General features: G+C 39.3%; 1 protein-coding gene and 1 pseudogene across 1 annotated transcript; both read right to left on the bottom strand.

Moving 5' to 3' along the window:
• Window positions 1-34,234: 34,234 nt before the first annotated feature.
• Window positions 34,235-63,043, bottom strand: LOC149227030 (uncharacterized; annotated as a pseudogene).
• Window positions 63,044-70,642: 7,599 nt separating this feature from the next.
• Window positions 70,643-71,317, bottom strand: LOC149227029 (uncharacterized). The gene has a single exon (XM_089380379.1). The coding sequence runs from the start codon at window positions 71,315-71,317 to the stop codon at window positions 70,643-70,645; it is 675 nt and encodes a 224-aa protein (XP_089236505.1).
• Between the last annotated feature and the right edge of the window lie 772 nt (window positions 71,318-72,089).

Raw genomic sequence — 72,089 nt, 5'->3', positions numbered from 1 at the left:
GAAGTTGAACAGTCAAAGGGAGTCCAAGAGACCACTTGGAATATGAAACCAAGGGTCACTCCAATGTATTATAAATATGTATCATTGTGAATAATAATGCATTCAATGCTTATCCTTCGTATTTGATCTTCACCACTCTCATGTCTAACATGGTATCAGAGCGAGGCCAGGCTTGGACATTTTTCATAGCTTGTCAGCTCTGCGTATTTTCCAAAATTTGATTGTTATTTCTCTGTTTGGCATGTCAGCTATATGCGCTCCACCTAGGCGCTCTTTTGGTAAACCAATTATTTTACTTGTGTGCCATTACACTCAACGTTCTCTGACTATGTTGAGTTCTTTGGTTTATGGCGTTGTAATGAGCGTTCTCTATTTGTGCTCATAATATTTATCATTATTACCTGAGTGTTTATCTCTTAGTTGTTCATTGTCGCTTTAGTTGGCCAGAGCCAATCTGTCAAACTTGAAGCACTACTCTTCCTCTGTTATGAGCAGACTCGTTCATGTAAATGTAGGCAAATGTAGAGAGAAGCGTTGTCAATTTATGTGAGTAGCGAATAAAATATATATATATAATTTCTTCACCAACACAAGTTACATTATTATTCTCTCTGTCAAGTAAAAACATTTATGTCTTAAGAGTTAGTCTCCCTTCTCTTTTTCCTCTTTGCGCTTGTCAAAACGTTTTCTCCATTCTGTCATATATGTGTTCCTATTAAAATTTTGGCACACCCACGATATTGAAAAATCTCAGGCATTGGTATGTTTTCATCCCCTTATCAGTTATGAGCACTCTTATTCTATGATTTTGTAGGTGAGCATTTTGTCCTGCGCATAGTAATGCCCTCTCTCCAAAGTTTTTTTTTTTGTGCCCTCAAATAGCTATGCATGCCACTTCTCATACCTGTCACTTGAAGAGATATGATAAATTCATATACTACTAACATTGTTTCTTTGTGATTAAGGGTAGCAAGATAACTGCCATATTATCGTCATTACTTCTACAATCTATTCCTATTTCCCCTTGAGAAATTGCAGGGACCATTTCATCTGTTGACAGGAAACAAGTAACATGTTGAATCATGCCCAAACGTTTGAGCCCTGATGCGTGGCCTTTGTAAACCATTGTGCACGATATGAGTTTATGAGAGTTTATGAGTTTCATAATAGATTTTATGAGAGTTAGTTCTTGGGAAATGAAAGTGAGTGTTGTTGTGTATTAGAGAGATGGTCAAGGGCCTCTGCAAGAGTGGAGTGTGAGTCAAAAATCAACACTGATCAAGAAATGGGCCATCAGAATTAAACCCCAGTTTTGGTAAAGCATTGGAACCCCAAACGAATGGCAAAGGATAAACCGCTGTAGGAGTGGAATCAACGTTAATTGAAGATAAGATCGAATCCAGGCGCAGTGCAACCGAAATAGATCTGGTGCTGAGACATATTTGGATGTGGTAAATTTGTAGGCCTTCACATTTTGAAGGCGTTGAAGGTGGGTTCAACCCTGGACCGGCAGATTAGTAAGCTTGCATAAGAAAATTCGAGGTGGACCCCAGCATTAGTCGCAAGAGCTTCAGAACGGAATGAGATATATCAGACGACAGACTGTTGGTATCTCATAATACCGCCTCCTACCACCAGTCCTCACACCCCGGTTTCCTCCAAACCACCAATCCTCACACCACCAGTTTCCTCCAAACCATCGGTTGGCTGAAGTCGCTGAATTTAGAACTGTTCAGCATCCTTTCAGTAAGCTCACATTCCCTACTGTCAATTTATGAGGCAGAACACCCTCCAGCCATTGCAACCCCTCTTCTCCAAAAATCGTTCCGGCTCCTACATTTCGATCTGAGGCCACATTTTGCCCAAATCATCATTTTTACCCCTCAATCGACCAAGTCTTTCGGACCTCCATCCCATTTATCCATATTTTGCAAATAAAATAAAATAAATAGGATTAAAATCCTACGAGGAGCCATGACGAAATTAGCAGACGAAATCGATACAATCATCTCTCTCGCATTGTGGACATGTGAGTCTAGGCATACATTTCACATTGGATGACAATCATTCGAATCTGGGTCGATTAATGAAATCACAAAATTGTGACATCATTGAAATTCGATTTGTTCTGGTATCAGTAAGTTTTTGCCTCCTTGTTGTCCTTAATTCATGAAGGCTCTTTACAGTGAAAGATTTGGGTGTGTTTATAGAGTGTCATTTCATTATTAAGAGTCAGTTGATGCTAAAATTATCATTTCTTTTTTTTTCGCTCTTCATATGCATTGGTTGAGGCTGAACCATGACATGTCAATGCATAAAATTGATATAAATAACTTAGAGTGTGAGTGGTGCTTGTTGTATTTTCTATAAAAGCCAATAATATAGCCCATAAAGTGCATTGAAGTTTTAATATATGGAGCATGGTGCAAAATTATTTTTTGAATTGAGCCATATGGTATGCTAGAGTATATATTGTTTTGATGGCCATATGATGTATGGAGGCACATTTGAAGAGCCTACATCCTTAAGTGATGATATTTTCTTGAAGACATAGCCAGTGAGTATTTATCTTCCTTATTATTATGTGATTCGTTGATTGTTGAAGCGTGGGGTTACCAACATGGCTCATATTAACCCTTTGTTAGATTTATTGAGAACTCTAATCATGTATAATACTAAAAGAATAGTTAAAGTCAACAAATACACTTTCACATATATTCAAATCTATCTACAAAATGCACAAGAAAAGATATATTTTTTGCAGATTGAATCTCTACTACAACAAAAGGAGCTACAACAACATAGTCATGATTCTGAACTTGTTTTTGTTTTGAATAATCCCATTTATGAGTCCAAAGTTGACTATAAGCAGCAACCAGAAATTGTTCAAATCACTGAACCCAATACAAGAGCAAATTTGATTGCAGAAGCATAAATTCAGTATACACTTCCCAAGCCTATCATCAAACCTTAAGAAGATCTTGTCTATAACAAACAAAAAATTGGTCTTGGATATGAAAAGGATGTGTCATTTCATATTCCATATTACTCAAAGGCCATTCAGTTTCTAAGTGTTGGATTCCTTCATGACGGTACACCTTCATATGTTCCAGTTTCTGCCCTTCCACAACAACAACAACAGGATTTTAAATGCCAACATTGTGATAAAGTTGGCCATGTGAAATATCATTGTTTTGATCTTCATCTGTGCAAGCATTGTGGTCAACGTACTCATTCTTCACACAGATACTTAAAAAACAAGCCTCCTGCAAGAACAAAGATTCATCTTGGATGGATAGCTTCTTGGTAATGGGCTTCAACAACCAAGATGATATTTCTCTCATACAAAAAGATTTGTTCTTGAATATTGAAAAGTCTTGCAGTTGATCTCTTCATCTTCTAACCTTGTATCTGACAAGGGAGGAAGTGACAATCATATACAAGATTCAAATCCACATCAAGAGAGCCTAAGCCACAACTTGCCATACCAGATTCAGAGTTTTAGCCAGAGACAAAGATGCACCTGACCATGCCATTGGTTGGTGGTCAGCCTTCAACCATATATGCAGGATGAGACCTCCCTTTTTAGGTTGAGCTTCTCCCTCTTCAAAGAAATGCAGACACTTCCTCTAGCAGAAGACTTCAGCTTCTTGCCATTTTTGGAAGAGTTCTAGGAATTACATTAAGCATTCCAGAGTTCGTCGTCATCCTTAAACCACCATAGGTTGTAGACCTCCCCTTTCCATGTTGAAGGTCTTCCTCTCTAAAGCATTAGGGACACTTCCTCTAGCATAAGTCTTCAGCTTCTTTCCAGACTTGGAAGAGTTCTAGGAACTGCATGAAGCGTTCCAGTGTTGGTGGTCATTATTAAACCACCCCCTTATCCCAACATTTCAGAGAGCACATTCAGCATAGTGTTGCCATGGATATTTTTGTACATTTTGTATTACAACTATCTTCATGGACTCATACACATGCCTTTAGATTAAGGGGAGGAATGTTGGACACCTAATCTGCTAAAGGTAAAGGTGTGGAAGTTGAACAATCAAAGGGATTCCAAGATACCATTTGGAATATGAAACCAAGGGTCACTCTAATTTATTATAAATATGTATCATTGTGAATAAAAATGCATTCAATTCTTATACTTTGTATTTGGTCTTCGCCACATTGATGTATAACATGGTGTCTAACAATGTTATTATTTACCTTCGACGAAGCAGTGCTCCGTAAATGGACGAAGTTGTTTGCAGTCAGCAAATCCGTAGCTTTGAGAATGAGATAATTCGTATCTTGGATGACATTCAATGTGACGACCAATTTTTTTGTCTAACTCTTCGAAGCTATCCTCTAAGCTGTATTAACTGGACCGGTGAAATCTATAGTTGTTATAGACATTTTTGTGCCTTACAGCTCTAAGCATGAAATGTCCATAAACCAAGTGATCCAAAGTCCCTAAAAGTGTTGTTCCTGCCCCTAAAGGAACAAGGTCAACCAATTACAGCTTCTCCCAGAAGTTCTCCACCAGAAACTGCTCAGAATCAGTCAAATTAGGATCATTTCAGCTGCTCCACTAGTTACCTGCGTTGCACAGCACCCCAGTACACTAGCTAGGTGCGTTGCAACGCACCTAAATGAACTACCAGGGTGCGCTAAGTGGGAAATGACAAATGGCAGTGCCATTCCGCAAGGTGGAAAGACAATGGAAGCTTCCAGAATCTTCCTCCATGACACTTGCCTCACTGAGTTCGACCAAGTGTTATAGACATTTTTGTGCCTTACAGCATTGAGCATGAAATGTCCATAATCTAAGGGATCCAAAGTCCCTAAACATGTTGTTCCTACCCCTAGAGGAACAAGGCTAACAAACCACAGCAATTCACAGAAGTTCTCCACCAGAAACTGCTCAAAAACAAGTCAATTCAGGATCATTTCAGTGGCTCCACTAGCTGTTTGCGCTGAATGTCAAAGCCAGCACTGGCTACCTGCGCTGAATGTCAAAGGCAACACTGGTTACCTGCGCTAAGCGAGAATGGACATGTGGCAAGTTCATTTCTCAAGGTGTCAGAACCCAGGAAGCTTCCAAAATGACACTTGCCTCAGGGAATTCGACTGGTGATGAGTAAGAGGTTCCAAATCTCCAAGTGGAAGCAAGAACCTCCAAGTGGAATCAAGAACTGACAGAGGGAGAGGACACTAGTCAGATCTCAAGCTGACTCATCCTCTCTCCAAACATCTATATATGGATCTCTCCTCCATGAGATCTTGAGGCTGGAATTTTGTTATTGCAAAGAATTGCTGTTGGTTTGAGATTGGAATCATTGGGTGCTTAATGCTTTGAAGGGGGTGAAGATAGGAATTCCATTTGCTGGGAAGGAGATGCTGGATTGGAGCCCTCTGGGTTGTATCTCTTCCTGAACCTTGTTATTCATCAATAAAGCTATCTTGGTTTCTCCTATATACTGATGTATTTTTGATGTATGATTGCATTAGTATGTTTAGTTTATTTCTAATCCTGAACTAGTTATGAATATGAATCCATGTCTTGTGTAGTGTTCTCTTCTTGTGATCTTGCAGAAACCTCTTGAAGCTGGGCGAGCGAGAAGGCAAGTAGCTGGGAACTCTCCAAGAGAAGAGAAGCCGGATCGAGGGACAAACGGAAGACACCGGTTAGTCCATCCATCTCTCTCTTCATTCTTAATTCATAAAGGAAGAATACTAGAATAGTTGTCTCTGTTTGTTGCTAAGGCACTGTCACACATTAGGTGGATAGGATCGTCCTCCATAGGCATTTTTCCCCACAACAAATTGGCGACTCCGCTAGGGAGATTTGTTTAGTCATTTTATTTGTGTTTCTATCATTGTTTGTTTCATAGACTCGACAGCAACAATCGAACTGCATCTGTTTTTCCCGGATGCAAAGTAGACAGTTGCTGCTTTGATCCAATCACTGGACTTGTCTATGATCTGAACAATGGACTCACAAATGATTTGATGATCCTTTGTGATAGATCTTAGTACTCCCTCAAAGCATCCCTTTGATTGCACCTTGCTTGTTGCTTTTATTTGGCCTAAAACAGTGGATTAAATAGCAATCTGTGACCCAGAACCAGTGAGAAACGAGAGTTTCTCCTTCAGCGCAGATCCAGTGAAGGGATTCTGCATTTCAACGCAGGTCCTGTGAAGGCTACCTGCACTTAATGTCAAAACCCCTGTGTTGAGGTTGTGTTGAACCAGTTTGCCCTTGTGCAGCTGGGGTTCTCTGCTCTGTTTCGCCTTGTTTTGATCTCTGATTTTTGCAGCCTGTAACCAGCATAGGTACCAGTCTGATAACTCCTTTTCTCTGCTTAAATTCCACCTCCTTTTGTACAAAAAGACTGTGAGTGTTTTTATGTGTTTGTGGCATCATTTGCAGTTTTCCTTTGCATGAGTGAAATAGTCATCCTGTAGCCCTTGATTCAGATCTGTTGATTGTGATCTTAGAAGAAAGTTCATTGGCTGTTTGCAGTTGATTATACATTTACTCTTGCTTATTGGTTTGAGTTTGTCTCTTTTAAGTGTCGAAACAAGTATTCATTTCGAAAATCGTTAAGTGTTGTAATCTCTTCTACCCTCTCTGATTTCGAAAAAGAAAACTTGTTTGTATTGGTCATTTAAAAGCAAATTCAAAGTTGTACAAAAAGCTTTCTTTGTAGGCATCAATACTAAGAAAGCGGAAAACAAACACCTGCATTGTGCATTTGCATTTTTGATAGTTTGCATGTCTGATTTAGGGAAAGTGCATTAGAGTGTGCTGATTGCACTTTGAGAAAAGATGGTGTCTTTCTTTTCCCTTAGTAGCTAGGATTTTCAAAGTTGAAAAGATATAAAGCTTTCTTATCATCTTTAGACTGCATTTAGGAATTGTATCATACATCTCGTGGTGAACCTTAAAAGGAAAACTTCTAAAAAGATCAACCTAAAATAAATTGAATGAACTTAACAACGCTTTGCAACATAACGCACAACATAGAGGTCTAGGCTAGAGACGTGTTCCGGCGTCGTAAAGCCTGGTGACTGTCGATCTCGTGGATGGTGGGTGATTCCTCCTGAGGGACAATAGCGCCAGTACGGATTGTGCTCCCACGTACCGTCACGTATATATTGGGAGACCCCTATAGGCATAAAACCTTTATCCTTAGGAAGCCGTGTCGGCCGCCCTACTGATCACAATGCACTGAACACAGCATTCAGGAAGATCGACCGCCCGTACCCTAAAAAGTATTCTGCGGTTTTGTGAAAAGTTTGGCACACCCTCTGCCTAGAACTCCAGAGCAGTTCCTTTTGGCCTTTTTCAGACTCTATAATGGAAAAATTCCATCCGAGCATTTGTCACTTCGGGCTCGTTAAAACATCGAAGGAGACTAGAGTCATCTTTAGCTTTTTCTCGACTCTTTAAAAGTGAAAAAGCAAGTTGTGTCTAAAAGCGTCTAAAAAATTCATTTAATTCGGAAACACACTTTCCCCTTTTGTATTTTGGTTGATTGAGTAATCCGCAATCGTGGAAGAAAGTCAATTGAAACCCCGTCGTTCGCGGAGGTTTACGAGTCAACTGTCTTTGTCTCTGGAATCGAAAACAGTACGGACAAAGCGGACTCGTTTGACCGGTTCGAAATCTCCTATCAAAGTTAGAACAAGTGTTCCAACGACATCTGAGATTCTGGTTACTCCAAACATTTCTGGAAACCCTACCTCTATAGAAGAAGTTCAACAGCCACAGAGGGACAGTAACACTGATCCTAGTCTGGGAGCAAATACTTTCGTTACTGAACCAATTCCATCTATAACCGGTTCAGAGAGTCTTGCTTCTCAAACAACTGTCGCTGTCGATTCAACCCCTTCTTCGGCACCAGAAATATTTTACGGACCTGACGGTCTTCCCCTTCCACCTGGTTTGATTGCGATAGAGGAAATTGTAGAGGAGCCACAAGCAAGTACTCCAACACATTTTAGAGTAGGGGTCACTCTATTTCCTTCTACATCAGAAGTTAGTCTATCACCAGTGGAAGTTCCTGTAGAATCGCTAGGCAATCTATTGGATAGACTCAAAATTTCTAAACAACCGTCAAAATCTAGGACTGTGTCGAATGACACGGCGACAGCAGAACCCCCTGCCGTCACTCCGACAATGTTTGCCGGCATACCATCTATCCCAACTAGCTCACAACCGCTAGAAGGAGTCCACCCAGGGACTATTTCGACAGTGTGGTCTGTTCCAGTTTGTTCATCCGGAATAATATTCGGCAACCCTTATGTTGAAAATCACCAGATTGATCCATTTGGAGGTCAATTTGGGCAATCCAGTCCCCAAGGACAAACAATCCCCTTGAGTTCCGGATTGCTACCGTATGGGGGGCAGTATGCCCTTTCATTACCCCCTCCGGAGGGTATCCATACGGGAGTTCACAACAGTATTCAGGTTATACTGGAATTACATCAAGTGGTTGGGTACCCATGCTACGTCAACAACCAAGGGTTGTATATTCTATGCAACAGTGTGTACCTATGTCGAACATCCCGACCACACCGGCCATTGTGACAGTGTCGCAAGTTTAAACGTTGCCTGTTGTATGTCAACCTCAGATTTCTCAAGTTGTAATGCAACAGCCCCTTGACCCTGTGACACAACCACAATCGCCAACTGGTGGGGCGACACAGGTCCAAACGGGTACAATTACCCCACACCTTGGTCCAACGGTTAGTATAGCACAACAGAACATGGCTTCACAACCATGGCTGGTGCAATACCAACAACCACAATTCCAGCAAGTGTACCAAGGTTTTGAGCAGCAGATCTTTGCGAACAGTGGACAACCGTATATTCAAAACGGTCAAAACCAACCACTTTACAGTGGTCAAGTCCACCAACCGTATCAGTCATACCAACATCAATTACATTATGCTGGTATGCAAAGGTCCACTGCTCAGGCGATTCCATCGTACCCTGGGTATGCTTCACCTAACCTGAATCAACAGTTACCATTCGTGGCAACTTTAGAGTTACCCGATTTACACCGGTTAACCAACGATCCAATTGCTTACGCCCCTTGGTGGCCAGCGATTCCTCACAAACTTCCTTCGGACATTCCTAAATTTAATGGAAATCCAGGTGAAGACCCATCGAATCACGTGATGACTTTTCATCTGTGGTGTTCATCAAACACCCTAAACGATGATTCGATAAGGCTTCGCCTTTTCCAGAGGACGTTAACGGGTCCAGCGGCAAAATGGTATATTGAACTACCTAGAGCCTCGTTCGACAATTTCAGCTCCCTAGCCACGACTTTCTTAACCCATTTTCAATTACCGATAAGGTATGAAACGGGAACAGAAATCTTAACCAACTTCAAGCAGACAACGGCCACTCATATATCTGATCATATACATGAGTGGCATCGTCGTCGTAGGATGGTGAAAACGTATGTTCCCGATCAGCTGTTAGCTGAATGGTTTATAAAGTCGTTACTTCCTGCTATAACAGAAGATGTGGCCAAGGGGGGAGTCGTAACGGAGGAGCAAGTTATTGCTCATGCACAATATCTAGACTTAGTCTATACTCAGTCTGGCACGCTCTACGACAAAATACTTGACGCCCCTAGACCAGAATTCTCAATTCCTCCTCCTCCTAAATCGAATAGTGACTCTCACGCCGGCGATGGTGTGATTGGCACGGCAAACGCGAAATCGACAAAGGCTTCGTCTAAGAAATCCCGTAAGACTTCAGATCAAAATGCAAAAGAAGAAATTCTTGCTTCAGAAGTAAATGCCGTATCAGCAGATAAAGGCAAAGAAACCAATCAACCATGAAGCAAGAAGAAGCAAAACAAAGGGAAGAAGAAGAAACAGGGCGATTCATCCCCTGAAAAAACTTCTTCAAACCCTCCTAGGAAAGGGAAACCAAAAAGTCCATGCATGATATGTGACGAGGATCATTGGACAGCCGATTGTCCATACAAAGCTGAGCTTAGAAGGTTCTTCAAAAGTTCGCAAACCTCAGCTGTGTTAACTGATCCATTTCCCAATCCAGGTCAAAATCTGGTTGATAGTGGAAATGCTTCCCCGTCGCAAGTGCTAATGTTGTCGGTTTCAAAACAACAGAATGATGCTTTGATTTCGACAAGGAACAAAGATTACGGGAATCCGCATCTGTCGAACGACAAAGGTAAAGATCAACCAAGTAGTTCGACAACAACTTCGACAGAAGTTGTACCGCCCATCATTCCTGAATTAACGATAAAACTGCCAAAGGGAGTAGTACACAAGTCGACATTTAATCCTCGCGCCAGAGCACCGCAGCATTATAACATAGTGGAAGATTTGGCCCAATCGCCATCTGCTATGTCGACTCTTGAAGTACTACAAAATTGTCCATCCTAAAGGCAAGCTTTGTTATCGGCTATTGGTGGGGTTGATCCTAAGGATTCCAATCTTGTATCCTTCGACCACAAAGGATACGATCCTCAGTTGCGAGCTCAACTAGCTTTCCTTATTCAAGTGAAAGCCCTCAACAAAACTGTTCACCGAACAATTATTGATGAGGGGGCATCTACATGTATTATGTCGATGAGTTGCTGGAAAACTTTAGGGTCTCCAACCTTGTCGCGATCTTCGACGACATTGAAAGCATTCGACGGAAGGACTTATACCCCGTGCGGTATCCTTAATAACTTGAAGGTTGAACTGGGGGGAAAAACAGTAGAAATAGATGTTGAAGTCATCGATGGAAATCTTGACTACAACATCCTACTAGGAAGACCATGGATCTATGCCATGGCATCTGTTGTGTCGACTTATTTTAGGAAGATCGCCTTCCCTTTTCAAGGAGGGATTACGATCGTCGACCAGCAAGACTTCCTCCCTAATGGTTCACAAGTTACAGGAAGCATTCCCATGATCCATGGAAGCAACCATTCGCTTCAAGATATTGGAGTAGGCCTACTGAAAGACCCCACGTTAATGGGAACTTTCGCACTTCCACCTCCAATCTATATAGGAGAAGTAGCGTTGGTAGGAGCCTGCAACATGATATCTTCCACGAAGATCTCAGAAGACGATATTGACATGGATCATGCAATGGTTTTGCCCCCAAGCCCTATAGAAATATTGTAGCAATCAATGTTTCAGGCATGGGAGGCAAACCCAAATCAACGCTCATCAAGCGTTTGGGTAGATAGGTCTAGAGAATATGGTACCCCATTAGATCCTTGGTCGAGAGTGCATGGTACTGACGAAGGAATTCTACAATCAATGTTGATTGAGGGGGAACCATGGAATGATTGCCACCATCGTTCCCTTCTTCTAGAATATGAAGAAGATACTCAACATGACCTTTATCACCCTTCAGTTTTTGAATTCCTATCAAATACTGTAAATACGGTGGATTCCGAGCGAAACTTATCCAATATTGAAGAGACTATAGCCATAAATATCTCGACTAAGACAAATGTTGTAGAGAATATTTATGTCGGCAAAGGATGTTCTCCTTCAGAACTGGAAATATATAACGCTCTTTTTCGCGAGTTCAGAAATGTCTTTGCTTGGTCATATGATGAAATGCCAGGCATCGACTCGAGTATCGTTGAACATGAAATTAAGATGTATCCTGATGTCAAACCAGTAAGACAACGGCTTCGGCAGGTGCACCCCAAGAAAGCCGCTGCCATTAAAGCAGAAGTTGAAAAGCTTCTCCATGCTGGTTTCATCTACCCGGTTCCTCTAACCGATTGGGTATCGAATGTTGTCCCTGTTATGAAGAAACAAGGGACAATTAGAGTGTGTGTCGATTATAGGGATGTAAACCAAGCTTGTCCGAAAGACAACTACCCTACACCCTTCATCGACCAGATAATTGATGAATGCGCCGGATGTGAAATCTTTTCATTCATGGATGGATTTTCCGGGTATAATCAAATAAATATCCGCCCACAGGACCAGTCAAAGACTGCATTCATTTGTACGTGGGGCACATTCGCTTATCGAAAATTACCCTTTGGTTTAAAGAACGCAGGGGCGACATTTCAGAGGGCAATGAATTATGCCTTCCATGACATCAAGAACATAGTTCAACCATATCTTGACGACCTTCTGGCTCATTCGCGAAAGCGGACTGATCATCCGCATCATTTAAGAGCGATATTTCTACGTTGCCGACACTACAAGATAAGACTCAATCCGCACAAATGTGTATTTTGCGTCAGTTCTGGTCGTTTACTTGGCTTTGTGGTCTCTAAGGATGGGATTCGTCTCGACCCTTGAAAGGTTCAGGCAATCATTAATTTGCCTCCACCTTCAAATTTGCTTCAGATTCAGAAAATCCAAGGGAAAGCAAACTTTCTGAGGAGGTTCATTCCAAATTACGCAGAACTTGCTAAAGGTTATACTCGTCTTTTGAAAAAGGATGTACCTTTTGTCTGGGATCAGGTGGCGCAAGCTTCCTTTGATGCTCTAAAAGATTCTCTAGTAAAAGCATCATTAATGTATGCCCCGGACTATCAAAGAGATTTTAACCTGTATCTGTCTGCAGCAGATACGACCATTGCGATGGTTTTAGTTCAAGAAGTCGATGGAACTGAACATCCAATATATTATTTAAGTAAAAATTTGAATGATACAGAAAGAAAATATTCTTACGTTGAAAAGCTAGCACTCGCTGCTGTTCAAGCGATACAAAGATTTCGACATTATGTCCTCTTTCGGAAAACTACCATTCTATCAGATTGCAACCCCATGACTTATATATTGTCGCGACAGTTGCTGGGGGGCAAATATTCAAAATGGATAGCGATCCTTCAAGAGTTTGATCTAGAATTTGTGAAATCCAAATCAAAGAAAGCTTTAGTTTTCGCAGAATTATTGTGCGATCTCCCATCGTCGTCCAACGATGAAACATCCGAAGAATCAATCGTGGATGAAAGTTTGTTTCTCATATCTGCAAGCAATGAGTGGTATGGAGATATAATAATTTATCTCCAAACCCAAAAATTCAGGCCTGACACCTCTCACTCAGAACAGAAACGTATACGATACCAAGCGAAAGACTACATGATCGTCGGTGATACGCTTTACCGTCGTGGTATCGATACAATTCTGAGGAGGTGCCTCACCCATGAAGAGGCCGAAAAAGCCCTGAATGAGTGTCATTCAGGCGCGTGTGGGGGGCATCAATCTGGATATGCTACAGCACAGAAAATCTTACGAGCAGGATACTTCTGGCCAACCATGTTCAAAGATTGCATAACCGCAGTCAGAAGTTGCCATGCTTGTCAAATTTTTGATAGCAAAACCAGAAGACCACCCGCACCTTTACAGCGAATAGTCGCTGTTGGGCCTTTCGCCAAATGGGGCATCGATTTCATGACAAGTAACCCCACCTCGACCGGGGGGCATGGGTATATTATAGTCGCCGTTGACTATTTTACCAAATGGGCCGAGGCGATGCCTACATTAGATAACACTGGTGAAACAGCTGCCCTTTTCTTTTTCAATCATGTAGTCACCAGGTTCAGCGTACCACATGCTATAGTTACAGATCATGGATCGCATTTTCGCAATCACATGATGGTTGAATTAGCTGCCAAACTAGGGCTATCTCACAACAGCTCTACCCCGTATTATCCGCAAGCCAACGGACAAGTTGAAGCAATCAACAAGGTCCTGAAGCGTATGTTGCAAAGGATGATCGGGGTTCACAAAAGAAGGTGGCACCTAATCCTGTACTCAGCCTTGTGGGCTTACCGAACATCAGTAAGGAATGCGACCGAGTTCACACCTTTCCCACTGGTGTATGGCCTGGAAGCAGTCTTGCCAATCCAGTGTGAAATCTCGTCTCTTAAACTCGCAATTGATCTCCTCCCCGGAACTTCAGAAGAAGAGGCTCGTTTCTTGGAATTAATCCAATTGGATGAAACCCGTCGTGATGCCACTTTGGCTAACGAAGCCCATAAGAAACAAGTCAAGGTGCAGTTCGACAAAAATGTCAAACCCCGTGTCTTCTCAGAAGGTGACTTGGTCTTGCTTTATGACCAAGAATCCGATAAATTGGGAGCAGGTAAATTTAATTCTTTATGGATGGGCCCCTATATTGTTAAACGAGTGTTAGCAAAAGGAGCCTACGAGTTAATGGATTATGACGGAATTCCACTGGCGCAACCCCGTAATGGGTTGTACCTCAAGCGTTACTATGCTTAAATAGTGACCAATAGGCATGCACCTCGATTTGCGTTATTATGCTGGGGGCATGCAAACTTATCATCGAGCAGTTTTAGCACACAGTTCATGCTCGTTAAAAAATAAACGCAAGATCTGAGCAGTTTTAATGCGGACTTCATGCTCGTTAAAAAATAAACATAAGAAATGAGCAAGTGTTTCCACCAGCGTTTAAGCTCATTTTAAAATAAAAAATGAACCTACCCGGTAAATAACCACCGTGAATGTAATATCATCAGCCATTAAAGCCTTGGTCGTGTTTGCCCGTCACCTCCACTTTTCATTTGGCCGATCGTTCACCTCCATATGATTGTTTACCCATTTTGAGGAACAGCTGCGAAGAGTGATTTCACCTAGCCATCCTTGTGACACTGTCGTGATTGGAAAATTCCAACCTGTACCTGGAATCAGCTGCTAACCCTGTTTATCACTCGTTCCTCAAAAGACGAATCTTCTTTAAGCTCTTTTCAACTAACTCGTAAAATATGAAAAGATTGCCGAGTCCTTGGCCTTCCAGCTCATTAAAGGGACAGGAAGTGCTATCCCTCCTCTAGATTTTAATCTTTTTGGACCTGAGGGATTATTGCACAAAAAGATCGAGCGCTTGTTTTATTCGGCTCGTTAAAACTATCGAAAACTCATCCCTTCTGTATTGTTTTATACTTTTCGGACTTAAGGGATTAGATGACGAAAAAGGACTTTTGGAGTTAACTTTATGTACCTTTTCAGGCTCTCTAAAAATGAAAAGGACTGAGTTATCCTTGTCGTTAGACTCGTTAAATTCATTAAATAGCGACAAACTTGTCTTTAGACGAGAACGAGTTTCACTATCGCTAGGCTCGTTAAAACATAGCGATGGGCTTGCCCAAAGGGTAGGTTATAGAACAAGCATATGTTATCCTCCTCAAGCTTGACAAAAATAAAGAGGTACTGGTCAGCAATGACTGGGGAAAAATTGGGAGAAACTCAAGAAAACTTTGATGGTAGCAAGTCGCTCTTGAACATGACACTTTTCCTCCGTACCACAATCGGGTTGGGTTGTTTCATTCATCGGTCACATCCATGGTCTCGCCATACCATCCATATTTGGGGTAATGCTACCGATCCATCGCATCAGTGTCGCCATATGTTCAAGAGAAGTCGTTTAGAAAAGTCAACCGTGTCCCATCCACTGCCATACATTATCCTTCATCCTTTCATGACCGCCACCCTAAATCATATGTCACAGATCGTTTTCACCTCCATTAAAATCATTAGCTCCGTTCTGTGTCACTGATGTGGGATTCATTAAGGCCCTCCTTTGACGGATCACTTCTTGTCGACATCAGCTCATTATCCAAGAAGCTGATCTAGGAACAACCCCTTCAGTACTTTGAAGCTTGCATGCCTCAATGGCAAGTTTCTCACTTCCGGCGACAGGTATACATCAATGACCTTCGACCGAAAGATTTTGCGTGGTGTTCGACGCCAAGTCCTTTATTCACACCACGTGAATTGTACTGCAATACCTTGAGGGTCATTATCATTATCGGTGATTCCTCTCGCACTTGTTAACGGTTTACATCATTGACCGGTAATCAAGCGATGTCTTTCCATGTTCGACTTCAGAACATTTCTCGCATGGATCGACTTGTACTTAGAGTGAAGATCGAACGAGTTTGAAGACCCCGGATCTAGTTTCATCCATCCGGGCTGCGATATATATTCAGGAAAGATAAAGACATTGACATGTACATCATTGCAGCAGATAATCATCCTACTCAAAGGATGATAATTTCATCAAAATTATCAGTCTACCATCAGACAATTGTCTGTTCTATGTACAGAAAAATGAATTTATAAAGCTAAGCATGGGAGTGCCCGCCTCAGCTAGATCATGAAAGCAGTATGAAAAATAATGTATTGTATTGTATCTTATTACAGGTCTCCTCCCAGCATTGGATGAACTTCGGATCCCCCTGATAAAGCATTTCACCCGATAAATGGCCTCATACTTTAGGGGGCAACTGTTATAGACATTTTTGTGCCTTACAACATTGAGCATGAAATGTCCATAATCTAAGGGATCCAAAGTCCCTAAACATGTTGTTCCTACCCCTAGAGGAACAAGGCTAACAAACCACAGCAATTCACAGAAGTTCTCCACCAGAAACTGCTCAAAAACAAGTCAATTCAGGATCATTTCAGTGGCTCCACTAGTTGTTTGCGCTGAATGTCAAAGCCAGCACTGGCTACCTGCGCTGAATGTCAAAGGCAACACTAGCTACCTGCGCTGAGCGAGAATGGACATGTGGCAAGTTCATTTCTCAAGGTGTCAGAACCCAGGAAGCTTCCAAAATGACACTTGCCTCAGGGAATTCGACTGGTGATGAGTAAGAGGTTCCAAATCTCCAAGTGGAATCAAGAACTAACAGAGGGAGAGGACACTAGTCAGATCTCAAGCTGACTCATCCTCTCTCCAAACATCTATATATGGATCTCTCCTCCATGAGATCTTAAGGCTGGAATTTTGTTATTGCAAAGAATTGTTGTTGGTTTGAGATTGGAATCATTGGGTGCTTAATGCTTTGAAGGGGGTGAAGATAGGAATTCCATTTGCTGGGAAGGAGATGCTGGATTGGAGCCCTCTGGGTTGTATCTCTTCCTGAACCTTGTTATTCATAATAAAGCTATCTTGGTTTCTCCTATATACTGATGTATTTTTGATGTATGATTTCATTAGTATGTTTAGTTTATTTCTAATCCTGAACTAGTTATGAATATGAATCCATGTCTTATGTAGTGTTCTCTTCTTGTGATCTTGTAGAAACCTCTTGAAGCTGGGCGAGCGAGAAGGCAAGTAGCTGGGAACTCTCCAAGAGAAGAGAAGCTGGATCGAGGGACAAACGGAAGACACCGGTTAGTCCATCCATCTCTCTCTTCATTCTTAATTCATAAAGGAAGAATACTAGAATAGCTATCTCTGTTTGTTGCTAAGGCACTGTCACACCTTAGGTGGATAAGATCGTCCTGCATAGGCATTTTTCCCCACAACACCAAGGATGAGTAAGAGGCTCTCAGCCTCCAAGTGGAAGCAAGAATTGATAGAGAGAAGACACTAGTCAAATGACAATCTGACTCATCTTCTTTGCATACATCTATATATGGATTCCTCATCCCAGAGATCCAGGGGCAGGAATTTTGTACATTGCAGAGAATTGTTGTTGGTTTTGAGATTGAGATCAGAGTATCGGGTGATTTATGCTTTGTTAGAGGTGAAGAAGGGATTCCTTTGCTGGGAGGTTGATGCTGGATCGGGAATCATTGGTTGTATCTCCTCCTGGATCTTCTTGTTATATCAATAAAACTATTTGAGTTTCTCCTACATGCTTGTGTATCATTGATGTTTGTTACATTTGTGTGTTTAGCTTAAATCTGATCCTAAGATATTTATGAATATAAATCTATGTCTTTGTGTAGTTTTCTTCTTCTGTGATCTTACAGGAACTTGGTGAAGCTGGGCAAGTAAGGGAGCAAGTAGCTGGAAGCTGTCAAAGAGGAGAGAGATTGGATCAAAGGACTAGCGTAAGACACAGGTTGGTTCATGCTATTCCTCTTCATTTATAGTTCATAAAGAAGAATACAAAGGTAGTTTTCTCTGTTTGTTGCTAAGGCATTGTCACACCTTAGCGGGATAGGGTCGTTCTGAATAGACACTTTTCCCCACAACAAAATCTTCGAAGTTAGTCTCCGTTCATCACAAGTTCTTGTAGAATCACTAGGAAATCTTTTGGATAGATTAGATATGTCTGAACAACCATCAACATCCAGGACTGTGTCATCCGATGCAGCAGTGGCAGAGCCTCCTGTTGCTACTCCAACGATGTTCGATGGTATGCCAACTGTCCCAGCAGGTTATCAACAACAAGCCGGAGTCCAATCGGGGACTGTTTCGACGACATGGTCAGTTCCTATTTCTTCATCCAGATTATCATCTGGTATTTCTTATGTTGAAACTCAACAAGTTGATCCAATGTGTCTTCAAAGTCCAATATACCCTTTAAGTACTGGATTTCCACCATATGGAGGGCAGTATGCCTTTTCATTGTTCCCTCCCGGAGAACAACCATATGGGAGTTTACAACAAAGTTCAGGTCAAACTGGAATTACATCCAGCGGTTGGGTACCAATACTGCCTCAGCAACCAAGGGTTGTATATTCAATGCAACCAGTCCACCCTGTGTCGAATGTTCCCACTATACCTGCTATGGTGACTACATCGCAAGTACAAGCGTTACCTGTTGTATGTCAACCCCAAGTTTCTCAGGTTGCAATACAACAGCCTCTTGTCTCAACGACTCAATCACAACCTCAGGTTAGTGCCTCCTTATCTGGAGCGACTTAGGATCAAACAAGTACTATGACTCCTCATCTTGGTCAATCATCCAATATTGGACAATAGCAAATGGTCCAACAACCAGGGCTGGTTCAATTTCAACAACCGCCATTCCAGCAATCATATCAAGGACCTGAGCAACAAGTCTTTGTAAGTAATGGGCAACCACATTTCCAAAGCAGTTATCAACAACCATATTATAGTGGTTATGCCCATCAACCTTGTCAAAGTCGCCAACATCAAATACATTATGCTGGTATGCAAAGACCCATTGCTCAGGCGATTCCATCTTATCTTGAGTATGCTTCGCCTAACCTGAATCAACAGTTGCCCTTTGTAGCAAATCTAGAATTACCAGATCTAAACCGGCTGGCAAATGATCCAATTGCTTATGCCCCTTGGTGGCCAGCGATTCCGCATAAACTTCCGTCAGATATTCCTAAATTTAATGGAAATCCGGGTGAAGATCCATCGAATCATGTGATGACATTTCATCTGTGGTGTTCATCAAACACCCTAAACGATGATTCGATTAGGCTTTGCCTTTTTCAGAGGACGTTAACTAGTCCGGTAGCAAAATGGTATATCGAATTTCCTAGAGCTTCATTCGACAACTTCAGTACCCTAGCCACAACCTTTTTAACCCATTTTCAGTTACCGATAAGGTACGAAACGGGAAACGAACTTCTTACCAACTTCAAACAAACGATGGCCACTCACATATCTGATCATATACATAAATGGAGACTCCGCTAGGGAGATTGTCTAATTAGTTTATTTGTGTTTCTCTTGCTATTTGTTTCATAGACTTAGAAGTAGCAATCGAACTGCATTTGCCATTTACAAATGCAAAGTAGACACCTGCTACTTCAATCCATTCACTAGATCTGTCTATGATTTGAACAATGGATTCACAAATGATATGATTGCCCTTTGTGCTAGCTCTTAGTCCTCCTTTAAATCATCCCTCTAATTGTACCTTACTAATTCCTTTTACTCGGCCAAAAACCCTAGATTAAACTGCAAACCGTGACCCAGAACCCGGATAGAAGTCTCGTTTCTGCCCCAGCGCAGGCTCTGTGAAGAGGTTCTGCATTTCAACGCAGGTCTCGAGAGGGCTACCTGCGCTGCAATTCAGTTTCTCTGTGCAACAGGTGCGCTGATCAGCCTTTGCCCTGTGCAGCTGAGGTTCTTTGCTTCATTTTGTCCAGTTTTGTCTCTGATTTTTGCAGCCTGTGACCAGTGTGTGTACCTGTCTGAAAACTCCTTTTCTTTGCCTTAATTCCGCCTCCTTTGTACAAAAATACTGTAGGTGTTTTTGTGTGTTTGTGGCATCATTTACAGTTTTCCATTGCAAAAGTGAAATAGTCACAGTTTTCCTTTGATTTAGATCTGTCGTAACTGTCGATTTTAGTCTTAGGAGAAAGTTTATTTGCTGTTGACAGTCGATTATACTTTTACTTTTGCCTTTGGTTTGAATTTGTGACTTTCTAGTGTTGAAACGAGTGTTTATTTCGAAAATCGTAAAGTGTCGTAATCTTCTCTACCTTTTGATTTCGAAAGGAAGTTTGTTTGTGTTTGTCATTTGAAAGCGAATTCAGATTTGTACATCAACTTTCTTTTTAGGCATCAATATTAAGAAAGTGAAAAACAAATACATGCACTTGTGCATTTGCATATTGATAGTTTGTATGGCTTGATTTAGGATAAGTGCATTTACAGTGTGCTCTTTGCTCTTTGAGAAAAGATTGTGTCCTTCTTGTCCCCTTGTAGCTAGGATTTTCATTGTTGAAAAGAGATAAAAGATTTGCTTATCATCTTTAGATTGCATTTAGGAATTACATCTACATCTCGTGGTGAACCCAAAAGGCAAACTTATAAGGAAGATCAACTTAAAATAAATTGAATGAATCTAACAACGCTTTGGAACTTAACGCACAACATAGAGGTCTAGGCTAGAGATGTGTTCCTGCGTCGTAAAGCCTGGTAACTGTTGTCCTCACTGATGGTTGGGTGATTCCTCCACTGTGAGACGATAAGTGCCAGTACGGACTTGTGCTCCCACGTACCGTCGAGTATATATTGGGAGACCCCTATAGGCTTAAAACCTTTTATCCATAGGAAGCCGTGTCGGCCGCCCTACTGATCACAATGCACTGAACATAGCATTCGGGAAGATTGACTGCCGTACCGTAAAACGTATTCTGCAGTTTTGTGATTGGTTTGGTACTCCCTCTACCTAGATCTCCAGAGCAATCCCTTTCATTCCCTTTTAGACTCCTTAACAGAAAAGGTCCATCTGAGCACTTGTCACTTCAGGCTCATTAATAATCGAAGGAGACTAGAGTCATCTTTTGTTTTTTCTCGACTCTTAAAAACAGAAAAAACAAGTTGTGTCTAAAGCGTCTTAAAATTTATTTTAAACGGAATATTCATCACCCTTTTCCTACGTTGATCTTGGGTTGAGAAAATGGAGTCTACCAACCAAGGAATTCCCCTTGGTGGAAATCCTAGTCCCTTCTCCTCTTGGGGAGATGTTGGTGCACCCCATATGGCCACCTTGTCGCTTCCAGGACTGACAATTGGCTTGCCAGTATGGCTCTTCTCAACCAATGTCGTTCAGAACACCACTATTCCTGAACAATCGAATCAGCAGTTAGACCAGTCCAGAGTTACCCACCAACCTTCTACTTCCTCTAATTCTTCCTCTCCTCCTTCCTCTTCGCTTGATGGGGCTGGAAAAGCCAAAAGTCAAGTTCCTAAGGAGAAGAAGGAAAAGAAGAAGAAAGAGAAGAAGAAGAAGGAGCCAAAAGCGAATGGGGGCAAACGAGTGTCGTCTAACGAAAATCCACACACTGCACCGACCAGGCCTAAATCGCCATGTGTCATTTGCAAGGGAGACCACTTTCACAGAGATTGTCCTTGCATCCCTCGGATACTAAGGGACTGGTCTCCCCGTTTGCACAATCCGGTGTCGTCAACCTCTGATGGCCATGTTGACAGCACACCGTCAACTAGTGAAAGTGAAGCCACAGGACAAAAAGGGAAAGCTAGATTTCCTTGTAAACTGTGCGAAGGCGATCATGACGTCCACCGTTGTCCCTTCTTAGACGAGGCTAAAAGAGTTCTAGAAGATTGTCCGGTTTCACCGTTACGACTTCCTCCTAGATATAAAAAACTCTTGCCGAGTCCGTCACCAGTTGAAAACCCGGCTGCCCCTCTCAGGTGGTTAGCCGAAGCACCTATCATTGAAGATAAACCATCTGAATCCATACCAGACGAAAGTCAAAAGTTCGAGGCGGCAGTTGACCCGGTCTTGCCTTCAGAGGTTTCATCTTCGGATGATACCGTCACGGAAGAGAACAAGGATGACACCGTCCAAATTCTCTTCATCAACACAGACTCCGACGAACGAGGGGGCAGTCTACCCATTCCTTTACCGCAGGAAGGAAGTTCATCAGAGCCATACCCGGCCGTCTACTCGGTCCCACCTCCAAGCAACCTAGTTGTCTCCTTCGACTGGAATCAACTAGGCAGACCCCGCTTACCAGCAAGTGTACCATTCCGAATTATCGTTCAAATATACAGAATGGTCATGGCTGGTACCATCATAGATGAGGGGGCTTCTGTGAGTATCCTTTCCTCTACTGCTTGGAAAGCGCTTGGTTCGCCACCGCTTTCGCCTGAAATGAGAAATCTGACAGGCTTTCATAAAGGAACCAGTCGACCTTTAGGGATCCTTCCCAATGTGCCCATAACATTGAGAAGGAAGACAGTTCAAATGAACGTAATGGTAGTTCAAGGACCCTTAGATTACAATCTACTCCTTGGACGAGACTATATTTATTGCATGGGAGCCATCATCTCCTCACTCTTTAGAGTAATGTGTTTTCCGCACGAAGGAAGAGTGGTCAAGCTCGTGGACCAGCTTTCATTTCCTGGATCACGCATAGCAAATAGTCATATACCATCCCTAAATGGTCTCTTCATGCAAGAAGTGTCTCAACCCCCAGTCCATCCTCCCAATGAGCGCGAGTAATTCGAAGGGATATGACTGAAACCCAGGGGGCATGCGTCCTGGTATGCTTTGGCAGGAAAACTTTGGGTATAGGGTAAGTTTCCGCGGGAGAATATGACTAGTCTGTACCCCGTCTGTCAGTGGAAGAGGGGTTATTCTAGAATAAGATTCTCTTGTCAAAGTTATGTGAGTGGCGCGCGTCTCTGCTCACCTTTGTTTATTTCGGTAGACATCGCCGAGGAAGTGTTTTATTTGTAACGTGAATAGAGCACTCTTTGGTAGCCTGTAAGAGGTAGGCCTTTCCTGATAGAACAAATGTTTTATCTGCAAATTGAGGGGTAACCTTGAAACCATATTTTATACCTGGGGGCATGCAAACCTTTTGGAGTGCAAGCAAGGGGCGGCTATTTATTTTTCAAATTTTTAGGTCCTCCCTTTAAACCCGTAGGCTAACCCTTTAAACTCATAGGATTAGTCGTTTCCTAACTTGCACAAAGAAAGGATGTGCGGCAAAAATCTAAATGTTGCCGTTTTATATGAGACATTCTTATCATATGACTGGATTATCGAGCAGTTTTAGCACATAGTTCAAGCTCGTTAAAAAATAAACATAAGACCGAGCAAGTGTTTCAATCCACATTTAAGCTCGTTAAAAAATGAACTATCCTCCGGTAAATAACCACCGTGAATGTAGCATTATCAGCCATTAAAGCCTTGGTCGTGTTTGCACCGTCACCTCCACTTTTCCATTGGCCGATCATTCACCTCCATTTGATTGTTTACCCATTTTGAGGAACAGCTACGAAGAGTGATATCACTAGCCATCCTTGTCACACTGCCGTGATTGGAAGATTCCAAACCTTACCTGGAATCAGTTGCTACCCATTTTATCACTCGTTCCTCAAAAGACGAGTCTTCTTTAAGCTCTTTTCATCTGACTCGTAAAATATGAAAAGATTGCCGAGTTTTGGCCTTCCATCTCGTTAAAGCGACCAGAAGTGCTATCCCTCCTCTAGATTTTAATCTTTTTGGACCTGAGGGATTATTGCACAAAAAGATCGAGCGCTTGTTTTGTTCGGCTCGTTAAAACTATCGAAAATTCATCCCTTCTGTATTATTTTATACTTTTTTGGACTTAAGGGATTAGATGACGAAAAAGGAATTCCAGAGTTAACTTTACGTACCTTTTCAGACTCTCTAAAAATGAAAAGGACCGAGTTATCTTTGTCGTTAGACTCGTTAAAAATATTAATAGCGACAAACTTGCCTTTAGACGAGAACGAGTTTCACTATCACTAGGCTCGTTAAAACATAGCAATGGGTTTGCCCGAAGGGCAAATTATAGAACAAGCATATGTTATCCTCCTCAAGCTTGACAAAAATAAAGAGTTACTGGTCAGCAATGACTGGGGAAAAATTGGGAAAAACTCAAAGAATCTTTATTGGTAGCAAGTCGCTCTTGAACATGACACTTCCACTCCGTGCCTCAGTCGGGTTGGGTTGTTTCATTCACCGGTCACATCACCATGGTCATGCCATACTATCCACATTTGGGGTAAATGCTACCAATCCATCACATAAGTGTCGCCGACATGTTCAAGGGAAGTCATCCAGAGAAGTCACCTGTGTCCCATCCACTACCATACATTATACTTCATTCTTTCATGACCGCCATCCTGAACCATGTATCATCAGATCGCTTTCACCTCCATCAAAATCATTTGCTCCGTTCCGTGTCATTGATGTGGGATTCATTAAGGCCCTCCTTTGACAGATCGCTTCTTGTCGACATCAGCTCATTATCCAAGAAGTTGATCTAGGAACAACCCCTTCAGTACTTTGGAGCTTGCATGCCTCAATGGCAAGTTTCTCACTTCCGACGACAGGTATACATCAATGACCTTCGACCGAAAGATTTTGCGTGGTGTTTGACGCCAAGTCCTTTATTCACACCACGTGAATTGTACTACAGTACCTTGAGGGTCATCATCATTATCGGTGATTTCTCTCGCGCTTGTTAACAGTTTACATCATTGACTGGTAATCAAGCGATGTCTTTCCATGTTCGACTTCAAAGCATTTCTCACATGGATCGACTTGTACTTCGAGTGAAGATCGGAAGAGATTGAAGACCCCAGATCTAGTTTCATCCATCCAGGCTGCGATATATATTCAGGAGAATAAAGACATTGAAATGTACAGCCTTGCAGCACAGATAATCATCCTACCAAAAGGATGATGGCTCTATCAGAATCATCAGTCTACCATCAGACGATTGTCTGTCCTATGTACATGAAAATGAATTTATAAAGCTGAGCATGGGAATTCCCGCCTCAGCTAGATCATGAAAACAGTATGAAAATAATGTATTGTATTGTATCTTATTACAGGTCTCCTCCCAACATTGAAATAACTTTGGATCCTCCTAATAAAGCATTTCACCCGATAAACGACCTCATACTTTAGGGGGCAACTGTTATAGACATTTTTGTGCCTTACAACTCTAAGCATGAAATGTCCATAAACCAAGGGATCCAAAGTCCCTAAAAGTGTTGTTACTGCCCCTAAAGGAACAAGGCCAGCAAACCACAGCTTTTCACAGAAGTTCTCCACCAGAAACTGCTCAGAATCAGTCAAATCAAGATCATTTCAGCTGCTCCACTAGCTACCTGCATTGCATAGCACCACAATACACTAGCTAAATGCACTACCAGGGTGCGTTGAGCGGGAAATGACAAATGGTAGTGCCATTCCGCAAGGTGGAAAGACAATGGAAGCTTCCAGAATCTTCCTCCATGACACTTGCCTCACTGAGTTCGACCAAGGATGAGTAAGAGGCTCTCAGCCTCCAAGTGGAAGCAAGAACTGACAGAGAGAAGACACTAGTCAAATGACAAGCTGACTCATCTTCTTTGCATACATCTATATATGGATCCCTCATCCCAGAGATCCAGGGGCGGGAATTTTGTACATTACAGAGAATTGCTGTTGGTTTTGAGATTGAGATCAGAGTATTGGGTGATTTATGCTTTGTTGGAGGTGAAGAAGGGATTCCTTTGCTGGGAGGTTGATGCTGGATCGGGAATCATTGGTTGTATCTCCTCCTGGATCTTCTTGTTATATCAATAAAACTATTTGAGTTTCTCCTACATGCTTGTGTATCATTGATGTTTGTTACATTTGTGTGTTTAGCTTAAATCTGATCCTAAGCTATTTATGAATATAAATCTATGTCTTTGTGTAGTTTTCTTCTTCTGTGATCTTACAGGAACTTGGTGAAGCTGGGCAAGTAAGGGAGCAAGTAGCTGGAAGCTGTCAAAGAGGAGAGAGATTGGATCAAAGGACTAGCGCAAGACACAGGTTGGTTCATCCTATTCCTCTTCGTTTATAGTTCATAAAGAAGAATACAAAAGTAGTTTTCTCTGTTTGTTGCTAAGGCACTGTCACACCTTAGTGGGATAGGGTCGTTCTGAATAGACACTTTTCCCCACAACAATAGTGTAAAAACTAATCCATTTTGTCTTCACAATTTGTCGTTCCCAACATAGCAGTATACTAAACCAAGAATTTTTCAATACTCCCAGATTTAAATAAGGATTTATATAAATTGTGTGGTCATTTACCTATTTACCTACCTAATTTTCCATCAATCATGTTACTTTAGGCATAATCAAATGTTGTAACCATAAATTTTCTATCAACAAGTAAGAAACAACTAAAATAGAGGATTTCTCATAGAGTTTTCTCAAAATAAAATTCAAATAGTATTTTATCTAATATTTGTTCTATTATATTTAGTGATTTAGTTTTTCAATATGATCTTCCAAAATATTTTGTTCCTCTAGTGTATCTTTGCACCTTTAGGATCAATTGCTAGTATTTTTATTTCTATGATAAAAAAGGGGAAATAAGTGTGCCTAGATCACTATAACTTTGTTGCCTTAACAAGTCAAAATGGTTGGTAGTGTGGTAGATGTTTTGGAAATGAGAACGAAGCTAAGTAAGAGCTTGGTAATCCAAGAGAAAGTGTTTTTCATCTTCAACCCTCTTATTATCACAAAGATGACAAATTCTTTCATCCCATGTTGTTTTGGGAATAGACCAACACCCAATTTCACTTTGAAGCTCATGAGAATTAGTTATTATCTTCACAATATTCATTTTCTTCTTAGCATTGATCAAGACAAAAAGCTAAGTTAGCAAGAGTGGGGTTGATTACCTCTTTATAATATCTCATCTTCCTTTTCCCCTCTAGCTCCTTAGCATCCCATAATTTATCCTTAAAATTGGAGGTAATAGTATTTTTAATATTATCCTTATTCTCCAAGATGGTCTTCTCCTTTATCCCCCAATGGTTGAGCCAAGAATGGGCATCCTTATGTCATCCTCGTTTGAGCTAGAGGTGGGGTTTTTTACTAGAGTTAGAAGCAATTTTGTGGAACATCTTGGCTTCCATGTTGTAAAGCTTCTTCTTATACATCAAGTACCTAAACATAGCCATGCTTTGAATGAGAGAAAGCCCAGCTTCAATCAAGGGGATAGGATAGGGAGTATCTCCTTTAATCATGAGGTTGTATCTTATAAATTTATTTTGGATCGATTCGATCTCCCTCCGTAATTCTCTAGATATAGTACAAACCCAAACCTCACAACCATATACAATAACATGGGTGACAAGAGTCTCAAAGAGGAGTTTTTTTACTCTAAACCTAAAGATCAGTCGACTTACAATTATTTTCAAGCTTATAATAACATTTCTAGCCTCCAATAGTCATTTTTTCAATGTTATAATTCTAGTCGAGTTGATGATGAATGTCAATACCTAAATATTTGTATGAAGAAACCTTCTCCAAGTAATTGGTGTAGAATTTTGTAGAATGTTTCCTACAAATCAGCTAGCTTTGATACCATGTAGAACTTTTTCTACAAATCAGCTAGCTCTGATACCATGTAGAAATTTCCCACTTGTAGATCAACCTGGTAATGCAATGTACTAAAGCAAAACACTTGATCTACTTCTACAAACAATTTAGCAGAATCTTAATCAACCATGAGCAACATCAATAAGAACACATATAACTGATAAGAAGGAATCAATCACACATAACACAGAAAAATTTACCCGAGGAAAGCACCTACCTAAAACCCCAACACTATGTTATCAATCAAGTGTAGATCCTCAACAACATACAAAAAGAATCAGCTCAATAGCTATCCTGCTCTCTTTGTAATCAGAAGATCCTGATGATCTTCAATCAGAAGATCCTGATGATCTTCAATCAGAAGATGAAATTCATGGACTACCTAGGCCTCATTATATAGGCTAAAAATTGGCCTAATCATATCTGTTTTCACCTCAGGTCCACCTACGTAGTCATAGAAGAAAATAGATTTCTTCCTCATGCAAGGAATACTTACTAGAAATATCCTAGCATTTGATAGTACACTGTCCTCATCTGATATCAACTGGGTCTTTGTCTAAACTACCATGCATCAGTTATTCATGAGAGAATACTCAGTTATCTGAAAATAATAGTTGCCACATGCATGTAAGCATCAACAAACTATATCTCATTAATTTAAGAACTTGTTAAATTAATCTAACTAAACCTGACTAAGTTAAACTAAGTCAACTGATCCTCTCAATATAGAACTAAACCTTATCTCCTTTAATCAAGGGATAAATTCCTAAATCAAGAGAGAAAATAATTGCATGATCTCACAAAGACTTCAAGTTTAATTTTCCATAACTAATTAACTCATGGAGATTAATTAATTAATATTTTAAACTGCTGGTAAGACCAAATTCGTTTTTACTTCCTATAGCTAGACCAGGGACTGCTAAAAATAGGAAGGGACCCAGAAATGCTATTTTTAGCAGTTTCACCTCTCACCCAAGGTGGAAAAAATACTCATTGGCCAAACTGCTATTTTTAGCACTTTCTAAATTTAGCATTTCTTGTTGCACACTTTTCAACACTCCCTCTCAACATGAAAGGCTTCCTCGCAAACCCGATCCTGTAACTCTGGAATGTTCTGCATGCAACACATACACTAGGTCCACTTGCTCCAACAACTATTGGAACAAAAAAGACTCTCTGATGCTGATGTTCTACCTGCTGATGACAAGTGCTCCCTCTCTGACATCTGTGCTACTGCAACATCTCCATGTATCTCGCACCATTGCACACCTCTCTGTGCCACCTAGCACTGTGCAACACACTTGTGTTTCTCGCATTGCTGTAGCCTGCTAGCTTTGCGCTGTCCTGGGGTTTCCTACACTGTAGCTCTCTCTGTTGCTCCATCGGCATCTGTCTCTACCCAATTAGTCACTTCTGCTACTCCTCATCGGGGCTCCCGCAGCAAATTCGAATCAAAGAGGTTGGGTACCTCAAGGATCCTGCCCCTCTTCCTTGGGATGATCACACTATATCACCCCACCTCCTACCTGGAGGTATGGCTGCATGTGATCAATCTACCCACCTGACTCGAAGTTTCCTCATACTGGAGGTCTCTGCATGAGTAGATGTCTCTACTCGATCAACACTCAGCTTCCCTTGTTGTGGCTGCTCCACAACCTCCTGAAGCTGTTGCACCAATCATGGCTCCTCCACAATCATCTGAGACTTCTTCTGGTGTTGCATGTTGAGAGGTAACATACCCTCCCTCTCAACAACCAAGTCTCCATCAGTTGCCTTAATGCTCAAGGCTTTGCATGCATCTTGAACATCAAGAGCATACAGGTTCTTGACCCGTGAACCAATCTGCTTCACCTGTCTAGTGATGATGTGTCTAAGGAAAACCTTTCCCTTACTGAAGACTACATCATAGCCTCTCTCTTCTAGCATCATGATCGACACCAAGTTTCTCTTCAGTCTTGGTACATACTTGACATCGGTCAAGGTAAGGTGAGCTTCATGCTCCCTCTGAAAAATAACTGTGCCTACACCTAAGACACTATACTTTTCATCATTACCCATTGCTATGAGTATCTGGATATCTTTCTCCTCCAAAGTACTAAACAAACTCTTGTCGTCGGTCATGTGGAAAGAAGCTCCACTGTCAAGAAACCAACCACTTCCCACCATGGATGAAACCATGCATGCGAAGAGTGTGAAATCCAACTCAAACTGTGAAGCAAGTGCCTCACCTTTAGATCCTTCCCCGGATCCCTTCTTGGATTTCCTCTGTGGAAAATTTGTAGCATAATGGCCCACCTCATGACAATGAAAGCATCGCACTTTCGATTTGTCAAACTTCTTCCCACCATGGGAAGAACTAGACTTGGAAAGAGAAACCTTCTCCTTACCCTTCTTCACCTTACTCGTTAAGGCACAATTCTCCTCATCCTCCATGGATGAAGAACCATCTCTGGTGCTCTGTCTGATCTCCTCCTGCGTCAAATCCGACCATAGTCATTCCCAATCTGGCAGTTTCTCCCTTCCATTAACCGAGTATTGGTAGCTATGCCAGCCCTTAGGAAGGCCAAGGAATGCTAGACTCACCATATCATCATCAGCTGTCACGACCCCTACACTTACAAACTCATCCCTGCATGTGATGAGCTTGGTGAGATATATAGAGATCGTCTCATCCTTTTCACACTTGATCTTTCGAAGTTTTTCCTTCAGTGCCAGCTTCCTCTGATCACTGCTATTCTGATATAAATCTTTCAATGTTTTCGACATTGCATGCGGAGTTTCCCTCCCATGGAGGCTCAAGACAATGTGATCTCGCACTCCCTCCAAAAGAATTCTCCTAGCTCTAGCCACACACTTCTTCCATTCCACCAGTTGAGTAGCACCAGTAGGCTTAGGGACTTCTTGATTAATGAAGTCCTTAAGGACGTTATCTTCCAATACTACCTCCATGCAATCCTTCCAAGCTATATAGTTTGAGCTGCCATGAAGGGCATACTCAAGCCTCAAACCATAGAATGTCATCGGTGAAATAGATGTGATAAGAACTTGAGATCTATATACCAAATAATAAACTTTGAATTCCTTCTTCTATATTGTTCTTCCTTGATCACCTGTGCTCCGATACCATGGAGTGTTTTGTAGAATTTTTCCTACAAATCAGCTAGCTTTGATACCATGTAGAACTTTTTCTACAAATCAGCTTGCTCTGATACCATGTAGAAATTTCCCACCTGTAGATCAACCTAGTAATATAATGTACTAAAGAAAAACACTTGATCTACTTCTACAAACAATTTAGCGGAAGCTTAATCAACCATGAGCAACATCAATAAGAACACATATAACTGATAAGAAGGAATCAATCACACATAACATAGAAGAGTTTACCCGAGGAAAACACCTGCCTAAAACCCCAACACTGTATTATCAATCAAGTGTAGATCCTCAACAACATACAAAAAGAATCAGCTTAATAACTATCCTGCTCTCTCTGTAATTAGAAGATCCTGATGATCTTCAATCAGAAGATGAAAATCATGGACTACCTAGGCTTCATTATATAGGCTAAAAATTGGCCTAATCATACTTGTTGTCACCTCAAGTCCACCTACGTAGTCATAGAAGAAAATAGATTTCTTCCTCTTGCAAGGAATACTTACTAGAAATATTTTAGCATCTGATAGTACAATGTCCTTCATCTGATCTCAATTGGGTCTTTGTCTGAACTGCCATGCATTAGTTATTCATGAGAGAATACTCAGTTATCTGAAAATAATAGTTGTCACATGCATGCAAGCATCAACAAACTATATCTCATTAATTTAACAACTTGTTAAATTAATCTATCTGAACTTGACTAAGTTAAACTAAGTCAACTGATCCTCTCAATATAGAACTGAACTTTATCTCCTTTAATCAAGGGATAAATTCCTAAATCAAGAGAGAAAATAATTGCATGATCTCACAAAGACTTCAAATTTAATTTTCCATAACTAATTAACTCATGGAGATTAATTAATTAATATTTTAAACTGCTGGTAAGACCAAATTCATTTTTACTTCCTATAGTTAGACCAGGGACTGCTAAAAATAGGAAGGGACCCAAAAATGCTATTTTTAGCAGTTTCACCTCTCACCCAAGGTGGCCAAAACGCTCATTGGCCAAACTGCTATTTTTAGACATGCTATTTTTAGTAGATCTATTTTTAACACTTTCTAAATTTAGCATTTCTTGTTGCACACTTTTCAACAATTGGTATCATAGATAAAATTATCACAGTTGATATTTTTGGATTTAATTATCATCACATTAGTCTTGTCGGTGTTAACAATCATACCCATTATGGACCAATAATCATGGAGGATTTTAAGCTGCTTTTCGAGATAATCGTGGCTTAAGGCTAGGAGGAAAATATCGTAATAAGGAGAAGAGTAATGGCCCTACCATTGAGCTTGGGGCCATTGCATCCCGCAACTTCCAAACAATTTTTTAGCTTACAAGTGTAAATGCCAAAAAGGGTAGGGGATAGGGGATACCCTTGCTTAACACTGATATTGCATATAATTTCTTTAGACCAACCCTCGGCGGTTGTATGCTTGGCGACAACAGTTTAGATTGTCAAATTATAGCAACCCTCAACTGAGAGGAACCATTATCTGTTCAAGTCTTTTCCGTAGCTTATCTTGAGGAACTGTGTCGAAATATTTTCCAAAGTCAACAAAACAACATAAGAGATTAGTTCTACTATTGCGACATTCTTCAACAATGGTCTCTTTAAGAGTGACAAAATGGTTAGTAGTTGAGTGATGTATCCTAAAGTCAGTTTTCCCTTTAGCTATTTTACGGTGGCTTTTGAGCCATAGGCTAATCTTGTTTTCCAAAATGAGCCCATATAATTTGGCTAAAATGTGGCTAATCAGTAATAGTCTCTTTAAGAGTGACAAGATGTTTAGTAGCTAAGTGATGTCTCCTAAAGTCAGTATTCCCTTTAGCTCTTTTATAGTGGCTTTCGAGCCATAGGCTAACCTTGTTTTCCAAAATGAACCCATATAATTTGGCTAAAATATGGCTAATCATAGTGGTCTTATAGTTGAAGGAAATGTTTTTACCTCACTTTTAAAGATAGGGACAATAAGACTTTGCCCTCAAATCTTAGGGAAGCCATGTTTTATTGTCAAATTGAGAAGTTTGTGAATATGAGGGATAAAAAGAAACTTCACCATTTTAAAAATTTGAGTTGAGCATAAATTTATGACATTTATGATATAAATTTAAAATAAATTTGGAAATATAGAAAAGGTAAATATTAATCATCGATTTCTTGTTTTTCTATTATCTTATTTATTGAAAAAAATATTATAATAACCCATAAATAAAACAATAAAACAATCGCTTTTTAATATTTATCAAAAAAATAAAATAATACAAAATTTTCAATTATCTTAATTTATTGAAAAAAATATTATAATAACCCACAAATAAAACAATAAAACAATCAGTTTTTAATATTTATAAAATAAAAATAATAATGCAAATTAAAATAACTCATTAATATGCATATAGGTTTCTTGCAGGTTTATTGGACATTTGCAACTGTGATGGAGTCTGTAGGTTGTCTATATATTTTATATCTGAAACGAAATTGGCCATGGTAATTTTCGTGATTTTCTTTGATCAATTTTCCAATTCTTCTAAGTCAGAGTGTATTCAGTTTTTTTTAAACATTTTACTAATTAATCGTTGGGTCATAGTAATTGTTGTTTGATGATATACTAAAGCAAAACTGCTGAATTTACTGTAATAATGTGCGATGTGAATGATTGCATTATTTTTTTGTTTAATTATTAAATATTTGGGTCATCGTAATTGTTGTTTGATGATATTCTAACGCGGAACTGCTGAATTTACTGTAATAATTTGCAATTTGAACGATTGCATTATTTTAGGTTTAATTATTAAATATTACATACCTACTCATATATATATATAATCATCACACTAACTACCTATGCATTAGTTCCAATATTAAATGGTTCACATAATCATTTCAAGCTCGCAAAATTTAGGCCTGTAGCAGTGCTTGCTTGCCCTGCTACTGGAAAGTTGGAAAATGAAGTGACGCCATTGAGAGATTAAGTAGGTGATACCATCTAGCTTGGGTTTAAAAAAATGTTGTTAAATTATTTAGATTTTTGAAATACCTTGGAATCTGATATTTACACAATTCTAGCTTTTCAGAGCAATATTTTTAATTTTAAAATCACAATCAACATAAGAATACTAAAAATACTAGTAAAACTGTGATATCACACCTCACAACTATAAAATCGCTGATTACAGAATGCCGTGAACATATTAAGGAAACGTCAGCTATACAGAGCTAAAAAACAACCAAGTAAGTTTAAACCTATATACGTCCAGGTCGCAATACGGCCATGACGTAATTATAATAATAATAATAATAATATCCATAATAATAATAATAATATCCATTTTAAGGTCACAGCCAAGCCAGATGAGACCCCCTTATTTGTGGGACAAGGGACCCACCTCCGCGCGGCGATTTGACCGCTAAGTCTACGAAGGCATACATACTCTACCCCCCTCTAGTTTTGAACTTGTGACCTCTTAGGAGGAAACACATGCTCTTAACCATTAGGCCCACTCAAGCTGTATCACATGTATTTCATACTTTCTCATTGAAGGCAGAATTGTTCCCACGCCCGAAAAGTTTGCGGTACGCTCAAAAGCAATACCATACATCCTACCAATGTAGATACTGCAAGCCATGCGGAGCTTCGGCCCTTGGCCCTTTATGCTCCAACCCACTTAAACTACAAGGCAGGTTGCGGTGGACAAGCGCTTCATCTCTTGCAGAGGAAAAGATGGCAAAGAAAGATAAGGCAGATTTCCATAACTCGACATCATCAGGGTGGAGGGCATCAGCCAGAGTTTTTATCATATTTGGTCATTGTTGTTTTATCCAGTACAGCAGTGATGCCATGTCAGCAGAACTCTCTCAGTGGTTAGTCTTGTTTGTTTGTGCCCTTTTTCTCATTGCCCTCATTTTAGTTGACAAAAAATGCCATGAAGAAGAGAATTTTCATCTGGAATCCTGGGATATGGTCTAACAGTTAAGTGGGAACTTTTATCCAGAATTTTGAGAATATGATCCAATGGTTAATGGTTAAGTGGAGTGATCCAATCTCTGAGAAGACAATTTATGCCCTTAAAACTGCTCCAAGCCAGATTTCTTAGAGAAAAAAAAAATAATGAGTAGAGTAAGGTGAAGTGCATTGTGGAGTGGTAGAGATTTGTTGAAGAGAGAATATCTTAGAATAGTGTGAGTTGGTTCGCGTGACCTCAGGATAGAAATTAGTTTCTATTTCTTAGGTTATTGTTTTAACTTCCCTAAAACCATGATTATTATATAATGTGTGATGTACATGAACAATGTAGAGCGTTTTGCAAAGCCAGACTCTCCTAGTTCAGATTCTCTTTCGTAGCGCTGACCAGTGGGTTTTATTTCTTTTAATACAACATTGCCATTTTTATCATGGTATCAAAGTGCAAGGGCTGAGGATCCTGTACGCTGAGAGGAGGGTGCGACTAAACCAAAATCGTCGCAGGTTTCAGGAGAATAAACGCGAAGATTACTCAAATAGTTGTGACGACATCGCAGATAAGTGGTGTACATCTGCGAAGACGTCTCAGATAAGTGGTGTATATCTACGACGATCGTGTAAACAACAAAAAGGCTTTATGGAGGCCGAGAGAAGGCTGCATCTTGGAGAAGGCTGCAAAGGCTGACAACAGAAGGTTGTCTGGAGGTTGTGAAGGAAGCCACAGTGATCTACGGGTGTGCTGTGAGATCAAACAACATTAAAGATTAGTGATCTATCTTTGTCACAGATCTGGGGTAAATCTAACATCTTCTTTTACCTGTCAAAATTTTCTTGTGTAAATCGCCAAGATGAATAATAATATGTTTGAAGCATGCTTGAATGAGCATAACAAGCTCGATGGTTCCAATTACGCAAATTGGAAATTCAAGATTCAGATTCTGTTAGAAGTGTAGAGTGCTTGGACGATTGTAAATGGGGATGAGCCGAAGCCAGCGGCTGGATCAACATCGATCCCAGATTGGGAAAAGTGAGAAGGTACAACAAAAACATTGTTGAAGATGTTAGTAAAAGACTGCATCATACCACACATCAGTGAGTGTAAGACAGCTAACGAGATCTGGGGAATTTTGAAGGATTTGTATGAGATCAAGAATTCAAATCGTCTTCTGTTTCTGAAGAGCAAGATCTTATCCCTGAAGATGGAGGAGAATGAAATAGTTGTTGCCTTCATAGCAAAGATCAAAGATCTGAAGAACAAATTGGCAGACATTGGTCATACAGTTGACGATACAGATCTTGTAACGATTACCATGAATGGTGTGACCGATGACTACCAAATGTTCATCATTGGGATAAATACGAGAGAGAAAATCCCGAACTTTGAAGAACTGATAGGAACACTGATGCAAGAAGAAGAAAGAAGATCGAATCTGAAGCTCCAGAGTGTCGATCTTGCGTTGATGGCGAAGAAGAAATTTTTCAAAGGGAAAGGAAATCTGCAATAGAAAAATGGAGGACATTCACAGAAAAGACCGAATCAGACCCAAGGTATGCATCTGAATAGAAACAACTATGAAATTAAATGTTTTTATTGCGGAAAACTTGGTCATATTGCCAAGGAGTGCAAGAAGAAGAAATATCATGAAGAACAGTAGAAGCAGAAACGACATGCAGGTCATCTCGCGAATGAAAATCATGTGCAAAATTTCAGATTGTTTATGGCAGATTTTGATGAGAATGTTGATGCAGACATCTAGTATGTAGATTTGGGAGCATCAACACATATGACAGGGAACAAGCATTGGTTCGAAGATTTTAAAGAAATCAACGAAGGAGCACAGATTTACCTAGGTGATGATAGAAGTCTTCAAATCAAAGGGTGTGGGAAAATTTCTGTGATTCTAGCTAATGGTAATGTAAAACAAATTCATAATGTCATGTATGTGCTCGGTGTAACAAAAAACTTGATTTTTGTATCCATGATCACAGATCAAGATCTTAATGTTGAATTTTTTAAATCTAACTGTTATATTAAAGATCTGCTAGATGGTATGAAGACAATTGCCACAGGAATCTGAACAGGAGCTCTGTACAAGTTGGATGTAAGACCTGCACCAGTTTGAGCCTTGAAACCTCCAAGTTTGACTACAGAAGAGCTATGGCATCAGAGATTTGGCCATATCAACTACAATGATTTGCTTTTACTACAGAAGAAGGAAATGGTAAGAGATCTTCCTATGCTAAAGCAAGTACATAATGATTGTGATGCGTGTACATTAGGAAAAATGCATAGAGAAGAATTCCCTGTTTGAGTAGAAAAGAAACAGAGGGATATACTTGAATTAGTGCATACAAACATGTGTGGACCCATGCAAACAAATCATTGGGAGGTGCACTATATTTTTCACTGCTTATTGATGACTACACAAAGTTTTCTTGGGTATATTTCTTAAGTAAGAAGAGTCACACATTTGAATACTTTAAGCAATTCAAAAACATGATTGAAAGGAAAACAAGGAAACAGATAAAAATTCTCCGGTCCAATCAAGGGAGAGAATAGAGGAAACATTAGCTTACCAGGTATTGTAAAGACCATGGAATATTGCAGCAGTTCACAGTACCCCATACTCCACAACAAAATGGAGTAACTGAAAGTAAGAACAGAACACTGGTGGAATGTGCTAGGATCATGTTGAAAGGTAAGAATCTTTCGAATGGGTTTTGGGTTGAAGCATTGAATACTGCAGTTTATTTGAAAAATAGGAGTCCTACAAAGAGTCTTAAGTTTAAAACTCCTTATGAAACATTATATGGATTTAAGCCTGCAATAAAACATTTAAGAGTATTTGGGTCTAAAGAATTTTCCCATATTCCAAAGGAAGACAGAAGAAAACTAGATTCAAAAGCCATCAGATGTACCTTTATAGGGTATTGTTCACAACATAAAGCTTATAGATTTTTTAGTCTCTCTACTCACAAAATTTTTGTTAGTAGAGATGTCAAATTCCATGAATAGGATGATGAAGAATCTGATGAGCACAATGAGGAAAGGGATATTCCATATTTGGTGGAAGAAGAAGCAGAAAACAATCAGGATCAGCAACAGCAGCAGCAACAACAACAGATACAACGGATATAGCAGCAGCAACATCAACAGATACAACGACGAGAGCAATGGCCGGCGTATACGAAGTTAGGGTTTCAGCAGGTCTTGTGGCCGCCGGCGATGCTCCCACTGGTTTATTGGATGCAGGATCGGATTGGAACCAGGACGTGGGCTTCATAGCTTGCGATCGTTTTTGCAGGAAGTGGCCCGGATTCATAAACGAAGAGGAGCTGCAGGGTTTGATCCAACACTTTTTTTTTCCCGAGATCTCTCCTCTTCCTTTGGCTCGATCTGTCTGTCTCAGGGCGAATCGGGGCAAAGCGTTTCACTGTTTGGGGATATATTTCCCAGATCTATCGCCCTTCACTCTCTTGCGGAGTGATGAGACCTCCACCGTTGGCTGCTCACCTTGGACAGATATCCTTGCCCGCGCAAAAGGGGAACCCCTTCTGGGATTGCTGCGGTTTCGATCCACAATACGGCTGTTTTCCAAGGTTTTGGTTAAAGATCTACTCCGGGACGGAAAGCGGGAGCCGGTACTCCAAAGGGTTGAGGTCACCCTGTTCTTGGGGGCTCTGGAGAGGGAGGCGGCTATCTTGACAGCCGGAAAGTTTAGCCACGAGAAGCCCATCTTCAAGGCGCCCTCTGGGCGTATGATACAAAGCCCCCAGCATCCTCTCAGATGCCCAGATTGGGGAAACGGCTCAACTGAACGGGCCATTCACTATAAACACGGGGCGGAACGATTGGATCTGGCCAGATCTAGGCATAAGTCATTTGAAAGCCAACCAGATCCAGAACTCAAACCAGTAACAAGGAACCAGAACAAGGAAGACATAGCAGATCTGAAACAAATCTTTATTAGATCAACAGAAGGAAGGCACTTTTGTGTGCAGATCTGGGTATGGATGACTGTATTGGACTTAAAAAAAGAGATACAGGTCAAACTGGGCACTCCAGCTGCATCACAAAACCTATTATTTTCTGGGTTATGCATGCAGGATCAACACACCCTCCAGCATTACAGGGTTGCAAAAGATTCAACTGTTATTCTCAATCTCCGGCTGCGAGGTGGAACAAAGGGATCTACATCAAAACCTACAGGATCCTACAGAGACGCAGCAAAGGGGACAGAAACTCAAAAGGGGAAAGAACATGCAAATGTAAATACCCCCCCAGGGCAGTATATTGTAGATGAAGCACCAGAGAGCCCCTCCATTCTGTTGGATATCCCAGAGGTAAAGGGCATTTTCACAGATCTACAAAAAACTGCAATCATTTGTAGATTTAACGGCTTCTGGCCTAGATCGGATGCTTTGTTCCAATGGATACACATGACATGGACAAAAAACTGCCGGATTCACCTATGCTCGAAAGGATTCTTCATAGTAGTCTTTCGAGTCGAAGAAGATAAGGATAAAGCTCTTACCGAAGGACCATGGTTCTGGGGCAGTGCGGGATTATTCGTTACCCCCTGGTTCCCGGAGTTTGATCCAAACTCCATGGTGGTATCAAAAATGCCGGTATGGGTAAGGCTACATAATCTTCCGATGCATTTTTGGCACTTTTCATCCTTAGCAGCCATAGGAAATACTCTCGGAAGAATGTTAAAGATAGATACAGAGAGACATCTAAAAGGGATCTTTACCTTTGCTAGAATTTGCGTCGAGGTAGATCTCAGCCAGGGGTTACCAGAAAGCATCATTCTGAACTTCAACAATACTCAATGGAAACAATCTTTGGACTATGAGAACACAGCATTCAGATGCAGGGGATGTCAACAAACAGGGCATTTGTTCAATGCATGCAAAAGCCATAACAAGAACAAGCCACAACAAAGGAAGCACAAAGGCTGGCAGAACATAGACAATGTCATAAAGAAGAAAACCGAGGAAAAGAAAGTTCCCACAGTATCAGAAGATGCAGAAACAGAAGAAGAGGAGGACGATACAAACATAGAGGAGGTTGGTCTAGAGACCCAAAAGGAAAATACAGCAGTCAACAAGGAGCTACAGCCACATTCTTTCCAGGCAGAGACCCAGCAACAGATGACAAGCGTGGATCAAAGCATGGGAGGCATCAAACGGCAGCATCATTCAGATACATCAGACTCAGATAAAGAAACAGGACAGCAAAATGAAACAGCCCAGTTAGTCATGGTCTCGACCGAGCCCACTGTGGGAGAGTGGCGCAAGGTTGAGAAGAAAAAGGGGCGAAAAACCTGAGCCGGATGCCAGGTTTTTTCCCTTTTTTTCGTTCTCTTTTCTCTTCTCCTTCTTATTCTTTGTGCACGTTAGTTCACTAACGATGCGAGCCCATGTGGCAACATACTGAATGTTTCAGGCAGTTCTCTAACTGCTGGATGTTAACTCATCTGTTTGTAGCTCTTTTATTTTTATAATAGAAAAGCTCGGTTTTTTTCCTTGGAAAAAAAAAACATCAACAGATACAACAATAGCAGCAGCAGCGAGAAGAAAAGGAGAATGATGATCAGACAAGGTTTGAGGCTACCCCACCTCTCAGGAGATCAGGTAGGTAAGCTCAATTGCCTACAAGATATAGGGAAAATGCTTTTATAACTAGTATGATGAATGTGATTGAACCTTCTAGTTATAAAGAACCAAATGAATGTAGAGAATGGAAAATAGTCGTGGAACAGGAATATGAATCAATAATCAGGAACAACACTTGGGAACTAGTTGAACTTCCTAAAGGAAAACAAACCATAGGTTGTAAATGGTTATACAAACCGAAGATTAATGTAGATGGAACCATAGAAAAATTAAAAGCTAGCTTGGTAACAAAGGGGTATTCACAAAAATAAGGTATAGACTATGAAGAAACCTTCGCCCCTGTAGCTAAACTAAACACCATCAGAATGTTAATTTCTTTAGCTACTAAGAAGCATTGGATGATACACCAACTAGATGTAGATCGGTTGGAAATGTAGATGATCACAGATCCATAACATGTTATGCATTCAGCATTGGATCTGGGGTGATCACATGGAGTAGTAAGAAGCAGAACACAGCCTCCTTGTCCTCAGCGGAAGCAGAGTATCAAGCCATGTGTGCAGCAACGTATGAGGCAGTTTGGTTGCGAAGACTTCTCCAGGATGTCAGGGAAGAACAGATAGACGCAACAATAATTAGATGTGACAATCAGAGTTCAATCAAACTTGCTAATAATCCGGTGTTCCACAAAAACACTAAACATATTGATACACAATTCCACTTCGTCAGGGAGAAAGTGCAATCTAAAGAAATACATTTGGTATATTGTAATACATGTGATAATGTTGCAGACATTTTCACTAAGCTTCTTGGCAGGATTAAGTTTGAAATGTTTAGAGAGATGTTAGGCATATTTGTGAACCCCTTCTCCATTAAGGGGGTGTGTTGAAGATAATGGAGAATATCCTAGAATAGTGTAATTTGGTTCACGTGACCTCAGGATAGGAATTAGTTTCTATTTCTTAGGTTATTGTTTTAACTTCCCTAAAACCATGATTACTATATAATGTGTGATGTACATGAACAATGTAGAGCATTTTGCAGAGCCAAACTCTCCTAGTTCAGACTCTCTTTCGTAGAGCTGACCAGTGGGTTTTATTTCTTTTAATACAATATTTCCATTTTTAACAAGATTCATAAAGGGGCTTATAAGATTGTAGACTCTGTTGTTGTGTAGTGCAGTAGTTTTGTATGCGTTTTAGCAGCTTTAGAGTACATGAATCCTCGATGCAGATTCAACTTTGAGCAGAGGGTGATATTCTCAGCATGCAGCATCTAAAACCGCTTCAACAACTTATGATAGAAGAGGATATCGAAGTTAAAGATATGGTCATAGAGAGTGGTGTGAAGAAGAATTGTTGTGGTCATAATTTTGGTTGTAGGCTCGGTGGAAGGTGGATTGGATGTAGTCCAATTTGGTGTAGATGCTAGTGTTGTTGGGTTTAATATCTTTGTTCATAATGTCAGGATTCTGCTGGAGTGTTGAAGTTGCCAATATAGTTATTGTTTCGAGTGGTGCGATTCATATAAGGTCTCCTAGGATCCAGAGGGGTATGTAAGTTTTTTTTTTCCTATTGGTTACAGGAAGTCTATCAGAGATACTTTCTGAATAATTTCAATTCACTTTTGGAAGGTGGAATAGGAAGTTTAGTTCTTGTCATACATTCAGCATTGGTTGAGTTTGCACACTAGATATGTTCATCGACTGGTGTAATCAATCCTATTGTTTGGATTGGTAGGGGCACCACAACCCGGGAGAAGTTTTTTTTATATCTCCTGTACTTGCCATTTATGGATGCGAGATTTCGGTGGCTGTAAATCTTCTTGATATATTTCCATCGACATTTCTTATTAAGTATAGCTGGTTTTTTCTCCCACTAAGCGTCATCATTCCTTTTCCATGCGGGATTGTTGTCATGGACCTTATGGCATCGCTAAGAATCTCCAATCGGATTGCATTTTTTCATCCTATGTGGACACCTGGGGACATGCAAGAGATGTCGTCTCACCCATCGAAGATGTTGATTGAGATTACCATCCTGCGGAACAAGAGGCTCTTTCTCGACACACAACACAATCGGTCACTTCATCCGTCCCATGGAAATATCTGGAGGCTAATGATAGTGAGGCTCATGTTGGTGATGCTATGTTTCAGGCACATGTGCTGCCATTGGTAGGTTTTACAAAGAAGAAACATAAGCCACATAAGTGGGTGGAGGGGAAAAACCTATTTCACTTGGTGTGGGGTCATTCTAGGAGAATATTGAAAAATTAAAACAGAGAGACTTAGTGGGTCGCTAGCACTATCTTAGGATGACAAAGGAACAGGTCAAAACTTGGGTTGAATCTAGCTACTGAAATATTAGCCAGAGGTGAGTATTTTTTTTAGTGGGTGGATCTGTTTCCATTTTCCTGGTTCTTAAGATTCTGAACAAATTTTTCAATCTCTTTGGGTTAAGGGTAGGGTTTTTCTTTTATTGCAAAGGTGGAGTGTGGGGTTCAATCTATTTAAGGAAATTCCAAGGATATAGTTTGTGTGGGTGAAGTTGTGAGGCTTACCTTTAGAACAGTGGAATGAATCAACGATTAGGGAAATTACAAATTGCATATGTAATTTCTACTACTGGGACGAGGGCAATTAGATAAAAGGATGGCATGGGTTTTGGTGGAGATTGATTATGGTAGTGGTTTGTTGGTGGAACTTGATCTTTGTTGGGGCTCTTTCACTTACAAGCTTCAAATTGACTATTGGGGGGTTTCATTTGGGTGTTTATAGTGGCATGAGACAGGGCACTTGTTGGCCGCTTGCCCAAATAATTTCTATGCTTCACATTGTCTGTGAACAAAGGATGCTCGTGAGCCTAACCAAACGCAACATTTCAAAATTTCTTCGAAATGGTTGGCTACTCCCTGGTCTTTGGTACCAGATAAGTCGAAAACCCCAACCTTGTGTGTCCAAAAACATGGTTTTCATTAGTCCTTGTCACACAATATGGTCTACCCTGTGGGGCATTCAATCCTAAGCGTGGACATCTCTGCCTTGTCTTCGGGTTCTTTCTCACAACATCAGTGATGCTCTGAAGCTCAGACTCTGTCGAAATTTCAACTACATGAATGAGAGAGTGGGGTTTCTTTGGACCCTTTGTGTTCCTCTTCCTTGCCCCTCCCTATGTATTTGGGGGGGTCCAATCATACTCTTGTTTCTGGTCCTAGCCTTTCAAACCCTAAGCATTTCTCAGTTGCAGAGGAAGATGCCATGTCAATGTCCCCTGACAAGGATTTGGGGGCCATAAAACTGTACTCATCCTTTGAGATAGAGCCTTTGACGATTATGAAGTCCTTCTTCCAACCCCCAAAGGGGTTGGATAAACCCGTGTCTCAAAGAAATTGATAGGCTAGGAAGAAGAGGATGCAAAATTTAAAAATGTATCCATGTGAAATCAATAAGGTATGCCCAATTCGATTGGGTCAGAGGATGCTCCAAGCTCAAAGTTTCTTGTAGATCTTGATTACATCTCTCAAAAAATGACGATTTCTTATTTTAATGGCTCTCAGGACCTTAGAGGGGATATGCCTGATTTTCAGGTACCCCCTGTAACCCCCTCCTCCCACATTTACCCAAGTTAACCAGTTCGCTAGGGTAAACATGTGACGAGAGGCTACTATGATCTGATTCAATTCTCCATGTACAGTTAAGGAAGTGGAACCAACACAACACAACCAATCTCACCTTCTACACATGTCACAAAACCTCCAGGAGCCAACCAACCTTTCCAAGTGATTAACCTGTGAGACAAATTGACATTTCACTGCACTAGAGCCTCAATCACTCCCATGACATGGGCATGCATGTGATTAGGACCCTCTAGTCTCTCTCACAGCAAGGGAATGCAAGCGATTGGGGACTTTTTCATCTAGTTTAGAGCCATCGACCGCAGATTATATGCCACTTTTTCAGGTCCAAGACAAAGGCCACTACCCAAAACTTCATGAAACTTCCAGAAATGAAAAGTCACATGGAAACAATGATACTAATGCAAATACTTGAATGAAGACTTGATTGGACCCCTACTAGCCATGACAAGCATTTCGTCAAACATGTCACAAATTTGCATTCTACAAGTCATGACAACAAATCTGAGCATAGGGGTCTCATACTTATCTGAAAAATGCTAAGAAGCATTGATGCCTTATCACATTAGCTACATTATCATCTATTAGGTCATATATTCATTGTTCATTCATTTACAAATCCAAACATGATGAAAGCCATACATCAGCAGTTTCATATAACATGCTCATAACCGGCATATAACCAATAGAAATAAAAAAGATATAATAGACATAAACACCACATATAAACAAGTATATTTACCCATCAAAGACAAGAGGAAAGAAGCTCTTATTAACATATGAAAAATGAAACCAGTTATGGAAATTCCACAAACCACCTGACCATAAACTAGGCTGAACCAAATCTCTCTTTCAGCCAATCACCCCATGTGTCATGTTCGAAGCATGAATGTGAGATCTCATGAAAAAAATCGAACAAAACCAAACTATAGCTACTAGAGGCCAAACCACCTCAACCCTCAACCAGTGATTCCACCTCGCGGTTGGACATAACGATCACCATATTGGTCTCCACCCAAGTTATCCGGGGCTCAAGAGCATTTGTTCCAATCAAGGATTTGATGACTAGTAACTCAACCCACATCTGTTTCCGAGCTCAAGAGTGTTTTTCCAACTAAGGCTCCAGGACTAGTAACTCAACCCACAAGGACTCCAAAGTGTTTTTCCAACCAAGGGTCTAGGACTAATAACTCTACCCAAATTGTTACAAGGCTCCAGAGCATTTTTCCAACCAGGGTTCCAGGAACTAATAACTAAACCCAAAACTAAAGGAATATGAGAATCAACCAAAAAAAGAACAAGGTAAAACCAAAAACACCATGGCTATCCAGGAAATGGAAAGGCTAAGTAAATCCACTATCAATCTAGGCATTCCTCCATGCCAATTACAGATCATAACCAATAAACCACATGCATATTCCATGCATCCAAAAATAGCAAGGAAATCATACATGTAACTCGATACCTGAAAGCAAAATCCATTGTAGCTTCTTATCTCGATGTCCTCTTGCGCTTTCCTTCTTTTCCATTTCCTTCTTACTCCTGAGCCCAAGTATGCCACACTTCTCGAAGGGTGATCCAAGAAAACTATAAGTGTCTAAGAGTATGAGAGAGAGAGAGAGAGAGAGCTCCAAAACTAAACTGAAAAAGGGTTACAAACTGATCTTCATAAGCATTTTTATTAATGAGGTCTCTTTTTTCTTCAATTTTCCATTATTTTCCTTGATTTTCATCCTCATATGAAACCTCTAACCTTTCACCTTTCTTTTCTCCTAATTTTCATTATTTTCATAAATAAAATTTCAATTAATTCCACAAGCCTTTCCAAAGTCTTTTCAATTGTCTTTGTCAATTTCCATAGTCATTAATTAATCATAAGTGATCCCCATCACTATGGTTTGTCCAATATTTAGATTGGAATACGTGTCCCATGACCAAGGTCTTATTTTGTCTCTATTAACTTCTACATGGATTTTTAACGAGGGTTGTTACACCCGCATTAATGTTTTATCACTAAACATAAGGGGTTTGGGATCGACCCACAAATATAGCCACTCTTAGAGGCCTTATCAGAATATGCAATACCTCTGCAATCCTCATTGAAGAGACTATGCTTCCTAGAGAAAAAAGTTGGGAGGATTTACTTTTGATTTCCCAGAATGGTTTGTATATGCTTAATCTGTCGAGGGTAACTCTGGTGGTTTGGGTGAGATGTGGAATCCTAAGGTCATTAATTAGAAGCTTATCTCTCATGTGTAAGGATTATCTTGGTTAGTTATTTATCCAGAACTAACCATAGGATCTACATCATCAACTCATATGTGATGTATTTTGGTCGGAGCATTTTTTGGGAGCATATCATTGAATTTTTCCTACTAGGATTGAACTCTTTGATTATTGCAAGGGACCTTAATATGACATTGGGAAAGGACAAAATTTGGGGGACTGCGCCAAGGAGGATCAATCACCTTTTTCAATATGATGGCTTCACATTCTCTTCAAGACATTGTTCATGTTCCTATTGCTCCAACCTGATGGAATGGACGCACAGGGATAGAAGGGATATCCAAACGATTGTACAGATTAATTATTAGTGAGTCTTTCTTTAATGGTCTATCTATAATTTTTTCAATGATCATTCCCTCTTTCATTTCAAGCCACCAATTTATAATGTTGTCTTGGGTGGGATTGGATATGAGGGGGAAGTATCCTTTCAAATTCAATTCTACATGGCTGAAGTTAAAGGACATTGAAACATTGGTTTCTAAAGTTTGTAATTAGACAATTTCCACCTCCAAAGGACCATATGGGCTTCGTTTGTGCTAAATTGAGGTCCCTTAAAAAAGAAGTCTGCATTTGGGAAAAAAAAAGGTTGTTGATACTAAGTTTCTTTTTGTTATCGAAGATTCTCTTTGTATTATAATGACCCTTGCAATCCCTTATTTTTTTCAGTACTATATAGGTCCAAAATTTTGGCACTGGAGGAGGAAAAAAGAAAAATTATCTTGGCTAAGGAGGCTAAATGGAATATGAAAAGTCGGGCTATTAAGGTAGTTGTTGGAGGTAAAAACATGAAATTATTTCATATGCATGCGAATAGAAGGAGACAAAGCCAATGCCATTATTGAGATTCAATATGAATATGGTCACTTTTATAATGCACAATCGGATATTGAAGATGTTGTAGTTCAGTTCAAAATTTCAGTAAATAATTTAAAGAATCTACACAGGTTTTTTCATCACAGATGGAGTTCATTTCACACAAGCCTAATATGTTTTCTGAGGTAGATAACGTTCTTCTAGGTCAACCGATTATGAGGGACGAAATGTCTATGATTTTGAAGGACTGTGTGAAGGATAAAATCCCTGGGCTCGATGGTTGGGGGGTGGAGTTATTCATCCATTTTTTGGAGTTGATGATCCTAGGCCTATTAGTGGTTGTTGAAGAGTCTAGGACTCTCGGCCACATTTCTAGGGCTATTAATGCTACTTTTATTGCACAACTTTATAAGGAGAATCCTATGAATTTTGCATACTTCCAACAAATTTCCCTGTGCAACCTAGTTTACAAGATGATTTCAAGATTAATTGCATCCAAGCTGTAAAATACATTGTCTCTTCACATTTCTCGTGAGAAATTTGGGTTTCTAGAAGGTATACAAATTCAAGATGCCATCGCTATTGCTCAAGAATGTATACACTCCATGAAGGTCCGGAAGATGAAGGCTTGTATGCTTAAATTTGATTTCATTAAAGCCTATGATAGTGTGGATTGGGAGTTTCTGAGGATGGTTTTGCATAAGGTCGGCATAGACCCTTTAAATATCAGATGGATTATGGCATGTATCATTTTTGCAAAAAAAAAATTATCATCAATGGATTCCCAAGAGTTTTTCAAGGCTCTGAGGGGGTTACGATAAGGTGGTGCCCTACCATTCTCCTATTTCTTCTTGTCACCGATTGCCTAAGCCGTAAGATGGGGGATGTGAGGATTAGGGGTTTGATTTTGGGTGTGCATGTGACAAGGCATATTGCTATCACTCATTTGATTTTTATGGATGACTTGATATTTGGAGGCGAGTCAAACCTAGATGAATGGGTGCACATTCACAATATTATTAAGTATTTTGGTGAGGCCTCAAGCTTGTTTGAGTAAATTAAAGGCTATTTTGATTTCTGGGGACAATGAGGATTTCGTGATCAAGGATATTTGTCATTGTTTTGAGATATCTTACATTCATTAAAACCCAAAAAGTATGGCATTAAGGATTGGAAATGGCTTATTTATAGATTTGATAAGAAACTAGTTGGATGGACACATAGATGGTTATCTATGGGTGGTCGTATGACACTGATAAAGTTTTTCCTACAAAACATTCCAATATTCTCAATGCATCTGTTTTTGTTTATGATGGAGATTTTAAACACGATTGACTTTATAATGGCCAAGTCTTATGGTCTGGTTATGAACATAGGGGGAAGATACACTTAGTTAGTTGGAATGTTATTTCTTGTTCGATATCTAATTGTGGATGGGGCATATTTCACATGTTTCCTCCTAATAGACCTTTGATTATTAAAAATCATTGGATGGCACTAGATGGTAACTGCATTTAGGCTCCAATTAGAAGAGAAAAGTATACAAGCAAGGAACATTTGACAAAATGTATCAGGGATGGAGCAAAGAGGAAATCATGTTTGTACTATATATGGTGCAACATGATGAAAAACGTTCAGTGGTTGCTTGGTTTTATTTGATGGGACGTTGGAGATGGCACTTAGGTCGAGATTGGTTTAGATGCTCTCAAGGGATTTACCAGGAACCACACATTATCGGTTCCCCTTCTTTGTTTTCTTCATGAAAAAGGTAATCTCGTTGTTGAATGGAAAGAATATATTTCTTATTTGTGTGTTGTTGTTATTTTTATCTCTAAACAAGAGGATATGTTGGTCTGGCATGGGCCGCATAAGAATGGACAAGCGATAGCCCAGGAAATCTATCATAGGCTTCCTATGGTTGAGATGCCTTTTGAACAACATTTGTGGTTCCAATCTGTGTGGAAATGGGAGATACCTCAAAAAATGAAATGTTTATGTTGGTTGGTGTTGCATGATAGAGTTCTCACCTGGAGAAACCCTCAACATCGAGGTTTCATTGGTCCAAGTATATGTCTTATGTGTATGAGGGGATCAATGTTAGAAATTAATTTATGGAGCAATGAAATACACAAAATATTATGGAAACACAAATACATAAACACATAAAACAATAGAGACACATATATACATGGTTTACACAATTTGGGCTACATCCACGAAGAAACATCAAGTCCTTCCTTTTATATTATCCAGCAAAATGAAGAGATACAACCTACAATAAATCCATTGCAATTTCCTCTTTGCTCTCACACATTCTCCTTTATCTTTCTCACTCATAATCATAATACACAACCGCAATACAATTCCCTCATATAAACTGAGGGTTGTCTTCTAGGGCAAATAAACCTAAATTAACATAATGTCTACCATCGGATCATGCGCCTAGTGAATGACCCAAATTGACTATGAAGTTACAATATTTTACAAGGCAATTTTTCACTTATTTTTAGCTTTAGGGGCGTTGCCCCAAAACTCCTACTAGTGGGGGGCCTCATAAAGTTCATTGCAACTACCCCTATGGCCCTTGACAAGTATTAAATATGTTTCATTGCCGCCCCGTTAGGAACAGGGATCCAACATGGCTAAAACAAAAAACCTTTGAACAATCAGGAAGATAATCAGGATCCATACCCAACAATCTCCCACTTGGAGACTGACTATATAATCTTCATCATTGCTTCACGTGTTGTACAATGACTCCACTTGGACCTAATTGTTTCTCATCTTCACTGTCATACTTGAAGACGGATTGAAACTGAGAAGAATCTCAGTTCTCCCTGGTTACCACTTTTGGTAACAATCTGCGGGATGTTGGCTAGTGTGCATATTTTCCATCTTCAACTTTCCATCTTCCAACACCAACCATTTGAACTGGTACTTGAGCTATATATTTTTAGTCTTCGAATGAAATGTTGAGTTCTTTGCAAGATGAATAGAACTCTAGATGTCACTGTATAGCTTGCCAATTTCCTACTTCTTGCCCAATTCATCTATAAACCTTTGTAACCAAATCATTTATTTACTAGCCTCTGTAGGAACAACATACTCTACTTCAATTGTTGAAAGTGCAACAATGTTTTACAATTTTGACACCCAACTAATAGTTGTTCCACCTATAGTAAACACATACCTGTGGTGCTCCTCATCTTATCTCTATCACCTGCCATATTGCATCAACATATCCATATAAAGAAATGCTTGAACCACCAAAGAATAATGTTTGATTTGTGGTACCTCTCAAATACCTAAGAATCCACTTCACTACCCTCAAATTCTCCTTTCCTCGATTGTTCATATACCTGCTTACAACTCTCACTGCATGTGCAATATCAGGCCTTGTGCAGACCATTGCATACATTAAGATTTCAACTACTGATGGATATGGAACTTTACACATATAATCCATCTCTTTCAGAGTCTTGGGAATCATCTCCTTACTTAGTTTTAAATGACTAACCAAAGGTGCACTAACTCGTTTTTCATTCTGCATATTAAATATTTCCAACATTTTTTCTATGTACTCACTCTAAGATAATGTTAAATTGTGATTTTTCCTGTATCTAGTTATTCTCATGAAAAGGATTTATTTTCTAATACCCAAAGCATTCATTGCAAATGAATTTGCCAATTTTCCTTTGAGCACATTTATTTCCTGTATGTTAGACCCTGCAACAAGCATTTCATCTACATACAATAAAAATATAGTATAGTTGTCATCATTTTTATTTTTAACATAAACACAGTGATCAGAATGACATCTAGTATAACCTTATTTAGACATAAACCTGTCAAATTTTAGATACCATCGCCTTGGATCCTGGTTTAAGCCATACAATCTCTTCTTCAATTTACACACTAATTTATCCTTCCCTTTTACCTCGTACACTAATTTATCCCCGTGGAGAAAGGTTTCTTTTACATCTAACTGCTCAAATTGCAAATATGTTGATGCCACTAGACTTCAAATGGTTCTGATTGAATTCATTCTAACAACAGGAGAAAAAAAAATCATCAAAGTATATACCTTGTTTTGTGCAAACCCCTTCACCACAAGTCTAGCCGTATACCTTCGTTTACCTCCATATTCTTCCTTCAACCTGTAAACCCATTTATTCTGCAATGTTGTTTTACCTGTAGGAAACTTGACTAAGACACAAGTCTGGTTATGCACCAAGGAGTCCATCTCTCCTTCCATGGCTTACTCCCACTTCTTCCTGGTTTCTACTTGCATTTCTTCTTCATATCTTTCTGGTTGACCAGAATCAATCAAAATACATAATATAATGAATGAGAGTATCGTTAAAGGGGTCTACTTATCCTGATAGATCTTCTAACACCAATTTAAGGTGTTTCAAGTATTTTTTGCTATTGTGGTTGATGTTGTTATTGTGGCTATTGATCATTATGATTTTCAGGCACCTTTACTTTTTGTTTTATCTCATCAAGCACTATATATTCTTTGTTTTCCTTTTCCTATTTATTTTCCTGCATTTGATTCTTATATAAGACTTTTTCATTGAATATGACATCTCTGCTCTTAATGATTTTGTGATTTTCATAATCATATAAGCGATAACCGAAATCATTAACACCATATCCAATAAAGGTACATTTCTTTGACTTTTCCACAAGCTTCTATTTTCTTTATTAACATGGACAAAAGCTTCACTACCGAAAGTCTTTAAAAATGAGTAGTTTAACTTTTTACCTGTCTATGCCTCTTCAGGAATACCACCATCCAAGGAACTTGAAGGTCCTTTGTTTATTAGATAAATAGCAATGTCCACAACATCTGCCCCAAATTGTAAGGGAAACACTACATGCAATCTCATACACCTTACATGCTCCATGATTGTCATGTTCATCCTTTTTGACACACAATTTTCCTATGGTGTTCCTTGAACTATCTTCTCTATGCAAATTTCATGTTCTGAATAGTAGTTATCAAACTCTTTGCTGCAATATTCACCTCCATTGTCTGATTTCAGACACTTCAAATTCTTTTCTATCTCATTCTCATACAAAGCTTTTTTATTTTGAATACAATAAATGCAGGTTTTCTTAGTTGCATTATCAACAAAAGTAACATAATAGCGAGAGCCACCGAGAGATGATACTTGAGAATGTCCCCATACATCTGTATGCACAAGCTCTATTTTATCTCTCTTATTTTCCTTCCCAACTCTAATAAATTTTACTCTCTTTTGCTTTCCATAAACACAATTCTCATAGAAATCCAAATCAACATGCTTCAAACTTGGCAACAAATTTCTCGAGTGAAGAATTTGCATCCCCTTCTCACTCACATGCATAAGCTTATAATCCAAAATGTTGTATCTTCTCCCATGGAGGTTAAAACATTAACAAAATTAGAAATACCATTGCATAAATACAATGTACCAATCTTTTCTCCTTTTTCTATTATTAAGGCTCCTTTAGTGAACTTCTAGGTTTTGTTAGTGAATGTAGTTACATAACCTTTACCATCTAACTTCGCTTTTGAAATTATATTTTTCTTCAAATCTGAAACATGCTTTGCCTCCTTCAATATCCATTGGTTTCCATTTTGTTTTTTTTTATAAAAACCTTACCTATTCCAACTATTTTATATGTTTTATCATCACCCAGACGAACTTGTCTAAAATCTCCTTAAACATAGTCATGAAAATGTTTCCTATCAGGTGTAGCATGGAATGAGGGCCCTGAATCTACCACCCATGAATCATTAATAATATTTTCTAATGAAATAATGAGAGAATTTTACAACACATCACCTGTCACATTTTCTCCATGATTGTTCTCTTTTTTCCATCTCCTTTTTTTTCCTTCCGAGATTTGCAATCTTTCTTCATGTGTCATTTATTCCCGTATTTCCAGCACACTATCCCTACTCTGGATTTGAATCTAACTGCTCTTGACTTACTGTGATTTCCTTGGCTGCTTCCTCTTTCCATTTTTCTTCCCCTAGTCTCTATAGTCAAAGCATTACTTGATGTCTCACCAGAGCTTTTTTGTCACATTTCCTAAGGATGACACGAACAATATCATCAAACTTTAAAGTACTAGATTAAGAGACATAGTTACTAATAGCCATAACTAAGGCATTCCAACTTTTTGGCAATGAGCACTGAAATAATAGAGTTATAACTTCATCATCAAAATTTACCCCTACATAACTTAATTCACTAGTAACCGTGTTACATTCATTTAAATGATCAACAACAGATCCACCTTCTGACATATTCATATTAAATAGATGCTTCATAAGAAATACCTTATTTGAGGCCAAGGGTTTTTCATATAGTTTGGCCAATGTCATCATTAAACCTTTTGTTGTTGTTTCTTTTGAAATTTTGAAATCCATTGTTGGAATTCAGAGGCAGAGCAAACGAATAAAACACACAGCAGAAAAATAAACAAGCACATAAGACACAGCTTTTAACGTGGTTCACCCAACCAATCTGGGCTACGTCCACCAAACATAGGCATCAGGAATTTATTAATTAAATCAGGAGATTACATCATGAAAGCCTCACAAAACTCTCACACTCTCTTAGCAAACATCCGAATGGTTGCCTGTTATATAGCCTAGAGAATCTAACAGCCTCATTAATTCCCTCACATCAAATATAGGAGGCATTAACTCCCTCCCAAGAACCTGGAGCTAATCTAGGAACTGAATCCCTATTGTTGTCATCAGCTGAGATTTTTCCTATTTTGCTTAAACAGAAAATCTCAACAATCTCCACCTTGACAACAATTCGCCTGATGCCCTGTTATTATTATTTTACCTTTTCTGCAAGCCAAGAGAAGCCAAACACCAGCGTAGCTTCTCCAACAAAACGGGTTTCATGAACATGTCTGCACAGTTCTCCTTTGTATGCACCTTTTCAAGAGAAACTCCCCTTTCAGTGATAACCTGTCTTACAAAATGATATTTGATTGGAATATGCTTTGATTTACTATGATAGGCCGGATTCTTAGCCAAATGTATTGCACTTTGACTATCACAAAGTAACCTGATGTTGTCCTGTAACCTACCAAACTCACCAAGCAAACCTTTCAACCAAACCGCCTCTTTGCAAGCATGAGAAGCAGCAATGTATTCTGCTTCAGTAGTGGATAAAGCAACAATGTTCTGTAGCTTTGACATCCAGCTTATAGCTCCACTTGCAAGAGTAAAGACGTACCCTGAAGTTGACCTTCTCTTATCCAAATCACCTGCAAAATCGGAATCAACATATCCGCAAACAAATTCACTACTCTTATTGTAAGAAATACAATAACTACTTGTGCCTCTCAAGTACCGAAGCACCCATTTTACTGTTGACCAGTGCTCTTTACTCGGATTTGCCATGTACTTGCTGACAACCCCAACTGCATGAGAAATATCTGGTCGCGTACATACCATCACATACATCAAACATCCTACTACATTGGCATAAGGAATTCGAGACATATAATCCTTTTCTTCATCTGTATTAGGACATAAACTCGAAGAAAGCTTAAAATGGGAAGCTAAAGGGACTGACACAGGCTTCACATTATTCATACCAAACCTCAAAAGTATTTTCTCAACATACTTCTGTTGTGATAGCCACAGCTTACCATTGCCCCTGTCTCTGAAAATCTCCATGCCCAAAATCTGTCTTGCTGCTCCTAGATCTTTCATATCAAACGTCCTTGCCATCTGAGTCTTCAACCTGTTGATTTCTTCAATGCTTTTGCTTGCTAAAAGCATATCATCAACATATAACACTAAGATAATGAACATGCCATTATTTAACTACTTAAAATACACACAATGATCATATTCACTTCTTACATATTTCTGACTCAACATGAAAGAATCAAACTTCTTATACCACTGCCGAGGCGACTGCTTCAGGCCATATAATGACTTCTTGAGCCTGCAGACAAATTTCGCATTGCGATGCTGAACAAACCCTTCCGGTTGTTCCATATATATTTCCTCATCTAAATCACCATGTAGAAAAGCAGTCTTAACATCTAACTACTGCAACTCCAAATCAAACAAAGCCACTAATGCTAACACAATTCTAATTGAAACAATTTTAACCACTGGTGAAAATATCTCATGAAAATCTATGCCAGCTTTCTGAGAAAACCCTTTTGCAACCAGTCTTGCTTTGTACCTGTCTTCCGTATCATTCACACCCCGTTTCAGCTTGAACACCCACTTGCATCCCACAGTTTTCCTGCCTTTGGGAAGTTCAACCAGATCCCACGTGCCATTCTTACCTAAGGCCATCATTTCTTCCTTCATGGCTGCTTTCCATTTGTCACTATTTGAACCTTCTACAGCTTCCTGATAACACAAAGGTTCATCATCATTAGCGATCAAAGCAACTGAAGTAACATGATCATCATACCTTCTCGGACGACGTTTGATCCTTGTAGATCTCCTTAAGAATGTTTCTGGTGCTTCCACAACTGGCTGTCTATCAACTGTAGGAATTTCTTCATGATCGCCATCTGAGACCTGTTCATGTCCTCCATCTGAACCCTGTTCATAATCTGATTCTGAAACCTGTTCATGACTAGAATCTGAACTATGGTCGTTATGACTATCATTAGAAATGCTGTCAAACTGAATATGCTGGAAATCAGATACATCATCCTGTTTCAATCTTCTATCTACATCTAATTGTACAAGAGAGGATTCATCAAACTTTACATCTCTGTTGATGATGATTTTGCGGGTAGTAGGATCCCACAATCTATATCCCTTTGTTCCATCACCATACCCAACAAAGATATACCTTTTAGACTTCGGATCTAACTTAGTTCGCTGATGTTTAGGCACTAGAGCATATGCATCACAACCAAACACTCTGAGTTTAGAATAGTCACAAGGGTGTCCTTTCCATACCTCTTGCGGAATCTTGCAGTCTATAGCCATTGATGGAGACCGGTTTATCACATAACAAGTTGTTGCCACCGCTTCCGTCCACAACTCCTTCGGCAACCCGGCGTTACTTAGCATACACCTTGCTCTCTCTAGAAGAGTCTTGTTCATGCGTTCAGCAACTCCATTCTGCTGAGGAGTATAAACCGTGGTCTTATGTCTCTCGATCCCTGCATCCTTGCAATAGCTGTCAAACTCCTTGGAGGAAAACTCACCACCATTGTCAGTTCTTAAACATTTTATAGTTCTACCAGTGCTGTTTTCTACCAATGCTCTAAATTGCTTGAAAACTGTAAAAACATCAGACTTCTTTTTCAACATGAAGACCCAAACTTTCCGAGAAAAGTCATCAATGAATGATACAAAATAAGACGAACCACCATATGACGCTGTAGGGGCTGGACCCCAAACATCTGAATGGATATAATCAAGTATCCCTTTACTAGTATGTTTGCCTGTTTTAAACTTTTGTTTACTTTGTTTACCAAACAGACAATGTTTACAGAAATCCAATTTTCCAGATCTTAGATTAGGAAGTAACTTTCGGTCAGCCAAAATTTTCAATCCTCTTTCACTCATATGCCCCAATTTTTGATGCCATAAGTGAATGGAACTACTGTCATGTTCAGACACAGACACATGATCTGACCCAGTTCTACCTTCTAACTGAAATAGATTTCCTACTTTCTCAGCCTTCATCACTAGTAAGATACCTTTATAGATTTTCATAACTCCACCTTGAATTACAGTTTTATATCCATTTGAATCAAGTGCTCTCTAATGAAATCAAATTTTTCCTTAAATCTGGTACATGCCTCACATCAGTTAATATTTTTGTTGTCCCATCAAACATTTGCAGTTGTATGCTCCCAATTCCCACAATATTACATGTTACATCATTACCCATGTACACAACACCATCATCAACTGATCTATATGTTTTAAACCAATCTCTATGTATACACATGTGGTTAGATGCCCCGGAATCTAACAACCAATGTTGATCATGTTTTGAAACATTAACTGACAATACTTCATCACTCATACCTGAACCAGATACTGAACCTGTATCTGTGGTGTTGGCTTCCTTCTTTTCTATCGAAGAGCCTTCTTTAGCAGCCTGCTTTCGCTTCCAGCAATCCTTTTTCAGATGTCCAGCCTTGCCACAATGCCAGCACTTCACCTTTGGCTTCTTTCCTTTGGACTTTGAGCAAGAGTCGCTATGCTTTCCCCCGGAGTGTCTCTCTCGTGAGCGACCTCTGGCCATCATTACCTCTGATGTAGAGGTGTCTGCATTCGACCTCTTCCTCGTCTCCTCAGCCAACAAGGCTCCAACAACATCGTCAAACTCAAGAATTTATGATGTACTAAAACTTATGGAAGTAACAAAGTGATCCCAGGATTCAGGCAAAGAACATAATAGAGTTATTGCCTTATCCTCTGAATCAAATTTCACATCTAGACTGTTTAATTGCACCAACAAGGTATTAAAAACATTCAGGTGATCAACAATTGAGGTACCTTCTTTCATCCGCAAACTGTAAAGCTGCTGTTTCAGGAGAATTCGATTTGTCAAAGATTTCGTCATATAGAGCTTCTCAAGCTTCGACCACAAGCCTGCGACGGTTTTCTCTGACACAATGTTGAACAGAACATCGTCCGCCAGACATAACTGAATTGCGCCCAGAGCTCTATCGTCCATCTCATCCCATTCATCCTCTGTCATGGAAGGAGGCCTTTTGTTTTTCCCCAACAGTGCTTTCGCCACACCTTGTTGAACCAGCAGATCGTGCATCTTCACCTTCCAGATCTCAAAATTATTCTTGCCATTAAATTTCTCAATTTCAAAACGGGCACTTTGAGTTTTCGCCATATGATATCAGCAAAAAAACATAGTAATCTCCAAAACCAACCAGCAATAAAAAAAAAATTGCCTATGCCTTTGTTTTTACACAACAAAAAACTGCCTATGCCTCTGTACTTCTGCCTTTAAAAAAAAAACTGCCCTTTTGCACTTCACAAAAAAAAAAAATTCTTGTTTGCAGTAACTCAACTTAAGTTTACCTAACAAACTCTTTCAATATTCTCACAAAAAACGGAAAAATATGATGGCCTGTCTATGCGTGTTCACCCAAAATTGTTTTCATATCCTCCGTCATTAAGTTAATAACATAATCAACGATACAGGACTTCATTATAAAATCATTGATGTGAGTGATCGGCGTCCTTTGAAATCAAGCGACGACGGTCTTCCAATTCAAACGCAGGGCTGGGCACGATACCTATTCCTCTACAGTTTTCCGCGGATGCTCCGATGCAATTTTAAACAGGTCCAGGTTGTAAAAACTTTTGAAATATTAATTCCACCATATTGTTTTTGCAGTAGATGTTTGTAGTATGGTTTCGTTTTCTAACCCTAAAAATTTGCATAAAGGATTGATATTAACATGACAGGTGAACGAAACCAGGCTCCAGCAGTAATAAACAGCGCACCAGCGATTACTGAACATACCTTTACTCAGCATAATTCAAGCTCCATGCAGTTCAACATACCAATCAAGCTCCTCATACCGTTCAGGCTCCACGGCTCCACGCAATTCAGCACATAACAACAATACGCACCTTCTGTTTCAAGCTCAGCCAGCAAAACACACCTTCTGGTCTCTTCCGCGCATAATACTTCAACGCAGGTTTTTCCCTCAGCGCAACAGCACGCTGGTTTGGTGCCACTCCTTTACTGCAACAGCACGCTTGAACCTCTGCTCTAGTCTCACGACACAAGCCACTCCAGCAATATACAGCTCCACGAAACAGCGCAATCAAGCTCCACGCAACAGAGATTACAGCGCAGGACCTCCAGCATTGATCAACGCAGCACCTCGGTCATCGATCAGCGCAGCGCCTCGATCAGCTCCTCCAGGCACCACCTCCAACATGCTCTGATACCAATTGTTGGAATTCAGAGGCACAGCAAACGAATAAAACACACAACAGAAAAATAAACAAGCACATAAGACACAGCTTTTAACGTGGTTCACCCAACCAATCTGGGCTACGTCCACCAAACATAGGCATCAGGAATTTATTAATTAAATCAGGAGATTACATCATGAAAGCCTCACAAAACTCTCACACTCTCTTAGCAAACATATGAATGGTTGCCTGTTATATAGCCTAGAGAATCTAACAGCCTCATTAATTCCCTCACATCAAATATAGGAGGCATTAACTCCCTCCCAACAACTTGGAGCTAATCTAGGAACTGAATCCCTATTGTTGTCATCAGCTGAAATTTTTCCTATTTTGATTAAACAGAAAATCTCAACATCCATCGATGCCACGGGACACAGTTGTATTGTTCCTAATGTCTTTATGTTAAGAATATCCCATAATCGGTCCATCATAGTGTTCGACTTCTTTGATTTTTCAATCGATGGTAAGTACAGATCTTTCTGATACAGATAATCTTCCATCTACATCTTCCACAGCTGGTAGTTTTGGCTGTTAAATTTCTTGACCTTAAACCTACCATCTTTCGTCATTTCTCCCACTTGAACTAGAAACCTTTCTCTCCTATGAGTTTATCATCCAAATAGACATTCGACTTTGATACCAGTTGTTAAAAATTAATTAATGGAGCAATGAAATATACAAAATATTATGGAAATAAAAATACAGAAATGCATAAAACAAGAGAGAGACAGATATACATGGTTCACCAAATTTGGGCTACATCCATGGAGAAACAATCAGTCCTTCCTTTTATATTATCCATCAAAATGAAGAGATACAACCCACAACACATCTTCTATAATTTCTTCTTCGCTCTCACACAATTTCCTCTATCTTTTTTGCTCAAAATCATAATACATAGACGCAATACAATCCCCTCATATAAACTGAGTGTTGGCTTCTAAGGCAAAAAACCCTAAATTAACATAAGTTCTACCATTAGATCATCCACGTAATGAACGGCATAGATGACTACGAAATTACAATATTTTACAAGGCAAAACTTCATCTATTTTTAGCTTCGGGGGCACTAGCCTCGAGCCCCCGATTAAACGGCTAGTGTTCCCGCACCGTTAGGAACAAGGATCTAACACAACTGAAAGAAAAAACCTTTGAACAATCATGAAGATAATCAGACTCCACAACCAACAAATGGAGGATATGAATCACCTATTATGGAGATGTCATTTCACTATGGTTGTATGGGATGGGGTTTTGGACAATTAAACATTGTTGCTACATGGGACAGTGTTTCTTTGGAGGCATGCTAAAACAAGTTCAAAACTCAAAAGGAACATAGAACCCTACCTTTCTACATTATCTAGTCCTTTTGGCGCAGTAGGAATTCATACATGTTTGATCAGGAAGTGGCCATTATCACGGACGTTATTATTAAATTGATGGCATATTATGTAGAAATTAAGCTCGCAAATAAGAGTTCCTACAAGAGGGCGATAAGGTACAAGGACATTTGAAAAGATCTTCCGACAGAGTTTTTTGATGGAGCTTGGCTTCAAAGGAAATGTGGGTGTGGTGCTATTATTGTGTTAGAATCAGGTAGATATTATCATTTCTAGTGGGAGGACGGATGTGGTATAAATAGCAGAGTAGAAATTATAGATTTATGGGGGATTCTCATTTGCACAAAATGGTCAGGCTTGGAGACACTACATGTTCATGGTGATGCAAAAAGAATTATTGAGTGGATAATGAATTATACACAGTTTAATCCTCTTATCCTATCAAAATGGATGCGCCACATTCATAATAATATGGTTTGTTCTTTCCAATATATTTCTTTTGGGCATATTTATAAGGAGCAAAATCAAGTTGTGGATCTTCTATCAAAGAGAGGCATTTCTAAAGATCCGGGGAAATTCTAATTTGCAACTTTTGTTGAGGATTCCTTGGTAAATGCTAACAACATTGATTTCTTTTAAGATGTAAATTTTGGTTATTTTTGCTTATATCCTATGGGACAATTTTTTTTTTTTTAATGAAATTGCTATGTGACAACCTTATGTCTTTATCATTTTGATGAAAGTTGGAACATATGTAACATTTTTTGGTTGGACTTATTAATATGATATATATGCTATTATAGATAGGTCTATATTATGAAGATAAATGGAGAGATTTTGTATAATTTTGTCAAAACTTTAGGTATGTCCAACAAGATTCATGAGTGAATGATGATTTAGGTGAGATTGATCTCTTATTTTTGTATTCTCTTTTATTGAAAGCGTTTTTTTTTTCTTATGAAAAAAAAAAAGATATTGCCAGCCATGCCCTCGGGAAATACTTTTCCGTTTTTTTCTTATGACCCAAAAAGAGATATTGCAAGCCATGCCCTCGGGAAATACTTTTCCTTTTTTTCTTATGACCCAAAAAGAGATATTGCAAGCCATGCCCTCGGCAAATACTTTACCTTTAGATCTAACACATATCATTATATATTCATAATTTGCGTAGAATGTTATGACATCATCCATAGAGGAATTGATTGGTTCATATTCGCCCTCCCCCATTCCTTCCTGCATTTCGTTCGAGACACTGGCCACTCCTTCATCACATCAGCGGTTTTGTTTGCAAACGAATGCCTCGAATGCCAACGAAACAAATTTCTCATGACAGCTTTTGTTATCTCGTCCACTTCAATCGTGGGCAAGTGAAATGTGTAGCTTCTGTCATCCATACGAATTTCGTTGAGATGATCTACGTGTGCAGCCAACTTCACTCCTTTTCTTCGGAGTTCCACCGCTGAAGGGAGCGCGATGTACCTCCTTCTCTTCCACATACAGTTATGTTCAATATGACCAGTGGAATCAGAAGAACTGATGATAATTTTCATACCAAAACCCTAAAAGATGTGAATCCCGTCTCAACGAGGCCCTGGCTAATACATGTGATTCCATCCTATCACGTTTGTACAGAAAAGGGGAGAGAGTGTGCCAAACGTGTCGTAAAATCAACTTGAGATCAAGATCTGTGCTAGCATGGGTATTTGATTTTCTAGGTTCATAATATCTGCCTGCACAGCCGAAAACATAGTCGTTTGATTTTTTAACTTCGTAATATCTTCCTAAACTGCTAATGGTAGCTGGTTTTGATGAAAAAAGAAGCGAGTTGCTTTATCACAGTCCCAATTTCGGGTGAAGATCTTCCTAAATATACAAAAGAAAAACAAAAACTGTTTATTTACCTAGCTTATTTCATTTAAACAAAAGATTATATATAATAAATAAAAAAAATCAAAACAAGATCCAACATCTTTTGTTGCACACAAAGAGCTAAATAGTTCCAAGAATTAGACTTCAACTATTTACATGTTAAGAAAGGACCGCCCATTTCACACTGCCTCACCATCACATCTTCCTCTTAAGTGCATATTTTGAAATATTTTGGAAATTTCATTTATAGAGTTTGACTGGGCTACTTCGTTACTTTCTATTAGATTTCCGAAATATTGAAAAATCTACAATCCAATCAGATTCTTAAACTCCAAAACTTCTTTAAAAAAAAACATAAGAACGTTAAAAAAAAATGTATACTTATAATAATGAAACTTGTTTGACATAATCTTAAAACTTTCATTAAAAACCACACCTAAAGAATTCGAAAAGGAATAAGCCATCTCGAGCCAAGTTCTTCGTCATTGTTGGGACAAATCCGGAAGAACTTATACCATTGTCGTATCTTAGTGCATTGATATGTCATGTCCTCAACCGGTTTTGTGAAGGGAGGAAAGCCAGCTCTATCGGTCAGTATGTCAAGGAGCTTGGTTTTGAATGTTTCATATTTGGCAAGTTGGGGCCGAGAGAAACCACATGGGGCAAGTAAGCTTTAGACTTTTCAGGGGGCAAGCGTTTCAATATGCGGGAGACCCATCGGGAGACTGTCTCAACCTCATCGTCTGTGTTGTCAATTGAGATTGTCTCAACCTCATCCCCTGCGTTGTCAGTTTGCAGCGACAAGGTATAAAGAATCTCAATCGTGTGGTTGTCCATGATGAGACAAGGCCATGTCCCGGGATACCGGATTCGTCCAAAAGTCCTGTCGAATCGCGAATCCAGCGAATCCGACACGATTCTCTGCGGATTTGTGTCCAAACTGCATGACACGTCGTGTCTCTTTATGACACGTCGTGTCCTATAACGTGTCCCGAATTTGCACAGCGTGTCGCGATTTTTGGGACGTGTCCTGTTTCTGGGACTCGTTTCCAGGACTCGTTTCCAGCTGCTAGGTTAAAGGGGCGTGTTTGCTCGTTGACAGGCTCATTTTGCAAGTCATTTGGCAGCTTCATGATCAAGTCTAGGCCCTAGTATTGATATGCTATTCATGGTAATGTTAAATTCTTAAAGTAAAAGTGACATTCTCCTTAACCTTCATTTTCATCTTTTTACTTAAATTTTTAACATTACCATGAAATGACTCAGGATGTCTCAGAGTGGTTTTGGCCTCATTGGATTTCATATGGAGAAAGTAGAATTTTAGATTTCATTCAAAATCCAGCAGACTTATCAGTTTTTCAGGATTTTAGGATTGGGGGATTGCAATGTTTCCATTGAATTTTGTCATGTATTAGGGTATGGAACTCGTATTTAATCAAGACCACCAAACCAAGAGCTTCTGAATATGTCGCTCCCCCTCCCGTTTTCGCTCCCGCTCCCCGCTTTCGCTCCCGCTCCCAAGTAACACTATTCCTGATGATATGGGTCTGGACACCACTATTGAGTTGGCATTGGCCAACATGGATCTCAATGATCCAGTGCTAGAGCCTGTTAGATTTGATGACTTAGAGGGGTCAACCTCCATACCAGCGGATGCAGAGGCGACTATGGATACAGGGGAGGAGGAGGATGCAGAGGAGAGCAGTGGGGACCATGATGATGGGGACAGTGATGCTGATTCTGATGCTCATTGATGCCTTGAGGCTTGTATACCTGTAGTTGTTTTATATTTTCTATTTCTATTTGCCATTGGCATTGCACCAACACTACCTATGTAACACATCTTGATTTGATGACTTAATGAGAAAACTACAGTTGTCAGTGTGTTTATCTTACTATCTTGTAGTTGTAAGTTGTCTTTCAGTTATGAATTATGAATCATGATTTAAATTTTTAATAGATTTATCATTTATGTGGCCAATACCACTAACATTTATTTGAATTTTGTATGTACTATGCATGCTAATAGCTATAGATGAAGATCTATGTTTGAGATCAATAAATTTGTATCATTAATTAAAATTTGTGTAAGAAATATGATAATATCTAATTTTTAATATATATATATATATATATATATATATATATATATATTTAATAAAATAATATATAACGTGTCCTAACGTTTTCGGGGGGTCAGCGTGTCCCGAATCTGATACCACGAATCCCGAATCCTACGTGTCCCGAATCCCCGTGTCAGGTGACTTAGCCATGTCCCTTCAATATTAAGCCTCCTTGACTTCCAGGAAAAGCAATTACAAAGAATTTACAGAAAGTTATATGGTGGAGCACTTTGTTGAGATTGCAAGGACAATAAGACGCTAAGTATTGCCTCTTCAGAGATTAGAGAGACAAGTCCAAAAAAAAATGAATAACCGAGACTAACCTAGACAGTGTCTCGACATGATTGAGCGATATTGAATGTCTTTTATAACCACATATATGCAATCATGTTTTGACTTTTTCAAGGTTACTTGTTAAAAAAGAGTCATTATGAGTGGCGGGGATCCTCTGCACATGCAAAGCCAGGTTAACAGTTATATAACCTCGACAGCTAATTGCAAATACAAAAAACTTAGAATGATTAACTGAGATGTGGATGTGTTACTGCTAAAAGAAAATTGCGGTCGCCCAGACGAGTTAAAGGGGGGGATTTTTCTTTTGAGCGGAAGACGAGCTAGATCATGGGGGGAGGTGGAAAAAGTTGTGATATCTTGTGACTAAAGGGTAAATATTTTTCTTTTGAATCCCAGACGTCGTAGATCATGAGAGAGGTCCCGTGTGCAATGACAATTGCAGAATTCGTTGGGAAATCCCTTTCCTTTTTGGAGTCGAGCAATCCATGATGATCACAAGATCTTTTTGTGAAAGTCAATGACACTTTCGACATAAAGCTGAAAATTACAGTGATCAAAAGTTTTCAACTTCTACATAATAGACACTTAAATTCAATTTGACAAATGAATACACCATTTTCGATAATGGCAAGCATGTGATGGGCAATAGTTAATGAAAAGCCTTTGTAACGTTGGAGACGTTCCACGCTGAACTTTCAGATACTCATCATTATTTTTCACTTTGCAGTCGAATGATTTCAATTAGTTATAAAGTTTCTATTAAAAAAAAACAATGGAATATTAAAATGCTTATTTTGAAAAAAATAAAAAATAAATAATTTTTTAAAAAATTAAATATTAAAATAAATATTTTGAAAAATAAAATTAATTTTTATTGCGAGGATTTTAGAAGGCATAAATTTTTTTCTACCTTTAGACCCCTTAACATCATCCGTAGCTTTTTTAGATCGATAAAAGACCCTATTGACCTCAAGGACATGAAAGTTGTCTATGTTATTCCTTGCTCTTGTGAAACCCCCTATATTGGTGAGACGGGGTGCTTTATTAATCAAAGGATTCATGAGCATTCAGCTGACATTAAACATGGGAGGACCTGGTCATCCACCTTGGCAGACCATGCGGAAAATACTAAACATCACATATGCAATGAGGAGGCCCGGGTCATTGCCAAGATTGCTCATTTTCATCACCAGAAGTTTAGCAAGGCCATAGAAATTGAAAACAGGCCTAGGAATTTCAATAGGGATGACAGCTGGAAAATTAACCACTATTGAATCCCTGCCCTTTCTTTCTAGTAGCTTCCCCCCTTGTGTTGTTCTTGTCCCTTTGGTCTTCTTTGTTTTTCCCCCTCGTCTTCTCGATCCTTTTTCTGCGTAGTCTCTTTGTTTTTGTTCAATTTTTAGTATTTTATTTTAATTTTACTAGTTCTCTTTCACTTCTTTTAGATTGAAAAATTAGAACAAAATGTTTGAATAGGTAATAAGAATCCTTTTAATTAACATAATTGTATAAACAAATAAATAATAATTTTCCGTTCTTAATCATTGATGTAAATTATTTATCTTACCAACCCTTTAGATATAATTAAATAAAATTAATAAAAGAATTAACTAACCAATTAGAAAAAAACCATTTTCGTTCTCATTAGTTCTTCAACGATTTTGGTTTAACTTTCAAGTAGTTTTAATCAGAATAATTTGCTACATACTCAATACTAATAGATTACTTAAAGTTAATATGAGGACAATTATTAAATTATCTTAATAGGTTATACATTTAATAAACTTGGATCAATTTTTCTTTTTATTATTTCATATAATTTTAATGTTATAAGTTGGTAATCACATAATTTTAATATTAATAAATAGATCTTATTATAAGTTATTGATCTTAGTAATTAAATACAAATAATTACTTTTTATGGTATTAAATATAACAAAAACACTTTTTAAATTAATTAACTATATATTTATTTATATAGTTTTAATATAAAAAAATGTCTGTAAATAGCTAATTGATTCATACCTAGATACAAACCTTACCTTTATTCAACTATGGTAATAAATAAAACAAAACTAATTTACATATTAATTAATTATCTAATTTTCTTATTTTATTATTATTATTATTTAATTGTCCATGTCCTTATCCCTTGGTCTAGTCTAGTTGCCATTGAAATATAGCGGTTGGTCCAGTCGAGTTGCCTTGTTAAATATAGCTGTTTCCTATTCAAATTTAACCATTGGATGATCTACTCTCTCTATTTAACATGCAACTTTGATCTGGTTCTTCAACTTGTCTTGACGATGAGCCACACTCGTTGGTTCGAAATGCATAGATAAATAAATTATGATATAATTTTCACTGAAAACTCTTCTCACTAAATTTGATATGGATCACAAAAGCCTAAATTCAATCATTTTTATCTTTTTACAATTGAATATGAAAATGAATATTTTGAAAAATTAAAATTTATTTTTAATTTTTAAAATTAAAATTTTTATTTTCTACTTGATAAATATATAATAATTAATTAATTTTATAAATACAAAATCTAAAAATATGTCTATAATCAATAATATTTAAATATATTTTAAATTTTTTTATCAATTCGAATATGTTTCATAGACTTAGTTAAAGGTCACTTGCCCAAACCGATCGAACCAAAGAATTAATTTGGAGAGCATTCCTCGAACAAAGCATTTATGAGATAAGCGCATTATCATCATAATTGTACATATGCTTTTTCAGAAAGAAAACGCTGAACATATCATATTGAGATAATATAAAAGTCCAGATTTTACAAATGACAGCTAAAGAGCTGATAGGTCTTGATCTTTAACACTAGGACTGATGTAAAAAACATAGCAAGAAAAGACGATTCCCCCACGAGGGAGGGAAAAACGTCAAAGCAGAAACATAATAACAGATATAGACAAAAATCAAAGATGGATACATCATAAGTCATATTCTATATGCATCACAGGTCATTAGCATATATGATACTAGATCACAGGCCATTGTCCTCAACCTGTCAAAAAGGTAAACAGCAATACAGATGAAAGAAATAAAGCCAAAGAAAAGAAACATCATAGGAGGGATCATAAGCTGGGAATGGAGAAATCCTGAATGTAGCAGGAATTCTCACCATCTTCAATCCTCAAGGACCATGTACCTGCATCAAGAAGCAGACCCTGTTTCGACAGGTTGTCCGCTTGCTGATTCTGAGAGTGACAGATGTGCTGAATGGATTTATCTTTTATGAGACCCCAAAAATATATAATCCGAGCCATCCAGCCCGCCAGGTGAGGGCTTCTGTTGTGGCATGACCCCAGAACATGATCAATTACAAATTTGGAGTCACAAAAATAGAGATACCCTGAATATAACAGAAGGAACAAAATGCAAGAAGGCCTGCAAGGGCCCTCGCCTCGGCAAAATTGTTTGTGCCTTTACCCCCGTTCCAAGAAATATTGAATTTAAGGTCTAAATCCATGATGATGAGTACCCCGCAGCCACAAATACCCTGTTGCTCAGCACCATCAAAAAATGCACATGGAGGACATTTGTCGATGCAGCTATGCGACTTACTGATGTTTTTTTCATTTTGGGTTGATTCGAAGGCACAACTTCAAAGGATGTTATTATCTGTTGAACAATTGACAGCAGGGGCATCTTTGAGTCTTCGAAGATTTTGTGGTTCCTCCATTTCCACAAAAACCAGGGGACAAGAATAACCATAGACCTCCATTGATCCTTTTGTCCACTCCACCAAAAATCCGCTTCTTGAGATGAATCGAAATCGGTGAGGGGGAAACCATATATGATTGCCAAAGCTTTCCAAACTTGCAGCGAGGATTTACATTTAAAAAACATATGGAGATTGGATTCTTCATGAGATTCGCACATAGCACATCTACTCAGGCCATGCCAACTCCTTTTCTTCAAATTGTCCCATGTCAAGTTTTTATTCTGAAACACCAACCATGAGAACAAAATAAGCTTTGGAGGGCACCCTGACTTCCATAACAGCAGAGGAAAAATCGAGCCAGCGGAAGGATGCTTAGAACCAATCATATCCTTGTAAATATCTTTCACTTGGATTGGCAAGCAGGTATTTGGAATAGCCCATGACAGATAGTCAGCTGTGGAGGAACGGTGAAAGCCATATGCAGACAGCGACGCCTTAAATTAAAACCACAGATCAGCCAAAGACGCAGGCATGCCAAACTCAGAGGATTCTTTCCAGATAGGGATTGGACCGTGCCACTCAAATATGAGCTTGTCCCAGGTAAAAAAACCAAATTTGTGGAAAAACATAATGAGCTCCCGTGGCATAGCTATGCCTTGCCGACCACCCATAATAGGATCTATACCTATAAGGATACTGTTGCCAGATTGTAAACTCCACTTTAGATGCTTTAAGAAATAATTCTCAATCTTGCGAAAACTGAGCCAAATTGCCGAGCCATATTTGGCTCCAATCCTGCCTCTTCTGTACCAGTATTCTATGACCTGCCCTCTCATGTATTTCTTTTTGATGGTGGAGCTCCATGGGCCTTCCCCAAAAACACCTCTCCACAGAGATTTGCAGAGGAGAGCTTTTCCAAAAGTTCTCATGTCCAGCAATCCCCATCCTCCCATATTCTTGGGCAAGGAGAGCATTTCCAGCTTAACAAGGTGATATTTTTGCTGATTAGATCTACCACCCCAAATAAAGTTAGCCAAAATCTGATTCATTTTGAGGATGATACTTGCAGGGAGGTAAAGAATATGAGCCCAGTAAACAACCATTTGTGTTAGACAGCTTACGTTAAGATAACTCTTCCTGCTAGGGATAAACACTTGAATTCCCAAGCCGAGACATTTTTATAATATCTGTCCGTCAACCACTGCCAGTCTGCTCTGGAGTAATTATTTGCTTTCAATTGAAATCCCAAGTACTTAAAACCATTTGAGATCGGTCTCGACTCGATTCCAAATAGGGCAGAGATCCAAAGCACCGTTTCCAAATTGTGGTCGTTGTGGAAAAGGGTGGATTTTGCCTTATTAATATATAAACCTGTGGCTTTTTGGAATCTGTATAAAATGTCTTGTAGGCAAATCCATGACATTCTGCAAAGCATTGCAAAAACTAAAACATCATCAACAAAGAGATTGTGAGAGATGAAATTATTCTTATAGATCTTTACGGGCTTGCATCTATCTTCTGAGACCGCCTTGTTAATGTGAAGGCTTAGAGAATTCATAGCCAAGATGAATAGAAGAGGAGAGAGGGGGCAGCCCTGGCGAAGTCCTCTTTCAACCGGGAAAAAAGGAGTAAGCATACCATTGATAATGACAGCATAATTCACGCTTTCCACGCATGCCATGATCCAGCTAATAGATCTCGAATTAAGGCCAATTTTCGCTAGTAAGCACCTTACAAAGCCCCAGTCTAAGCAGTCGAAAGTTGTTTGCAAGTCAATTTTAAGAATGGCGGCATCAGAGTTATATGAGAGCATAGAGAAAAAACATTCCTGAGTATTGGCGACGACATCTAGGATATTCCTACCCTTCAGAAAAGCATGTTGGTCCTTTGTAAGAAAGGTGGCTAAAGTCCCTTTAATCCTTTCAGCAATGATCTTTGTGATGATTTTAAAGGAGATGTTGCATAAGGAAATTGGCCTGAAATCCTGAAATGAATCCGCCTCTACTTTTTTTGGGATGAGAGCAATTTGAGTTGAAGTTGTAATCTGATGAATGCTCCCTGAGATTCTGGAAGCCTCAACCATCCTCAGCAAGTCCTGTTTGATAATATCAAAGAAGTGAAAGAAAAATTCTATTGTCCAGCTGTCTGGGCCAGGACATTTGTCTTTTTTAAAAGCCCTTATGACATCCAGGAGCTCATTCTCTGTTATAGGCTGAAGAAGACTTGCATTCTTTTCATCATCAAACATTTTAGGAAATAGGTCGATACCCCAAAGGATGTCCGGGAAGCTACATCCTTCTTTTCTGCTGTATTGTTTTTTAAAATATCTTACTGCTTCTTTAGATATGTCTTGCTATGAGGTAAAAAACCCCCTTGACCATCGCTTATTTTCCATATTGTATTTTTCTCTCGCCTAGAATTTGCAAATTTAAGGAAAAACTTAGTATTCCTGTCACCTTCCTGCAGCGAGGTTACCCTGCTTTTGAGCTTCCAGAAGGCTTCCTCTTGCTTAAGGATGTTCTGTTTTTTCCTTTCCAAATCTTTGATTCGGCATCTTGTGCTAAAAGAGAGGGAATTTGCATCAAGATCCTTTAAGATTCTGTCAATCTCCATCTGAATTTCTTGATAAGAGGCTCTATCCCTCTTTCTTTTTTTAAATTGCCAGTCTTTGACCACTTTCCTCATAGCTGATAGCTTATCCCTGAAAGTCAAAAAAGGGGGGGTCTTATCATTAGCAGACAGTTCGTTCCAGGTTTTGATGATGACTTCGTTGAAATCCGAATCCTCCAGGCATGCCCTATTGAATTTAAAAGAGTAACCTTTTCTGAATCCGCTTTGCTTCCAACTGAGATATATAGGTCTATGATCGGAAATGAAAGCCTGCCCAATGGAAGACTGTGGCATACCCAGCTTATCAATAATGCTGCCCCGTACAATGAAACGATCGATTCTTTTTGCAATATACGCCTCCCCAGATCTTCCATTGTCCCAAGTCGGTAGCATTTTCGATGGAAATATATCAACAAGATTTCTGAGCAGGAATTCATTTTTTATGCGATTAGCTAGCGGATCATGTCTCCTGCAATTTCCCCATCTCTCCTCAGAGCTTAGAGTAAGATTTAAGTCCCCTGCAATTATCAAATATTCTATATCAAGGATTTTAGAAACAAAAAAAAATTCCCAGAAGGGGGACCTATTCTTATAAGGAGCATAGGTGTTCAATATATTGATAGGGCAATCTGTCCCTCTGATATAGGCCAATATGAGGATGCCAGCAAAGCATTTGTATGCTTTTGCCCTAATCAAGTTGGGGTCCCAACATACTGCCAGACCTCCCGAAAGACCCTTTGCTTCTAATGCTACTAGGAACCAAGAAGGAAACATTTTCCTAAAATAGGCTATAGACACCTGATTACTGTGCATGGTTTCTTGAATTAAAATGATTTTTGGCTGAGCTGAGGAAAAGAGCTTCTTCAACGCCAAAAATTTGAGGTCTGCGCCCAGAGCTCTGATGTTCATGGAGATCATGAAGGTCATTTGGATGATTCTCCAGCCAAACTTGCTCTAAGGGGCTGAGATTCAGGAATTTCATAGATGGGAATATCAGTCAGGGATAGGTTCCTTATCCCGCTGTTATCAACAGTTGTTCTCCCTCTAAAATGTCTGCTACCTCCATTGTGCTTCTTCCTCACTGTAATCTTCTTTGCTGAGTTCGAGCTTATGAAATGCATGGGCGGCTTTGCAGGTTTGTGAATGGTTAGCGGTTCGAGCTCCA

This window comes from Pinus tabuliformis, chromosome J (assembly GCF_031772625.1).
Source record: "Pinus tabuliformis cultivar Carrire ecotype Pingquan chromosome J, CPIR1, whole genome shotgun sequence".
Classification (NCBI taxonomy): domain Eukaryota; kingdom Viridiplantae; phylum Streptophyta; class Pinopsida; order Pinales; family Pinaceae; genus Pinus; species Pinus tabuliformis.
The sequence above is the reverse complement of the archived record's forward strand: the minus strand, read 5'-3'. Positions and strand labels throughout refer to the sequence as shown.

Excerpts from the sequence above, each read along its gene's own strand:
- LOC149227029 (XM_089380379.1), bottom strand. The coding sequence starts at position 71,317 with ATGCTACCGACTTGGGACAATGGAAGATCTGGGGAGGCGTATATTGCA.